This window comes from Lathyrus oleraceus, chromosome 6 (genome assembly GCF_024323335.1).
Source record: "Lathyrus oleraceus cultivar Zhongwan6 chromosome 6, CAAS_Psat_ZW6_1.0, whole genome shotgun sequence".
Taxonomy (NCBI): domain Eukaryota; kingdom Viridiplantae; phylum Streptophyta; class Magnoliopsida; order Fabales; family Fabaceae; genus Lathyrus; species Lathyrus oleraceus.
This window is the reverse complement of record NC_066584.1, coordinates 514,764,126-514,836,214: the sequence shown is the minus strand read 5'-3', so window position 1 is coordinate 514,836,214 and position 72,089 is coordinate 514,764,126. Positions and strand designations below refer to the sequence as shown.

At 35.2% G+C, this 72,089-nt stretch overlaps 4 protein-coding genes across 4 annotated transcripts; 1 reads left to right on the top strand and 3 right to left on the bottom strand.

The window, feature by feature from the left end:
* Nucleotides 1–5,951: 5,951 nt before the first annotated feature.
* LOC127091590 (leucine aminopeptidase) lies at nucleotides 5,952–9,855 on the top strand. Its single transcript, XM_051030279.1, has 4 exons — nucleotides 5,952–7,092; nucleotides 8,108–8,341; nucleotides 8,542–8,868; nucleotides 9,388–9,855. The coding sequence occupies exons 1-4, from the start codon at nucleotides 6,130–6,132 to the stop codon at nucleotides 9,682–9,684; spliced, it is 1,821 nt and encodes a 606-aa protein (XP_050886236.1). The 5' UTR covers nucleotides 5,952–6,129; the 3' UTR covers nucleotides 9,685–9,855.
* Nucleotides 9,856–32,760: 22,905 nt separating this feature from the next.
* Nucleotides 32,761–35,314, bottom strand: LOC127093500 (casein kinase 1-like protein HD16). Its single transcript, XM_051032443.1, has 7 exons — nucleotides 35,092–35,314; nucleotides 34,906–35,024; nucleotides 34,638–34,812; nucleotides 34,458–34,548; nucleotides 33,395–33,552; nucleotides 33,130–33,318; nucleotides 32,761–33,047 (listed from the first exon to the last, which is right to left on the bottom strand). Exons 1-7 carry the CDS (start codon nucleotides 35,206–35,208, stop codon nucleotides 32,961–32,963), a joined length of 936 nt encoding a protein of 311 aa, XP_050888400.1. The 5' UTR covers nucleotides 35,209–35,314; the 3' UTR covers nucleotides 32,761–32,960.
* Nucleotides 35,315–46,502: 11,188 nt separating this feature from the next.
* LOC127093501 (casein kinase 1-like protein HD16) lies at nucleotides 46,503–48,328 on the bottom strand. The gene is made up of 7 exons (XM_051032444.1): nucleotides 48,126–48,328; nucleotides 47,940–48,058; nucleotides 47,674–47,848; nucleotides 47,504–47,594; nucleotides 47,257–47,414; nucleotides 46,986–47,180; nucleotides 46,503–46,902 (listed from the first exon to the last, which is right to left on the bottom strand). The coding sequence occupies exons 1-7, from the start codon at nucleotides 48,240–48,242 to the stop codon at nucleotides 46,843–46,845; spliced, it is 915 nt and encodes a 304-aa protein (XP_050888401.1). The 5' UTR covers nucleotides 48,243–48,328; the 3' UTR covers nucleotides 46,503–46,842.
* An 8,687-nt stretch (nucleotides 48,329–57,015) lies between these two features.
* Nucleotides 57,016–62,199, bottom strand: LOC127098509 (casein kinase 1-like protein HD16). Its single transcript, XM_051037117.1, has 16 exons — nucleotides 61,644–62,199; nucleotides 61,360–61,473; nucleotides 61,196–61,269; nucleotides 60,805–60,874; nucleotides 60,671–60,726; nucleotides 59,997–60,068; nucleotides 59,743–59,837; nucleotides 59,585–59,651; nucleotides 59,347–59,476; nucleotides 59,037–59,255; nucleotides 58,795–58,922; nucleotides 58,492–58,666; nucleotides 58,316–58,406; nucleotides 57,633–57,790; nucleotides 57,370–57,558; nucleotides 57,016–57,291 (listed from the first exon to the last, which is right to left on the bottom strand). Exons 1-16 carry the CDS (start codon nucleotides 61,932–61,934, stop codon nucleotides 57,232–57,234), a joined length of 1,989 nt encoding a protein of 662 aa, XP_050893074.1. The 5' UTR covers nucleotides 61,935–62,199; the 3' UTR covers nucleotides 57,016–57,231.
* Nucleotides 62,200–72,089: the final 9,890 nt, after the last annotated feature.

Below are 72,089 nucleotides of genomic sequence, written 5' to 3'. Positions count from 1 at the left end.
TCATAAATTGGTATGTTACCGAAAATTTTGAATGAACTATCGAAAATTTATTTTTCACTTTTGACTCAAATTTGTCCATAGACAGTTTGAGAATTAATAAAATATATGGGGTATCAATTTTAATTTTGGGGGTAACAACTTAAATTCTCTATATAATGTTGTATGACATAAGCAATAAGTCAACGTAAGACGACTTAAAATCCACGGTGCGCTACGCCTCTGTGTGACAAAAGCCATGACGCCACTGCATGAAGATTTGGAGAATTTAACTTGCCACCCCCAAAATTAAACCTGAGACTCGCACATATTTTGATAATTCCCAAACTGCCCATGAATAAATTTGAGTCAAAAGTACAAACGATATTTTTGGTAAATCATTCAAAATTTCCGATAATATACCAAATTTTTTATAATTTATTTTTAAATTGTCGGTATTAACTTATACCTGTTTTTTATAATATCTGACATCTTTAAACTAATACATGCATTGTCAAAAGTGTCCATATTATACCATAAATTTCAAGAAAATTGAAACTTCCGGTAGTTTAAATTTTCAACAGAGAGAGAGTTATTGCACTACCGGAAATTTCCCAATTGCATGAACTATTATACCTGGTCATGGACTAATAGCGCAACAACTTAGGAGAGATGGCTATTAAACTATCGGAAAATTTCATTCTTTCCATTGAAAATTAATACCGGCAATTTAAAAATTAACTACAAGAAATTTGGTTTGTTACCGAAAATTTTAAATAAACTATCGAAAATTTCATTCGTACTTTTGACTTAAATTTGTTTATGGGCAGTTTGAGAATCATGAATATATATATGGGGGTGCCATGTTTTATTTTGGGGGTGACAAGTCAAATTCTCTATGATTCGGAAAACAGTTTCATTGTTTTGCATTTGAGCCTAATAATGAGTTTTTTTTTCATATGAATGGAGACTTATGGTATGTTTGCATTGATGGAATGGAATGAAATTGGGTGAAATAGAATGGTATAAATTTACGTTCCATTGTTTGAATTAATAAAATAAAGATTGAGTGAAGCAAAATTTATCTTTATGACATCTTTAAATAACGGGTACTCGAATAATGAAATGACATCTTTATTATATTATACTCTGCTTTATTGTTTTACAATATCCAAACATAGTCTTAATTGATTGTCATGCTTTATTATTTAAAGAAGGAAATCAGACGAAATCAATGTTGAAAAACCTGAAGCAGAAAAACAACATAAAGTACATATTTAAAGGCTTAATGAGGGAGAGATTTATCTCAAATTCCTCAATCTTTGATGTGTATCTTTTTTATCTCTATTGTAATTTAAATTTGTATTATGTCTAGCTAAGTCTCTTTGGACTCGATCATAGATTTGATTGAACTATGTGGTTTAGCTAAGTTTCAGATGTAGTGGAACATGTTTTCGATACGACGTTGCGAGGGTGGCCCTTCATGGTTGATACTCTAATGCCTAAGTCAATGAAAAAATGAAAAGTAGTTCAAGTGTGTGAATGAGATAATACATAAAACTAGTATGTGTCAAGCTTATATAGTTTGAGCAATTTAAAACTATTTCCTCATAATTCAACATTTTGTGGATCATCGTTTGATTATATCTAACAGTGAAAAGTAAGTCAGAGGTCAAAATCATGTGTTCCAAGTTTGAGTGAAGGGCTAATTGTTCCTTGGGTCTTTCGTGCGGTGCTTGTAATTGAGCCTTTAAATATGGGTCTGGATGTCAAACCAACTGATAGATCTACTTGGATCATGCCTAGGATATTACTGGTTTTTCCCTCATAGTTGGACAACACCATGTTATGGGGCCTGAGATCTTTGTTAGTCTTCCCCATCTTCTTAAAAATGGAATACGACATCAAGTTGATCGTCGCACCCCCATTGAAAAACACCTTGTTAACCGCCTTAGAGTCTACCTTTCCCCTAATGAATAGTGGCTTCAGGTGATACATCATGCTGGGATCAGGCATTTCAAAAACTGTATATTATTCTTCGACTACGCCATTATTCATGACATAGTAGCAAAGAGGCTTCTGGTTGGTAGTCTCGTCTTGAGTAAAATCTTCCTTGACCTCAAAAAATTCTGAGACCCGATCATATCTGGTCGACAACACCGACACTATTCCGCAATTAATCTGAAGGTCATCTTCAGATTCACCGTTGAAGTTATCCTCGACCATCTCGTCGTCTGACCCTTGGGTGTACTCTGGCTCTTTCTATCTAGGTTGGGGGAATAAAAAGGCACATAGGCATCCTCAAAATGAATCGAATACTCAGGATCAACATCTTTTGGTTGTGGAGTGTAATGAGGCTCCTCCCCTTCAAGCTGAGGGGTGTAATTTGCAACTTCATCCTCTGGTTGAGGGGAGTATTCAGGAGTTGCTTCTCTAACCCAAAGTCTTCCTTTTATTGAGGAAGGCTTCGAATTTTTTTCGGGACAGGCTGCGGTCGTTCTTCCTTGTTGAATCCCTTAGAGTAGGGTTTCCCATCAGGCTTCGACGTTGCCATAATGTGTTTCGCTGCTGGGGCCTCACGCTCATTTCTCGTAGATTTTCTTTTAGCCTTCCTCCTCCTCTGATGACGCCTCCATTGCGTACGCGTCATAAGGTTCTTGCCTTTATAGGTCGAAGGGACCTGAAACTTTCCATTCGTCTCTTTCAGGGCCTTGTCGTTGGGCATCCCTGCCTTGTGATTGACCTCCTTCCATTTCAAATGATTCACCCCCTTTTTGTCGAGGGGTTTCACCTACTTTTCTTTGGGTGCGTTGGCAGGTGGTCTGAGGGTTTTATGTCGAGGTTGTTAAAACTGTCTCCTATATTCCTCGTTCCTACGGAATCTGTCCCCATTGTTAGAACCAAACCTAGCTGTTCGACCTCATCCCCGTCCACGTCCGGGGTTAACCCTTCGAGAGCTTTCCAATTTCTTTTTCGCCTTTTTGTCGAACACGACACTGCAACATGGGCACAACATGGTTTTAAAGTATTGAGCTTGCAACGCTCATGGAAGTCAATTAATCCCTCTTCAGACTAGGGATAAACCTCTTGACAATCAGAATCAACAATGGCGGAGATCTGCTCTCCCTTGTCGACATCTATGTTAGAGCCATCAGCAACTTCCACCATCAGTATCTTTATAGGCTCAACATAGTGGGCCTCCTCCATCTCCATGGGATATGAGTCAACTTTCATCGACGAATTTGGTTTCTTGCCAAATTATAATCTTCCATCATTTAAAGCTTTATGGACCAAATCCCCGAAAAGCACACCTTGAGAAGTTTTATGACCCAGAAAGTTATGGTACTTAAAAATACCCATCTTCTTCCTTTGCTCCAGAGGAGGAATTTTTAAACTATAGGGTACTAAAATTTGACCATCTTTGACTAACAAATCAAAAATCTCATCATATTTTATAATGTCGAAAGTGTAAGTTCTAGCAGAGAACTTCTCATTTTTGTTAGTTTCGACATGATTTTTCCTGTTTGATGGTTTTATAATTTACACACATAAAGTTCGGGCTTCAATTGAGCCATATTTACCTTGCCTTCTTCAGAAAAATCATCACCTATGTCGGAGACATGCTCACCCGCCTCTATGTAAGCATTTTTTCTTTTTTTATGGAATTTACTCGTTCTGGCTTTCTCAACTTTTATGCGTTCAACCTGGCGAACCCTGTTTGCGAGTTAGGGCATGTCTCTCAGGCACTAAGTATCTAATTTTTTTAATTGAGTAGTCTGAACTGCCAGTGGCCATTTCGACCAACTCATGATCAGGCACCTAGGTGAAGCAGCTCGACTTCAAAAGTCTAAAACTATTCAAATAATCGTCTATCGACTCAGGGATTACGTCTAACACTTGCCAACTCTTTCAGACTAACTTTTAACTATCCCGTATAAAATTGTTCATGAAATAACCTCTATAATTGGCTCTATGATTTGACAGAATGGGGAGGGAGAGTAGTGAACTAAGTAAAGGAATTATTTGTTAGGGAATTTGGGAAGTATTTTAATTTTAAATTCTCATTGTTTGTTATGTCGCATGCCTCAGTTTGGTATCGTGCGACATGTTTGACTGACGACTCGTTAGTGTCTCCTACGAACTTGTGAACTTTAGTACTTTCCATCCCTTCGGTAACTCCGACTGTCAAATGTGTTCTGAAGTTTGGTCAGTGGAGTCTCATCTTAAGGCCATTTTGGGCCAAAATTTGTTTGACCATATTTGTTAGCTATCATGTTATGCAAAATTAGTTTGTTGGACACATCTAAGTACTTGGTCAACACTCTGATTCCCGTGAACCAACAACGACCTAAGGTTGTTTTGTTTGATTTGTTCTACCCTCCCTGTTCGGGGATGGTTGTGGCTGCAACCCTTGGTTTTGGCCTAACTTTACCTGCACCATGGCGTTCTCAGGAGATTCGACCACTCTAACATTCAATATTCGTGGAGACGGTCGAACTTGTATTGGGCGCGTGCCAAAGAAATCAGCGATACACCCTATCTGATTTGCTAACACTTTATAAGTTTGATTCGTATTTGCAACCAATTGGTTTAAAATAGTTCCTATTTGTTGGGTGAGGATATTCACTAACTCTAGATTACTCTAATCCATTTGTTGCCTCGTAGCCATCATAAAAGTTGTATTCAAAGATGGCGTATTCTGAGGGATATAGTTTATCCCTCATGGTCATACCATATTTTTAATGGTTGACACTAAGGCGTGGCAAGGGTTATGCAATGGTGTTGTGACCATCACATTGTCACTAAAGGTTGACATATTTGGTTGAAGGTTCGCCATCATGGATGTTGGCATACCATAAGGTAGTCTCTGCCAGGCGGTGGCATTGAGAACCCAAACAAAAGGTCTCACAATCACATGATTATTCAGAGAATTCCCCGACTGTGATGGGGATGTAGCCCCTTGTAATGGCATCGTTGCGAATGTCGCCGCTAATACCACACGAGTCGTCATTATAACCGTTGTTGAGAGAACTGGCTTCTCAACCGCCGATATTGCCGGCTGTTGCGTTACATTTTGCGAATTATTATGGGGGATTAACGTTATCTATGGGAGGACAAGACATTTTAGACAAAGTTTTACCACTCCTCAATTGCATGCAAAATACCTAAAAATGAATTTTTAAAGAATAAGGCGAAATATGACACTATTTAACAAAAGAAAACAACAAAAAACTGTAAGAATTAGGAAACTAGCACAAGTCCCACTAGGCGTGCCAAATTGTTTACGCTTAAAAATGGTAAACAACAGTTGATCTCCGACTACAGGTTACTTGTAGGATCAACTAGCGAATCCTAGGACATAATGTCAAATAATCGTTTAGTTTTTGTTTCTCTTGTTTTCACGTGATCGCTTTCGACTTAGTCGAAACAAGTTTTTAAACACTTGTAAGAAAAGAGGCTGAAATGTCGACTTCGACTAACAAGAATGCTTAAATGAATTGATAGAAAATTGGAAATGCTGAATAAAGTATTTTAAATGATACTGAAATGAAATGAAATGAAACAAGGATTGAGAAGGTAAAACTTAACAACTTTTAGTTGAAAGCAAAGAATGGTAATTCATTTGATCTTACATTATCTCAACAATTCCCTCTTTTCTCTAAGCACGGATACTTTGAGTTTTTCAGTAAGATTTTTGTAAAACAATGAACACACCGAATTCAACATAATAAACTCTTATATATTCAAATACAAAATAACTGCTCATAACATCTATATCTTCGTTCTATCACGTAAAATCCTGCAATGCAACACATTGCTGTGCTTTCTCCATGTGTCTCTTCCAACCGAGTGACTAAATGAAATTGTAGTGTAATAGTTAGAAAAGGAAAATTAGGACTACATTTTAGATGGAAAGGAAGCATCTTAATAGAATAGTTTAATTAATATTATTATCCAATAAAGTAGAATATAAACCGTCCTTTGTCCCTTTCTCTTCCATTAAGAAAAGAATCAAAGCATCGTTATCTTCAACTTAATCAAGTTTAACAATAAATAACACACAACCTAATCAAATTTAACAATAAATAACACACTTCACATCTTCATCTTCTTCTTCTTCCTCTTCTTCTTCCTCATTCAACAAACTCAACAATGGCTCCTATTGATCCTCACTCCTACACAGACTCAACTCACCCACCAACCACTCACATTTCCCTATCTCTCTACTTAGATTTCCCATCTTCAACCATTCACTCTTCAGCACTTTTCACTCTCCAAAACCCTCACTCCGGTCCTTTCTTCCTCGATACTCGTTCCCTTTCCATCAACTCCGTCACCGATTCTCAATCCAATCCAATCCCGTTTTCTCTCTCTCAAACCGTTGATCCAATCAAAGGCTCCAAACTCACCCTCACTCTTACTAACCACACCTCCTTTCTCATCAACTACACCACTTCACCTTCTTCCTCTGCTCTTCAATGGCTACTCCCACCTCAAACATTCAACAAGAAGCATCCTTTTGTATACACTCAGTGTCAAGCTATTCATGCTCGCTCAGTTTTCCCTTGCCAAGATACACCGGCGATTAGGGTTTGTTATTCGGCCAAGATGAATATTCCGGTCGAATTAACCGCCGTGATGGCTGCGAAACACGTGGCACGGCGGTCGTTGTTAGATAACGATGATTGTTTTGGGAATTCATCGAAAGGGAGAGTGATTGAAGAGTTTGAGATGGAGCTTCCGGTGCCACCTTACCTATTTGCATTTGCTGTTGGTGAGCTTGATAACAGGGAGGTAGGGCCTAGGACTAGGGTTTATGCTGAATCGGTTCCGGAATTGTTGGATTCAGCTGGTAGAGAGTTTGAGGGGACTGAGGATATGATTAGGGAAGGGGAGAGATTGTTTGGGGGTTATGAATGGGAGAGATTTGATTTGTTGGTTTTGCCGCCGAGTTTTCCTTATGGAGGTATGGAGAATCCAAGGATGGTGTTTTTGACTCCTACTGTTATTAAAGGAGATGCAACTGGTGCACAGGTTGTGGCTCATGAACTTGCTCATAGTTGGACTGGGAATTTGATCACTAACAAGACCAACGAACATTTCTGGCTCAATGAGGTATCACTAGAAAAGTATTATGCTTTTCATCATATGTTAGGATCTGTTTGGATTGATTCATTTTAGTTTGTCTATTATTGGAAAAGTTTATGGAAACATAATGACTTGCCCATTATTTCTATACTCATAGGTTATGTTTGGATATCGTAAAATGAACAAATTCCATTCCATTGTTTGGAAATTTTAGGATGGAACAAGACATGTTCTTCATTCCACCAAATCGGATAGGAAGAAGTATGGTGTTAAGTGATGGAATGGAATGGAATCTATACCAATTCATTCTGCTTTTATATTATCCAAACAATGGAATACCATTCCATCCCATACCACTCCGTTCTATCTGATTCCATCAATTCAAACAAGGCCTTGATCTAAGTTTATAGAAACCACTTATAGCATGTATGAAAACAGTTTGGCTTTATTTTATCTTTTGTTATCAAATTAGCTTATATATAAGCTCTTATATAATAATTAAGTTGTTTATTCAAACAAGTCCTTGATGTTTTATAAGCGCGTGTATAATAGTTAAGTTGTTTATCCAAACAAGTCCTTGATGTTTTGTGACTTGTGTGTCTCCATATGGGAAAAGTCTTTTCATATTATTTTTTGTATATGTCTTCAAGTTATAGCAGCTAATCTAAAAATTTACTTGAGGTGGTTTGTTGAGTCCATTCTTACTTAATGATAAAATCATTGCAGGAGCGGGACTGCCTTATTAATTATTATACATGTGATATTCCAGTTTTACATTTTGCATGTTTGTTGACATTGTTGCTTCATCATTTTTTAAAACATCATGCACTTATTAAGTATATTCTTTTTCATATGGAAAAATGTAATATTTGTTGGCTCTTGCATGATTCCTTTGATTGATTTTCTTCTGGCAATGCAAGAAACCTTTGATTGGCTGAACATTTGGTCAGATGTTTTGGCTTTGTTACCTGATTTTGACTGGTTTTTCCTACCAAAATACAAATTGTGACCATTAAGTCATTATTGGTGATTGTGGTTTTAGGGCTTCACTACGTATGCAGAGCGGAGGATTGTGGAGGCTGTTCAAGGAGAGAAAAGAGCCACATTGAATATTGGAATTGGTTGGAGAGGTTTAAATGAGGATGTAGAGAGGTTCAAGGACAACTTGGAGTTGACAAAGCTAAAAAATAATCAGGAAGGAATTGATCCTGATGATGCGTATTCTCAGGTTCCATACGAGAAAGGTTTCCAGTTCTTGTTGCGCATTGAACGCGAGGTATTTGAAGTTGTTTACTTGTTACTATGTGTATAAAGCTCACTTTATATCATATACCTGACTATTTTCTGTGTTTATATCTTGCCTACATGTTTTATTTGCTGTTCTTGTTTTGGGTTGAGGAACACATGTATATTTTGTCACTTTGGAGTTAAGCTTCAAATTTATTTATTAGTGGATTTTCTTGCGAAATTGTACAGGTTGGGAGACCTGCATTTGATGAGTTCCTGAAGAAATATATTGCCACTTTCAAGTTTAAATCGATTGATACTGAAACATTCCTTGACTTCCTTAAAGCAAACATCCCTGGCATAGAGAATCAGATTGACCTTGTACTGTGGACAGAAGGTACTGGCATCCCATCAGATGCTTATGAGCCTGACTCAAGTGTTTATAAAACAATTGTTGCTCTGGCAAATGAGTCGGTAAATGGGAGGATGCCGACAGAGGATGAAATAGCTGAGTGGCAAGGTCAGGAATGGGAGCTCTACTTGGATAACTTGCCGAAATCCATTGAAGTTTCTCAGGTATACTGCTATATACTATGCGCGCGCACACACACATTGAAGTGGTATATGACCAGGAAAAAATAGGAAGTTTTGTAGACAACCTTAGCCTTCAGTTCTATAAATCAGCTAGTGTTCACACACCTCTGTTGGATTTGATTGGGGTCGCTGACCTTTTCTCTAAACTCTTGCATATTATAATCCCAGTTATTGTTTTGATTCCCTTTGCACGGTTTTTCTAAGCTGTCATCAAAATTAACCTTTGATTATCACAGCTTTTGTTTTGGAGAGTTGTAACCACCTCTTGAAATATTAACTTTTGAAACAACAGCACCAAACATAATTCGTCAATCGAAGCCCTCTGCTCATTCTTATTCGAAGCTCTTAAATTTACTTTATTTTCTGGTGGGTGAACGACAGTCCATATGCCATTATTGGTTGGCATTATACATTATATTACTTGAATATCATGCAACTTATAAAGAAACTTAAGCTTTGCAGTTGTTGTATTTTAAGTTGTCTAATACATTTTTTGTGCAGATCCTAGCCTTGGATTCGCGCTACAAGCTATCTGAATCAAAAGATTATGAGGTAAAAGTGTCATTTCTCCAAAGGGCTATTTCATGTGGATGCAAAGCTTACTATAGTGAAGTGGAGAAAACGTTAAAAGAAGTTGGAAGGATGAAGTATCTTCGACCACTTTACACTGCACTTGTGAAAGACAGTGGCAATGAAGAAGACAAAGTGTTTGCCAAAAGACTGTTTTCGGAGGCTCGTGAGTGTTACCATCCTATTGCTCAAGGTGTTGTTGAGTCCATTTTTGCCAAGTACACGTAGAAGGAATGTTTCTCAGAATATTTATATATTTGAACACCTACAAGTGAATCTGTGTCTTGAGCTTTTTCAGTATGCTTTTTAACAAACAAAAACATGTGGTTTACCATTATTCTGACCATTAATACTTTGAATAGATCTTCAATAAGATATTGCTTACCTTTGTTTTGACCATTCATATTCATGAATAAATCATCAATTTAGTCTCTAAATTATATAAAAATGACAATTACTATTCAGTTATTAGGGATAAAACACAATTGAAGTAATGATTACAATTTCTTTAATACTAGTTGCTATTTTAAACAATATTTAAGCATTTAATTTGGTTAGAAGTAATTTACTTCATTGAATTCAATTAAATCTTCTATTATCATCTTTTTTTAGTTATCAAATCGTCCTCTAATGAAATAGTACTAGAAACAGTTACTACGCTTACACTTTTTGAATATATCAGCCATTACTTATGTTCATGTCCCGGGCCCTCCATTACTTAGGAAGAGAAATTTAAAGGAAAAAGGAAGAGAAATTTTTAATTTTTTTAAAATTAATTTATTAATAAAAATGTGATTTTTTTTAAAATAATCATGTTTTTTCAAATAAAATTCCTAAATAATCATTAAAAAAAAATTAAACTAATCATGTTTCAAACAAAAAAAAAGTTCTCCTTCAAGAGGATGTGCCATTCCCTGTTGTTGAAAATTCACCAAAGCATATGGAGAATTCTGCTGCAATCTTGATGAACAAGATTCAATCGTCCCAGTCGAATTTCCTTTTGTTCTTCACTCTTCACTCGAGTAAATCAACCATCTTTGATTGCAAGATTGCGCTACACAATTTTAATGGAAGAAGAAGAATTTTTATTCTTTGTAATTGTGAGTATTCAAAAGTATACAATAATAAGGGTTACTCCCTATTTATAGATTGAGTTTGCTTGCTCTCTAAGCCAAACCCAAATACCTAATTCTGCTAACACTACAAAATTAGACCGAAGTAAAATCGATAATTCGACAACTAGATGTTTCGATAACAACATGCTTCGACACCATGAATTACATTCTCAACACAACACCTAATTCATTATGTCTAAGCTATCTACACATGATAAATCTTAATTTCTTGAACATTTCGACCTACATTGATTTCGTCATGATATTTGCAATCTGATTCAGTTATGTAGTGTTTCAAGTTCAGCTTTCCACTAGCTACTTCCTCTCGAAGATAATGGAATTTCATTTCGATGTGCTTACTTCGCCCATGTGCTATCAGATTCTTTGCCAGATTGATAGCTGATAGCGGACATGCTGTTGATCTTCATGAAAATCACTCAGTGATTCTTCCCTGTAATCTCTTCAACCAAATTCACAATCCATGTTGTTTGACATGCACAGAAAGAAACAAGAAACAACTATGTATTCTGCTTCACACGACAATAGTGCTACCATTGGTTCCTTTCTTGAACTCCAAGCAACTAGTGCACCACCTAGCATAAACACATAGTCAGTTGTGAATTTTCTATCCTCAACATCACTACACCCCCTTGAGTCGGTGTATCTCGCTAACTCGCATTCTTTTCCTTCATCAGTTACATGAAACAAAATTCTATAGTCAAAAGTTATTTTTAGATGCCATATTATCCTCTTAGTCGCTGCTAGGTGTGATGTCTTTGCCTTCTGCATGGATTTACTCAACATACATACACTGTATGCTAGATCAGGCCTTGTGTGACAAATGTATTGAAGTGATCCACTGAGTCTTCTGTACTGCGTTGGATCGACACCCATCTTCATCTATGTCTTTTGACAATTGCAATCTGGACTAAGCTGGAGTCAAATTTGGGTTGTAACCTTGCATCTCAAATATCTTGAGTATTTCGCCTGCATAGCTTCTTTGGTGAATCATCAAACCTAACTACTACTCTTGTAGAATTCTATGCCAAGGAAATATGAGAGATTTCCCAAGTCTGACATTTCAAACTCATCACTTATGTCATGTTTGAAATCTTTGATCTCCTTCTTGCAACTTCCTGTTATCAACAAGTCATCGACATAGAGACATAATATAAGTTACTCACTATTGCTTCTTCTTACATATACTGCTCAGTTGTGTACTTCACAAATTCATTCTCCATTAGAAAACTGTCTATCTTCTTATTTCAAGCTCTTGGAGCTTGCTTAAGTCCATACAGGGCTTTATGTAACCTGTATACCTTGCATTCTTCACCATGTTTCACAAACTCAGTTGGTTGTGCAACATAAACTTCTTCATCTAAGAGACCATTTAGGAATCACTATTGCATAAAATACTTTTAACGTCAGACGCAAAATGCATTTACCTCGGTTGTAGTGCTGAGGTAACGAAGGACGTCATGAAAAGTAACGACTTATCGTCTCAGTTTTTTAAACACCGATGGGTACATTAATTTGTACATGGTTTCGAACCCTAACATCTGCATTTTTATTATTTACAAAACGAGCGCCTCATACATCTCGGTTTACAATAAAATCGATGGGTAAGATAGATTTTTTTTATTGAAATTCGTTAGATTGTTTACCCATAAAATAAAAATAAAAAATTTGTTTACAAACTATGAGTGCAATGTTTACCTAAAATATTATATTGTCACGCAAAATATTAAAATAAAAATTAATTTATCCCTGGAGATTATATGTTAGATCTCCGACTCCAGGATATTTGGGCAAGATCAAATGCTTCACCTTGCAGTTATTTATTTCTGATATAAAATAAAAAAAGGGTTAGAAAAAAGAGTTAAAAAAATAAATGATTTTCCGCTCATATGAGTATTTAAAAACATAAACCTTGAAGCCATATAATTTTTTGCACTTGCAATCCATCATATATACATCTTAATGGCAAAGGTTAAAGTGGATGTTGTAGATAATTTCAAGTCCTTCATGACGTTTCTTTATCAATTATAGATATCAGAAGACCTTTATAATTAAAGTTTTCTAGGTTTTACGCGAATAACTAATGGTAGTGTCTTGAGCGTTGGTAATCATGAAATAGACGATAAATATTTGTTTAAGGACGATGATCAATATATAAAATTATCACGCTAAGTTATCCCTCAGTTTTGTTAAAAATCGAGGGGATTTTTTTAAATTACATTGTTTACATAGAATATTGAAAAACAATAATACAACAAAATAAGAATTTTAGTGTAAGAAGTTATCTGTTTCAAATATTACATGCACCCAACTTCTAAAGGAATTATCTGTTCCAACATTGAAAAAATGTTTTTCTGCACTTGCAATCCAATATATAGAACTTTTTCAATCTTCTAAATACAACAACAACAACATTAACACCATTTTGTGAGACAGATCCTAAAGGAATGATGCGTTCGAGTTTGGAGCGACTACATATAAGTTAGGATTATGGTAAAATATGTTTAACGAGTGCTTTTATAATAAAATCTGATTATGTTATCCCTCGGTTATTAAGGAAACCAACGAGATATATCATTTAGTTTACAAAAAAAATCATAATAATAAAAAAAAGGTTTCCTAATTGTTTTTTCCCTCAAATTTTTTGAATAACCGAGATGATAAGTTGATTGTCCTCCCTGTTTGGTTAAGAACTGAGGTGATATGTGGCTTCTATTGAAAAATAAAAATAAATCATGGCGTGCATTAAAATCATATCACTAGAATAAAAATGCTCATCCATATTCAAAAACGTAACGTATCTTTTGGATTTTCAAGGAGGCGTTTGAGCTTCTCTGATTGTTTCACTTCCTATTCTCCACTTTATTTAAACACTATTCCTAGTTTCAACCTCTCATTTTCTACTCTTTGTGTCTTCAAACATAATCCCAAAGTCTTTTCTTTTCTTCAAAAATGTCTTCAACAACCTTAGATGAAAATCTTTTGTTCGTTATCAACGAAAAGTTTGTTGATTTCGATGCTTTGAAAGACAAATGTTTTGATCTAAGGAAAACTATTCACAAACAAAATTTGAATGATTATTTTGACATTCTTCATGGACCAATCTACATTAATCTCGTTAAAGAGTTATGGTTAAATGCCTCTGTTGGGCCATCTGATCATGATGTTGAGTCAATCCAGTCATATGTCAATGACTATCCTATCATAATTACTCAGTCACTTATTGCTATGACAATAAGCTGTAAAGAGAAAGATTGTTGTGTTGAACATTATATATAGGGGTGTTCAGATCCAATCCAATCCAAAAAAAAAACCAAAAACCGAACCGAAAAAACCGAAATCCAAAAAAACCGATTTTTTTTGGATGTATTTGGATCACCATGTTGCATAACCGATCGGTTCGGTTCGGTTTACGGTTGGCTTCATGAAAACCGAACCGGTCCAAACCGAACCGGTATTACTTCCATTTACTCATCCTATTAAATTAATTATAGACTCTGATTAGCTTTTGATATCTGAAAGAATTGGGTAGATTGTGAAGCTGGAGCAATTGCAGGATAATTATTGTGAAGCTGGAGCAATTTCAGGATAATTAGAAAATTTTAGATTTGTCTATCAATGTTGCAGGCTGTGATTTTGAAACTATCAATTATGCTGTCATTGATATTTTTCTTGAAGTTTTATTATTATATTCACTTTAATGCAGCTTTGGTATGTTACTGTCATATATATTTGTCATATATTTAATTTATATTACAAGTCTCCCTCCATATAAAATATTTATTACAGCAATGTCTATTTCGTTGGGATAGATATTGTCCATATATTATAATGAATCTTTGCAACAATGACATCAAATAGCCATATAATATGAAAATTAGATATTGTCTTAGTAGACGTTGGAGGCATAATTGTAACTGGTATTGAAATATATTCGTTTTAAATTTCACAGTGTTGATTTAAAAACCGAATAAAACCGATTCAACCGAACCGAAGTAAACCGTATAAATTGGATTGGATTGGATTGGATTTTTCTTGTTGTCATCCAAAAACTGAACCAAACCGTATGCTTTATATATTTTGGATCGGATGATATTTTGTCTCAAAACCGATCCAAACCGGACCGTGAACACCCCTAATTATATATTCAACAATGTCTACTCAGATCACCTTCGCCTAATTTATGCCAACTACGATACTCTCAGCAGTCCTGCTACTCTACTACCAATTGGAAAAGTTTTATATCAACTTCTAGTGTCAAATCTCCGTCCAAGAGAGAAACAACTAGAAACACTTACTTGGGATGACATACATCTTTTGTTATTCCTTACCAAGAACATCAAAGTTAATCTTTCTCTTACCATTTTTAACTTCTTAAACAAAATGATAATCATCTATAGGAAGGAAATGACTTTCCTCATACCATATGGAAGAGTTCTTTCTGAATTTTTCTCTCAGTTAGAGATAGTTAATAGTGATACTATTGAAGCTGAGTGAAATCAGAATTTTGAATAGGTGGAATAATTATTTGTTGTCCTGTTTTTAATTAATGAAATATTTTATTTCATATTATTGCATACTCGTTTCTATTGATAACAATTTTTTTGAGAATTACTAATTAAAAAAAAAAAAATAAAGAAAAAAAATTAACTAAGAAAAAAAAGGAATATTGGAAGGCACCAAGTGAGAAATTATTAAAAAAAAATCTAAAATGCAGTTATGAGGATTCGAAGCGTGTTCCCTTATAGCTATATTCCATCGTTTTTCAAAAACACCGATGTAATAAGTTCATTATTTTTTTATGAAAAAAATCTGGCGCTCACTTATAACTATATTACCTCGATTTTTTATAAAACCGAGGGAAAATATTAATTTTTTAATAAAAAAAAATCAAACATGTCGCTCCCCAGATCTATTCGCTCAGTTTTTGGCATGTTCGAGATGAAAATTTTGTCATAAAAAATATTATTTTTTGTAGTGAATGAACATTTCAAATCCATCTGACATATTGTTACCTTGGATTTTTAGACATGATTATAAATGGCAAGTAAAAATAAGTGTGCCATGATGAAAACTATTGAACATGTCAAAATGATGCGTGTGACAAGTGTGGTCGAAGCAGCTGAAGGTCAAGGATTGTTGGTAGCATCTGTGGACTTATTGAAAATTTCAAATGCTCTAAGTTGGTTATTTGGTTTGATTGAAAGACCGAGAATTTGATTAGAACAAGTGGTTACTCAAAAACACGTGGAGGCTCGTCGAAGATAACGACTGCATGAAAATAAAACATGTCATGATTTGTTTAGTCGACCGTTTGTTGGTGGTTATTTTATATTAGTATATAAGGGGACACCTGTTTATATTATAGGGTTCCACATTTCTACATACTCAAAGTATCTGCGAAATTAAAAAACGAATGAAGAAACTGTACGTATACGTTTAATATTTATAAATTCAAAGCACTTTTACATTCAAGTTTTTTTCTGCATTCATTTACATTTCCATCATTTATCATTTTATCTTCATTTTTACATTTCAATTTCAGTTATCTTTGTCTTCAAAATCTTTTAATTCCTAGTCTTGTTAAAATTTCACATTATTATCTTCACATTGTATTTTCGATTTCAAGCATAACATGATGTTCAAAAGTTTAAATTCATATAAATATGTTTCAGGAGATTTTCGAGTTTGCTCTCTCAAATATTAATAGAAATTTGTTTTGTTTACCAAATTTATCGGGAAACAAATTAACACTTTAAGTGGGACCCTTTTTGTGTGAATTGTTGAATTTATTTTGAAAAAATCAACCATTCTATTAATTGAAAAGTGTTCAAATATGGTATAATTAATGGAAAGGTGCTGAAATGGATCCAAGTAAGAGAGTAGTTAATACGTAAATGAGTCAAGAGAGAGAATTTAACAACCAAATGACTAGGATTTGTAGTACACTAAAATTATTTTGTTGTTGACTAGGACAAAATTTTGTTATATAAGGTTGTGTTTAGAAAATGTTTTAAGATTCTTAAAAACCATTGAAGGAACCATCAAAGTTATTATCGTATTGATAAAGGGTGTTCCTAAACATTTATGATGCTACCATACATTGTCAAATCAGTTAAGGCACTTAGTCAATCAATTAGAGCAATACATAAAGCTTTATAATCGATTAAGAACACTCTTAATCGATTAGGACACTGGCCGTTATAGGATTTCCTTTTTAGGAATTAGGGTTACCATTTTTATGAAGTACATAACCGATTATAAGCATAAAAAATCCCATTAACATTTTTCCTTTTTGATCTAGATTTCTCTCTTATTAAAAGAAGACTCTTCACACTTTCAAACCACACTAGAAAACATACTTATAATACAACCTTTTGTTTTCTTCCAAAGTAAGCACCCCCATTATCTGAGAGATCCCAACTTGGAAAAATCATGGTTCATACCTCCTTTCTCTATGAACATAGAAGTCACATCCATCATCTCTTGGTCCACCCACGACACCAGATTTTCATCCCGTTCATTCCGAGCAACTCGACGAGTGTTTTATACATTTCAGTCTTACTGCTAACACATAAAAAGGAACAACTGTAAGTATAAGCATGGGATTAAGATTCCAACCACCATATTACTTCCTTGTCTTTAGAGTTGTGAGCAAAAGCGCGGCAATGTGTCCTAATATACGTTTGAGCCTTTCGTTATTGCCTGAAGTCGTTTATGACAATTAGATTCGTCAAGGGAAAAGTTGAGAAAGAAAAATCCATGGAAATTTCCATATAATCGAGGACACTATTCTTATGTATGCCTTTAGTAGTAACACCTCCTTTTGATTCTTTCGTAACTATCCTCACAAGAACCCTGGAAAATGATAAACAAATACAAGTGATAAAGGGATATTAATCGCTACCTTTAGAAAATGTTTATTCTCGATACACATATATAGAATAAGCCACCGGAGCCCTCGAAGGATGTTAGGAAAATAACTGATAAAAATTATATCGGAGAATAGGATTAAAGGTAAAGAAGGCAACAGGATAATGTATGTAATTTCATAAGAAACGAAAAGAAGAAGAATGGAAAAGTTAAGTATTTAACATCTATTTATTACATGTTCAATTGTCGTACAATCACCATAGAGAAACATGGAGAAGCGCGTTTACATTATCAACAATCATGATTGAGCCTTGAGTCACTCAAGTACTTGAGTACTCTAAAAGGGTCTCTTCTACCATCAGAGATAGGGCCACATGTCGAAGTTTTCCCTACAAAACATTATGGTTACAAAATAGACATTTAATGTACACGTTCTAAAGACCAAATGTTGTCATTGAAAAGACTTATCCCCTCCCTTTAACTAAGGGCGAGCCTAGAAGGAGCACGATGGCGGTAAAACACAAACCGACGATAACAATCTTCGACTCAACTAATATTAACAAGGACTTGGGGCACCTATAAAGAGATAGCCAGAGCCCCAAAAATGATTTCTCAATTGTAAGGCCCAATATATAATATCCACATAGCGACCTAAGGAACAAGTAGAGCCTCTCCCAAAGTCGAACATCTGATTCCAATTGCTAGCGCGTCTTTTGGCGTCAAATCCAATTGTATGGCTCTCTGCATCTCACGTCGGGTTAAACTGAAGCGGTTTTAGTCGTATACTATATATAAGTCCAACTATGCGGAATTTCAGGTGTGTGTGTGTATATATATAAACATACACACATGCGGAAAACTTAAGGTACACATGTTTTTGATACTCTACTCCACTCATTTGTGGACTCAATTATTAACTTGGGCGTTGGAGTACTAACCTTGCAGGTTTATCCATGTGTTTAACCACTCTGGAGACTTGCACAATGCATAAGGACTCCACCATCTCAATTTACACATAATTATGGTTCCAATCAAGAACAATTGTGCCTTCTGTGATAATCGACTTTTGATTCCTATGAAATTCTACGATTAGATCCCATTTTATCCAAATCCAAATCGCCAAAGTAGCATTCTGCAAGGGAAAATATAACTCTCAATTTCGACCTTGAGAATTTATTCGAACAACCTAAGCTAGCACCATCACTCATTTTTGTAGTCTATGAGATTAGAGAAGCATTACCGGAACATGGTGATCATCTCTTGTTGGACTTTTCTCAATGCATAACACAAATCGGGGATTGAGGAGATGATGCGTCAATGTTTGGCTTTCATGACCATGAGAAAGTAGATGGAATCCTGAATGTTATGTTATCGTTGGTCATGACCACCACCATAACAAATCAAGTTGTATCATGCCTCCTAATTCCATAAAAAAGTGAATTTAACTTGATGTACTTTGATATATTCATGAAATTAGTTCTACAGACCAAGATTTGAAGCCATGCGAAGATAGGAATGCTATGGTGTTCAACAATAACTCCACTCATCCATGCAGAGGCATAAATTTGGGGGTTTTGCTCAAGGAAGTATAAGACAAGAGGAGTACAAGTGTATACTTTTTTGGTTGTTCCTAATGAAGGCGTTTTCAATGAAATCCTCAAGAGGCCTTTCATAGCAGTATTGGACATAGTAGCCTTCATGATTCACCTCAAGATGAAATATCACGATAATGTCGATAAACTAGTCATTTGTTGAATTACAATTCCTTGTGTCGAAGCAGGTTGCTCGACAGAGCAAGGAAGTGTCAAACCACCTAGAGTGTTAAGTTGTGTTAGTGTTTCGAAGTGTCGAAGCATGTTGTTTCACACAAGATTTCGACTTATGCCTATTTTAGTAGTGTTAACTATTTTGGGCTTTTATAGTTTTGGGCTTTGGCTTGAGGTCCAAGTTAACCTAAATCTATAAATAGAGGGAGTAACCCTTATTTTTTAAAAGAGGTGAATAGAGTATTCATAACATTGTATTCACAGTATTTTGCAGTTGCAAAGTGAATAGAAGTTTTCCACAGTTTGTGGGTAAAGAGAAACTCTGCAGAATTTTAATTATTCTTCTCCTTCATCGTTTTTTACTTTCTTTCTTTCTCCATTGTTCTTATCTTTTCACTGCTATTGTATGGGTAATAACAATATTGTTCATCAAGATTGATTGAAATTCTCCATAGGTTTTGGGGGATTTCCAACAACTGGTATCAAGAGCCTCAGTTAATCGATTCGTAGGAAGAAAATCACCATGGCAACGAATCATCCAAACGGGCATTTTCCAGCAAATCTTCCGATTCTCAAGAACAACAATTATGAGAATTGGTACAAGTAGATAAATGTTGTGTTCTGTTATCAAGATCTTTGGGATCTTGTGAAGGAAGGCGTAACAATGCTTGTTAGAAGCCGCGACGGATCAAGAAAAGGCTGCACATAAAGAATTGAAGAAGAAATATTATAAAGCTCTCTTTATAATCCATCAATGTGCTAATATAGATAACTTTGAAAAGGTTAATGATGCAGAGTCAGCGAAAGAAGCATGAGAAATTTTGGAGAAATCGTTTGGAGGCGCAGAGAAGGTGAAAGAGGTGAGGTTACAAACTCACAAAAGGACGTATGAATTGCTTCAGATGGAAGACAATGAAAGCATAATCGATTTCTTCACCAAGGTTACGAAACTGGTGAATCAAATCAAGGTATATGGGGAAGTGTTGACATCAAGATCTATTATTGGAAAGATCTTGAGGTTGTTGGCTCCAAGGTTCGACCACGTGGTAGTAGCCATAGAAGAGTCGAAAGATTTGTCAAAATTGACAAAGGAAGAGCTTCAAGGGACGCTTGAATCTCATGAACAAAGAATGGTTGAAAGAGCTGTAGGAAAGTCGAAAAGTGATATGGCTTTGCAGGCTCAATCAACAAAAGAAAGAAAAAGGCAAAGGAATCTGGAATGGCAACAAGGGCAGAGGAGGCTACAACAATTCGACTGGTCAAAATCAGCAAGAAGGAAACTGGTTGAATCAGAGAAAACCCTGGAACCAAGGAAACCAAAGAGGTGGTGTTGCAGGTAGAGGAAGAGGTGGTGGTCAAAAGCCAGACAAGAGTCACATTCAGTGTTAAAATTAACAAAGGTATGGTCACTATTCTAGTGATTGTCCAGAAAAGCAAAAGAATCAAGAAACTTATGCAAAGCTGGCGAAACATGAAGAAGAAGAGACGTTGTTGATGGTTATAATAAGAGAAGAAGAGAGATTCAAGGATCAATGATACTTTGACTCAGGATGCTCATCACACATGTCTGGAAGGAAAGATTGGTTTGTCAACCTAAAGCCCTCAATGAAGAACATGGTGAAATTTGCAAATGACAACACTCTAGCAGCTGAAGATGTTAGTGATGTTCTGATTATGAGGAAAGATGGCAAGAGGTCAATAATTTCAAATGTGTTGTTCATACCAGGCATGAAGAGTAATTTGCTCAGCATAGGGCAGTTAGTCGAAAAGAACTATAAGGTGTCGATCAAAGACAAGATGATGAGAGTTCTCGGCTCAAATGGAAGGTTGATCTTGAAGGCTCCAATGTCTCAGAATAGAACCTTCAAGATTGAACTAAATGTGATGAAGCATAAGGGCCTTGCAACAACATCTAGTAGAGATGAATGAATATGGCATTACAGACTTGGCCATCTCAATTTCAAAGACATCAGATATTTGAAGAGAAGAAATATGGTTTCAGGATTACCAGAAATCGACATTCCAAATGAAGTGTGTGAAGAATGTGTGCAGGCGAAGCAACATAAGAACAACTTTAGTAAGGATGCAGGAAGCAGGAAGCAGGTCGAAGGCAATTCTTGAAGTCATATACTCTGATGTATGTGGTCCTCTCCAGGTGGATTCGATTGGAGGTAACAAATACTTTATTACATTCATAGATGATTTCAGTCAAAAATTATGGTCTTACCTGATCAAGAAGAAAAGTGAAGTGATCGAGTTATTTTCCAAGTTTAAATCTATGATCGAAATACATAGCGGTCAAAAGATCAAGATTTTGAGAACTGATGGTGGTGGAGAATATGTGTCGAAAGACTTTGATGCATTATGTATGAAAGAAGGGATTGTGCATGAGGTTGTGCCACCCTACACTCCACAGCAGAACAAAGTCGCAGAAAGGAAGAATAGAACCATCATGAATATGGTTAGAAGTATGTTGAAAGGCAAGAATCTACCCAAATATTTATGGGGAGAAGTTGTGTCGACTACGACATATATCCTGAACAGATGTCCGACGAAGAAGCTAGAAGGAATCATGCCAGAAGAATTTTGGTCTGGTTTTAAGCCTAGCTTGAGTCATCTGAAGGTGTTTGGATCTACAGCACATAGACATGTGCTTGATCAGTTGAGAAGAAAACTTGATGACAAGTCGAGTCGGATGATCCTGATAGGATATTATTTGACTGGAGGATACAAGTTGTTCGACCCAGTGAATAAGCAAGTAGTGATCTACAGGGATGTGATCATAAATAAGCTTAAGGAGTGGGATTGGACTGAGAATGTCAAGAAAGATTAAGTGAGAATCTTTTGTGATGAACCAGCTAGTGAAGTCGAAAGAGAAGTTCGACATGAAGAAGTCAGAGGTGAAGCAGGCCCAAGCAGACCTCAAAGAACAAGACACATGCCTGCAAGGTTGCAAGATTGTGTGATTACATCAGATGATGTGGTTAATGAAGAAGGTGAGCTAGTACGTTATGCTTTCTACGTAGATGTCGAACCTGTCAATGCAGTTGAGGCATTGAAAGATTCGAAGTGGATGAAAGCAATGGACGAAGAACTGAAGTCAATCGAAGTCAACAACACTTGGTCACTTGTCGAATTGCCTCAAGACAAGAAGGCAATCGATGTGAAGTGGGTATACAAGGTGAAGTTGAATCCCAAAGGAGAAGTGACTCGACACAAGGTAAGACTTATGGCGAAAGGATTTCTTCAGAAAGAAGGAATCGACTTCGATGAAGTTTTTGTACCTGTTGCTAGGATCGAAACAATCAGGTTGGTTGTTGGTCTAGCAATCATGAACAATTGGCAGATGTGTCAGATGGATGTGAAATGTGCATTCCTTAATGGCCCTTTAGAAGAAGAAATATATGTTGCACAACCAGCTGGGTTTGTGAAACATGGCGAAGAAAGAAAGGTGTACATGCTGCATAAAGCCCTGTATGAACTTAAGCAAGCTCCAAGAGCTTGGAACAAGAAGATAGATGGCTTTCTAAGGGAGAAGGAATTTGTAAAGTGCAAATTTGAACATGGAGTGTATCTAAGAAGAAGCAAGAGTGAATTGCTTATACTATGCCTTTATGTCGATGACCTGTTGATAACAGGTGACTGCAAGAAGGAGATCGAAGACTTCAAAGGTGGTCTCAACAAGGAATTTGATATTTCAGATCTGGGTGACATTTTATATTTCCTTGGCATCGAATTCTACAAGAGTGGTAGGGGTTTGATGATGAATCAAAGAAGGTATGCAAGCGAAATTCTCAAGAGATTTGAGATGCACGATTGCAACCCAACTTCGACTCCAACTGAGCCCAGATTACAATTGTCAAAAGATTCAGATGAAGATAATGTCGACCCAACCCAATACAGAAGACTTATTGGGTCACTTCGATACCTTTGTCATACAAGGCCTGACTTAGCATACAATGTAGGTATGGTGAGTAGGTTCATGCATAAGCCAAAGGTATCACATCTAGCAGCAGAAAAGAGGATACTAAGGTATCTGAAAGGAACTCTTGACTATGACATTTTATTTCCTGCAGCTGATGAAGGAAAAGAATGAAAATTAGTGGGATACACCGACTCAAGTTGGTGTAGTGATGCTGAGGATCGAAAATCTACAACTGGTTATGTGTTTATGCTAGATGGTGCACCAGTTGGTTGGAGTTCGAGAAAAGAGCCAGTAGTGGCATTATCGTCATGCGAAGCAGAATATATAGCTGCTTCTCTTTATGCATGTCAAGCAACGCGGATGGTGAATATGGTCGAAGAGATAACATCGAAGAGTCATGGAGCAATTACCATGATGATTGACAACATGTCAGCTATCAATCTGGCAAAGAATTCGATAGCACATGATCGAAGCAAGCACATCAAAATGAGGTTCCCTTATCTTCGAGAGCAGGTAGTAGATGGGAAGATGAATGTGGAACACTGCAGAACTGAGAATCAGATTGCAGACATCATGACGAAGGGAGTGCAGGTCGAAGTGTTTAGAAGTCTAAGAGCTATGATGAATGTAGATAGCTTAGACACAATGAATTAGGTGGTGTGTTGAATTGTAATACCTTGTGTCGAAGCAGGTTGCTCGACAGAGCAAGGAAGTTTCGAACCACCTAGAGTGTTAAGTTGTGTTAGTGTGTCGAAGCATGTTATTTCACACAGGATTTCGACATTTTAGTAGTGTTAGCTATTTTGGGCTTTTATAGTTTTGGGCTTTGGCTTGAGGTCCAAGTTAACCTAAATCTATAAATAGAGGGAGTAACCCTTATTTTTGGAAAAAGGTGAATATAGTATTCATAACATTGTATGCACAGTATTTTGCAGTTGCAAAGTGAATAGAAGTTTTCCACAGTTTGTGGGCAGAGAGAAACTCTGCAGAATTTTAATTCTTCTTCTCCTTCATCATTTTTTACTTTCTTTCTTTCTCCATTGTTCTTCTCTTTTCATTGCTATTGTGTGGGTAATAACAATCTTGTTCATCAAGATTAATTGAGATTCTCCATAGGTTTTGAGGGATTTCCAGCATCATTATTTATGCCGACGTGTGTGGAACACATCATATCCATTAATCGATACTCAAAAGACATAACACTACTTTAGAAATAACAGGAAAGACCCTAGGGGAAGTTAACGTGGACGACCTCGACGTCCAAGAATATGAGGTTAGTCAGGAAGATGAATCCAATTCACTAGTCGGGGATAAGTCAAACGTTTTAAGGCCAATTCCAGGCAGAGAATTTGAAGTTATCAAGCTAGATGAAAATCCTTCCCAACCAGTGAAGATAGATGCTAGTCTCGCAGCCCAAGTGAGGGAATGACTTATCAAATTTCTAAAGGCCAACATTGTTCTTTGTGCCCTTTCATTAGAAGAGATGCACAAATTTGATCCAAGTGGAGTTTGCCACAAGTTGAATGTCAATCCTGAGGCCCAATATGTATCCCAACGAAGGAGACATCAATCTCTTAAGAAAGCTAAAGCAACTACTAAAGTTGTATATGTTGGACGCCAACTTCATCTTGGAGGTAAGATACACTAAGTGGTTTTCTAATGTCATGCTGTTTAAAAACGATTTAGGGAAGTAGAGGATATGCATTGACTACACATACCTCAATCAGGAATGCCCTAAAGATTCCTACCCTGTCGAACATAGAAAATCTGGTGGACACTTTGTCCAGATATAAACTTTTGTGTTCGTGGTTGCATATTTTGGCTACAACCAAATACCTATGTATGAGCTAGACAAAGGGAATATGTCCTTCTTGAACGAACGAGCTCATTATCAATATACTGTGATGCCTTTTAGACTGAAGAATGAAAGAGTCATGTACTAGAGGATGATCAATAAGATCTTCCAAAAATAGATATGGGGACTCAAGAATTCTACATGATTGATATGGCTGTGAAGTCTAGTGACAAAGATCTGCATGACCAATATTTTAAGTAAGTTTTATGAAGAGTTTAACAATACAACATGAGCCTAAACTCAAAAAAGTGAATCTTCGAAGTTAGTGTCGACAACTTTCTAGGATTTTATCTTACAGGAAGAGAAGTAGAGGCAAACCCCAATAAATGTGAGGTAATAATCAAGGAGAACACGCCATCTACTAAGAAGGAAGTGATGAAGCTCAACGAGATGCTAATAGGCCTGGACAGGTTCATCTCAAAGTCAGCCAACATGTTTATCATTTTATAAGTTATTAATGAAGGAGGCACAATTCAAGTGAACCTCATAATGCAAACAGGGTTTCTCGTTCTTAAATATTATTTTGTCGACCTCATCAGTCCTTTACACGATTGACCTTCAGAGAAGTTCTATACATTTTCCTTGCAATATCCACCAGAGAACTATATTCTCACCAGAGTCAGGTGTACTTCATTTCCAAAGCTTTGGCTGGACTAAAAAACACTACCAGAAGATTGAGAAGGTGGCCCTAGCACTGGTGCATCATCAAGAAAGTTGTGAAGGTATTTCTTAGCACGTTATATAGTTGTTCGGACTGACTTACCTCTGAAACAGGTACTCCACCACCCATAACTTGTCGTATGATTGACTAAATGGCCATTGAAATGTCTGAGTTGGTTGTCTCCTTCAAGTCCAAGAAAGCCTTGAAAGCACGACTATTTGCATATTTCATGGATGAAATGACTCCTAATTCACCATAGTCAGCCCACACGTGGACTATGTTTACAGACATATTGTCTAATAGTCGGGGAAGTGAGGTCAGTCTAATTCTGAAAAAATGAAGCCAACTTGATGGTTGAAGTCTCTCTACGCTTTGATTTTTATACCACTAATAATCATCCCGAGTATGAAGCAGTTATCACAGGGCCCACCCTAGAGACCAAGATGGGACAAACAATGTTAAATTGAGATTAAATTTCCAACTTGTACTCTCCCAGGTAAAAGAGGAAGCTCAAACTAGAGAACAGTTGTTGTAGTGATATTTGATATTGGTCAGGAAAAAGTTGATGGCATTCAAGGCGTATGAGGTCGCAAATATCCTAGGAGAGTAGAACACTTTGTTGAGTGTCTTCTCGAAGATCACAAGTATAAAAGGGTGAGGGATTAATCACAACTTCATCTAAGAGACTATGAAAAACCGAAGTATTTAATCCCCTAAAGTTACAATAATGGCGATAGATGATGATGCTCAGACCTTGTGGATATGACATATCAAGGCACATTTAAAGCATGTCATTTTCCTCTTAATTCGACTGATGCCACCCTTGTAAAAAGAAGATTAAGTTTGTACTTTATGATCGAAGGAACCTTATAAGAAAAGGTTTATCGATCCCTGTGTTAAAAAGCCTGATGGGAGAAGAAACCTCTTTTGTTCTACTCGAAGTGCATGAAGGGATAACCAATCAACATCTAGGCACCCGAGCGCTAGCTAAGAAAGTCCTCATAGCTTAGTACTACTGGCCATCCATGGATCGAGACACCAAATAATATGTGAAAAGGTGCAATTAATGTCAACGACATGGAGATGTCCATAACGCCCCCATGTCGGAATTACATATATTAACTTCAACATGGCCATTCTCTTTGTGGGTTATGGATATCCTTGATCCCTTTCCTCTATCAAAGGGTTAGCTTAAATATTAGGATATGGTGGTCGATTACTTTACTAAGTGGGGGGAAGCAGAAACTCTGGCCCAGACCACGAACCCCGATGTCTTGAAGTTATATAGCAGGGATATCCTGGCTAGATTCGGAATCCCTCGAACCATCTTGGTGGATAACGGGACCTAATTCATTGATAGGAACTTGAAGAACATGTTAGAAGAATTGAAGATAAAGCAAGGTGGAGCACCCTTAAACGAATGGGAAGGCTGGAGCATCGAATCAGATGCCATTGAGATGGTTGAAGAGAAGACTATAGACCACTGAGGAGAATTGGGAGAATGAAATACCACATGTCCTTTAGGCATATAAAACAACTCCTCCTTCAAAAACGAACGAGACCCATTTCTGCTTGACCTACGGAACCAAAGTTCCATTCTAGTGGAAGTTGTGAAGAAGATATGTGCATCCTTTTTAATTTGGTTTTAATGAAGACAAAAGTCTATCATAGAAGAAAGATGAAAGAAGAAAAATATTGAATCAAGTATCAAGTTTGAGTAAATCGATTTATGATTTTAATGGAATTGGATCATAGACCAAGATACAATGTGGAATTTAGTTGTTATAAGGTTTATGTGCTCAAGAGTTAATCATAAACTTTTAAACATGCATACATTTCAAATTTGTATTTTTAACTTAGAAATTTTTCTAAGTATAATTCAGATTAATCAATTAACCTATATGTGTTAATCAATTAACCATGTCTTTGTACGGGCAAACATTTGTTTTTCAAATAAGGTCAACCAATTAATACAACATGTTAATTAACTAACCATTCCATTTTTGAACTATGTCAATTGATTAACCATTCTAGGTAAATCGATTAACCCTTTGTTTTTTCACATAATTTTTTAACGTTGGGGTAAGGTAAATCAATTAACACCATCATGTAAATCAATTTACTTATGTAGCTTTTGCAAAAATATAAATCCACATGATACTTTTTCATTGCACTCTTTCATGAATCATTTTCTTAAAGCATTGTAAATTATATTAGATTATTTTCAAGCATTTCAAGCCTTTCTTAAATGGTGTCTTGTCATGCATAAATAGTAGAATAATCTGACAGTAAAAATTACCTTTTTCATGAACAATTTTCATATGTTTCAAGTGCCAGTAAAATATTAATAGAGAAAATTTTTACTGCATAATTTTTATTCATATGTGAAAAAGTTTAACGAGAACACTTAAGCACTTAAATATTTATATAATCTTGATTTGTTCATTAAAGGAGAAAATTGAATTGTCAATATATTAGAAAAAGCAACAAAGGTCTCATTTTTATCAAGTTTGCTAAAAAGTATGTGTGTACTAAATTTTATCAGTTGCTGTAATTTATTCAATAACGTGTGGTAATTTTTGTCTGTAAGAAAGTTGTTGTTCTTTCTATAAGTGTTTTCAAATAGGAAGGATTGTCTTTCCATTTGTTGGAGAAAGTCCTTCGAATCGGGGTGATTCAAAATCCACCATAGTTGTTGGTGTTGTTGGAAATTAAGGATTTGGTTTGTTTCTTTGTTATTGTTAGAAGATTGTAAGCGAAGTGTTAGTGGTAGGCTTGTACAAAGATCTAACAATAGTGAAAAACTCTCATGGAGTGTGAGAGGACTGAAGTACTCTTGTTTGAAAAAAGAAACAAGGATATACCTTTGTATTATTTACTTTTTCGCGCTTTATTTGTATGCATTTCTTCCATTGTTAAACCATAAAAATAAAAGAAATATTCATCTAAAAAAGTAACTGGATAATTTCATTAAACATAATTCATCCTCATCTTTGGTCGCACTCTCATACTTACAATTGGTATAAGAGCAGGTTAAGGTAACTTGTTTCTAGATTCGAGTAGAAATGTCTTCCGCAAATCTGTTTTTTAGAGATGGTGGAAGTAACAACGAACCTTCATACTTTGTTGGTGAATATTATGATATTTTGAAAATTCGCACGCAAACATATCTTGAGTCACAAGGAGATGATATTTGAAATGCTGTTGAAGATGGTCATTTCATTCCCATAAGTGTTGTTAATTGTATTGGTACATCCAAGATCAAAAGTTCTTGGAATGATGATAATAACAAGAAAGTGCTATTTGACAAGAAGGCTAAGAACATGTTTCACTCAACCCTAGGTATGGATGAATTATTTCGTATAGATCATTGTAAAATAGAAAAAGAGATTTGGGATACTCCAGAAGTAACACATGAAGGCACCGTAGAGGTAAAAAGATCTAAACTAAACACTTTGTCACAAGAATATGAAATTTTTAGAATGCATCCTCGTGAATCAATTATTGATTTACAAAAGAGATTCGTCCACTTAACAAATCATTTGATGGCTCTTGGAAATCTTTTAAAAATGATGAATTGAATCACAAGGTCCTTAGATCTTTAACAAAGGCATGGCAACCAAAGATGACGACAATATCAGAAAAGAAGAGTCTTTCTAAATTGTCTTCTGTAATATTGTTCGGTAAATTACAAAAACATGAGATAGAACTTGAAACATTAGAGAAGCATGAAGAAAATGAAAATAACTCCAAAAATATTGTCCTAAAGACTAAATTCAAATGTATGATAATAATCAAGAGGATGAATCTCAACCCACTAGTGATGAAGATGATGCTCTAATCAAGAAATTAGAAAAATTCTTGAGAAAGGAAAGAACAAATGAAATTAGTCAAACAGAAGCACCGAGAAGGAAGATTACTTTCTTTGAGCGTGAAAAAAACGGACATGTCAAGAGCGAATGCTCTACACTTGAAAAGAAGAATAAATTCAAAAGAAAAAGGACAAAAGACCAAAGAAATCATATGTAGTATGGGATGACATGGAATAAGTTCATCTTGATGAGGATCATGCAAACAAGGTATTGATGACATCACATCATTCAAGTGATGAGGAACACGAGGCTAGTGATTATGAAATTAATGATAGTCTTTCATATGATGAATTGCAAAATATTTTTCATGAATTACGTGAAGAAATTTTTAAACTTTCTAGACAATGTTCAAATCAAAAGAAAACTATTTTAAAACTAGAAAGTATGGCTAATGACACAAAAGTGGAACTAGAAGAAGTCAAAAATTCTACATGCAATAAATGTCAAGTTTATGAATATAAAATTGTTTAATTAAACCAAGTGATCAAGAAATATGAAAAGGTCAAACTAGTTTAGAAAATGTGTTAAGTAGTCAAAGATATTCAAGTAATAAATGTGGACTTGTCTTTTCTACTTTTGATAAACCTAGTACAAGTCAAATTATCTTTGTAAATGCTACTAGCAAATTCAACAATAAGGAATCAAATGAAGTACATGTTGAAAATTATCATAAAAAACCTTATGATCAAAATAACTTTTATGCCAATAAAAGGAATCACATTTTTAGACCCACTTGTTTTTATCGTAATGTAAAATACCATACTTCTAATACTTTATACATGAAATTTTTTGATATTCCTTATGGTGAGTATGTATGGGTGAGGAAGGGATCTAACCCAAGAGGATCGAAAGAATATTGGGTACCGAAGCACTATTAATAATTGTGTAGGTACTTGAAGATCATATGATAGTATTATCAAATCAAGATTGATCTTTCAAGATACAAGACCATTTTATATGGTAGTTCTAAAAGTCTCATTGAATAAAAGATGTTTTAAAAAAACATCAACAATGATATCAACTTTGACTTCATACGCTAGTATTGTGAAGAAGATGAGTATCTTTATATCTAATGTCAAAAATGGGAAGAAGAGATATGAGTTGTTTTGTTTTTCAGGACATCAAAGACATCATAGAATAAAATTGCAAAAGAAAGAGGGAGATATGCAAGATAATGAGAAATATACAAGATAAATGGGGAAATAAAATGTTAGGCAAAAACTCTAAATCTAAATATTTTGTCATCATCAAAAAAGGAGAGATTGTGAAGAAGATGTATACATCCCTCTTAACTTGGTTTTGATGAAGATAAAAACCTATCATAGAAGAAAGATCAAAGAAAAAAAAGATTGAACCAAGTATCAAATTTGAGCAAGTCTTTTTTGAATTTCAATGGAATTGGACATATACCAATGTACAATGTGCAATTTAGTCGTTATAAGATTTATGTGCTCAAGAATTAATCATAAACTTTTAAACATGCATAAATTTTAAATTTGCATTTTTAACTTATAAATTTTTCTAAGTTTAAGTCAGCTTAATTAATTAACCTATACATGTTAATCAATTAACTATGTCTTTGTACAAAGATTTTTTTTCAAATAAGGTTAATCGATTAACACATCATGTGAATCAATTAACCATTCCAGTTTTGAACTATGTCAATTGATTAACCATTTCAGATAAATCAATTAACCCTTTCTTTTTTCACATACTTTTTGAACGTTGGGATAAGGTAAATCGATTAATACCATCAGATAAATTGATTTACCTTTGTAGCTTTTGGAAAGAAAAAAAAACGAATCAACATGATCCATTTTCATTGCATTCTTTCATTAATCATTTTCTTAAAGCATTGCAACTTATTTCTAATTATTTTGAAACATTGCAAGGCTTTTCTAAATGGTGTCTTGTGATGTATAAATAGTAGAATAATTTGACATTAAGAATTATCTTTTTCATGAATAATTTTCATTTGTTTCAAGTGTCACTAGAATATTAACTGAGAAATTTTTTCCAACATAATTTTCATTCGTATGTGAAAAAATAGTTGTTCTGTTGCAAAGGTCTCAATTTTATCAAGTCTGCCGCAAAGTTTATCTATACTAAATTTTATTAGTAATTTACTCACAAAATGTGTGGTGATTTTTATCGGTAAGAAAGTAGTTATTCTTTCTACAGGTGTTTGCAAATAAGAAATGTTGTCTTTCTATTTGTTGGAAAAAGTCATTTGACTCAGGTTGATTCAAAGTCCACCATAATTGTTGGTGTTGTTGGAAATCAAGGAATTGGTTCGCTTCTTTGTTATTGTTAGAAGATGGTAAGAGAAGTCTTAGTCGTAGGCTTGTACAAAAATCTAACAATAGTGAAAATCCCTTGCATGGTGAGAGAGGACTGAAGTACTTTTGTTTAGAAAGAGGAACCATGATATATCTCGGTGTTATTTACTTTTCTGCACTTTATTTTTCTATAATTCTTCCATTGTTAAACCAGAAAAACAAAAGAACCAGAAAAACAAAAGAAATACTGATCTGCAAAAATAACCAGATAATTTCATAAAAGTTAATTCATCCCACCTCTTAGGTTGCACTCTCATATTTATAGAAGTAGAAGAATTGAGTTGGAGAACGTCACACCTCTTATTCGAGGAAGACATTTCTAGAAGTAGAAGAATTGAGTTGGAGAACGTCACACCTCTTATTCGAGGAAGACATTTCTAGAGCAATTAGAGAAGAAATCGACTTCCTTAAAAAGATAAGGGAACCTACCACCCTCACGAGCTTCGTCATCAAGCAAAATACCACTCCACAATTCAACAAGCATGTCCGACTTAAAAGAGTTTCAAGTCCTCTTGTGCTGAGACGGTCCGACATAGGAGGAAAGAATGTCAGAGAAGAAAAGCTAGGAGCTAATTGGAAAGGATCATACATGATCCAGGCTAATACATGGAAATGATCATACATCTTAGAGACTCGGGGAAAGGATCACACATCTTAGAGACTCTGATGTGAGAGACATTACCAAAAACCCGGAACGCCCTTAGCTCAAGCAATACTTTAGTTGATATATATACGCCACTCCTAAGATAGGAATCCGCCTCACTTGACTTGGTCACAAATTTCTGGATTTTGTTGATGGGAAGGAGGTAACAGAAATCAACCTCACTTTATTCTTATCAGGTATACTAATATTACCATGCACTAATTTTCGAGAACAGTATTCTACAAGGAGAATGATTTTTTATTTAGTATTAAGCATTCACAGCCGAAAAAAATATGGAAATCTTGTAATGATAACTGATTTATAACACTACTAGCATAGTTGCTTTATGCACATAAACTATACAGCAGTCTGCTGGCACAATTAGTCTCTAAAATGATGTTATATGATAGGGCAGCAGACAACCCATAATTCTTTTGTCAACTAAATTCTGATGGTAAAGGAGATCGGGATAGTATGCGCCCATAGCACAATTGAGCAAGATAAAGGTTTTTTGACCATTTTTCCTGTACACAAGAAGAACCTAGAATGAGAGGACCAGTCTTGATATTAAATTTAAAAAATTAACTGTCATTCAACTTCCCCTACCCTGACATTAGCACTGGGAAATTTAAGTGTATGCAGAGTTTCCTGAGTTTCATCACCGGGCTTGTTGCTCGGGATACTTAATATGAGTGCAGATTGATTCAATGTAGCTGCAGTTGCTGTAATCCTACAACCATTATCCAAACGTTTTTGGATTCCTTCACTCGGATAGAGGAAATCAAGTTCCACCAACTATATTCAAAAGGTTAGTGATGACAGAAAGCGAAGTTTCAGTAGCAGAAAATAGAATACAAATAAACAGCAAAACCTGATCACTGAATCCAGCATTGCAAGACATAACTATACACCAACGGATTCCAGCAGTACCCATTGATGTGACGTGAAAACCTTGTTCCCGCTTCTTGTTTATCCATTCCTTGGGGAAAGATCTACTTACTTTGTATCTTTGTGTAGTATACGGCGTACCTGCAGAAATTAAAACAAGCCAAAATCAAAGGAAACAACTCTGAATAATTACACATAGAAAAGGCTTTCACAAATTCAGATCTTTTCTAACAAGAGTAAATAGAAACTCAGATTAAAAATAAATAAAAAATGCCAAGGACAGTGGACACAATAATAGAAAGGAAGCTGCACGCAAGAGGCAGGAAAAAAACAAGAATTTTTTTATGAGGAACTATCAGAGAAGACTTAGAGGCCAATGGTTTGGCTTCAGATATGATTTAATAAAGAGCATTATCGCCTCCTCTGATCTATTTAGCCAACCCCAGCTAGTGGGATAAGGCTTATCCCATGGTTTTAAATTGTAATCCACAACCGCATCGTATCGCAATTGTGGTGTGATTTGAACTAATGCAACCTTCCACATTAGAAACTGCATCAGACAACTTCACCAATATTTCTTATTTTCGTCAAAACTCAAATTTTAGAACACAAAACTCCATTTACTTCTGAATAGTCTTAAAATTAAGTGTTTTCCAACGGTGTATTTCAAACTCTTCCCGATCAAAATTCACGCTGCAAAGGCCGCAATGTGCATCGCAGAAATGCAGTAACCGTAATGACCGCAATCGCAACACCCACAACCGCTACCGCATCCGCAATTTAAAACCATAACTCATGCAGGAACACACAGAAACCCAATATGACTGGATAACTATGTCTTATCACAAACTAATGCAGGGTCTCTAAATCAAAAGGGAAGTAAACAAAAAAAACTATTCATCCCTAAAAGCAATAATGACTATGGGAAAAGGATATCAAATCCTGAAGAACTTCTCCAAAGTGTTACCTAATTTCATATATATAAACCAGCAAAAGTAACAAAGCCAATTCACCATTGCAAAAACTAGCATGGTTAGAAATCAAACCTTTTGACATAACCACAATAGAGCTGCCCTTCTTGGACCCTGCCAAAGAAGTAATGTAGAACTTCTTAGCCCATTGTTCATAGATCCATTTCTGCAAAGAAACAAACTCAAATAATAAGATTAATCACATTAAATTATACTTATAAAAAGAGCAAGGCATATATACACATAAAACCCCACCTTAGGTAAAAACGATGGTGATAAGTTGTAAACTTGATCAGTATAATCAGTTCCAGCATCCATGATAAGTACCCATAGATTAGAACAACATGATACACAACTAATACGAAGTTTATCTGAAAACCCTTTCTCAATATGGTGTGATAACCTTCCATCACTCACATTGCTATGAAACCTACAACACAAAACCAATTCAAAAATCACAACTACTAAATCAGAAAGATAAAACCCTACTCATCATCATGTTCATGATTGAAGTTTTTTTTACCTTTGTTTCATCGGTTTTCTTGCATTGAAAACTGAAAACCATTGAGAAGGAGGACGAATCTCTTTTGGCAGCTTATCAACATTTGCATCAGCTTTAACTCTACCGCGCTTTTCCCCAACCTATCAATCAAATTTAGCTTTCAAATTATGATGAATCCATTGTGAAACTAGAAAATCGAGTGAGTACCTTTTTAGAGTCATCGATGAAGAAATCATCAAACAGTGATATTAGGTTGGAACAGGAAGGATCTTGATCGACAACAGTCTTTTCACGTTTTCTTGATGACTCTTTCGATTCCGCCATTGAAGCGAGGTTGCAGAATTAGAAAACGTACCAAAATCACTTGTGAGTGTTATTTATATGAATAGGAATATAAATCGTTACGGTTTGAACAAGTGTTATTACTTGATTATTATATTTATGATAGATAATAATAGTATAAATAAACATATTTTGTTTACATTTATGTTTCATAAATATGCAATATTTTATGGATCAAATATGTGTATTCATAGCAAAAAAAACTTTTTTCATTAATAATTATAAATGAATATATTTGATATTTTATTTTTACTTTGATAAAAATAGTACATGGGAGGAAGGCTTATGGAAGTCATCAATGATTCTATATCCTCTTTGAAACATAAGGGACCAATGACAATCTTTAAACAATGCACCTGAATTCAATTTCAATTGGAGACCACATCACCAAACATCGAGCTTTAAACTTATCACCCCACACTTATATTTGATAGCGGATACTCTCCATAATTTCATAATTCTTTAAACATTTATTTTCGGTGAAGAAATACTGAAATTTTTTAAAATTCTGATATTTTCTTGAAAAGTCTACACATAACGGAAATTATTGAAATTTTCGAAAAACTAAAAAAAAATTTTGAAAATTTAAAATTTTTCTGAAATTTAAAAATTCTCAAAATACTTGAAATTTCAAAGTTTCCGGTATACCGGGAATTTTGCACATACTCCAAATTTTCGGTAGCAGTGCAGAAAGTATAAAATTTTTATACTTGTGTGGTTTCCTGCCTCTATATGATATTGATAGTATACTTTTTATATGATGTAAATTATAGATATTCGAGTCTTGGTCTGAAATATTAGCATGGACACAGATTATTGGTAAACATCATGATATTATTATTATGACTGGTCGTTCTAATACTGCAAATGGGAAGCGAGGTACGAAAGATAAATTGATTATGGGTTATGAGAGAGGAGGAAACTATAAAAGGAAAAATATATCTCAAAGCAATAAATCCTCAAAGGATATTTATAATATGAAAGTGAAATGATATTTTAGGTTGAGATCTGTGTTAGGTAGTAGCGGTTGCAAGATGATAATTAAGTGTGGGTTGCACAATCGTAAACTATATAAGGATTTAGAAGGCCATGACATATTGGGTCGTCTAAAAGTTCATGAAAGATAGTTTGTGAATGACATGATGAAGTACAACATGGCTCCACGGTACATGGTTGTTGCTTTAAAAGACAAAGATCCAGAAAATCTCACAAGTGTTACCTAGGTATATAAAGTTAGAGCTACATATAATGCGAGTAAGACAAGTCCATTGATGGAAATGCAAATGTTGTTGAGTTTTATTCATAGAGGAAAATACATGTGCTGGACTAAAAATAGGGAAAGCTCAAATGTTATTGTTGATATCTTTTGGACACTTGATTTTTGATATCTTTTCGACATACTTTGATTTATCAGATTTTTTATTATGTGCATCGTGATCATACAGGTATCGACTACCATTGCTTTAGATTGTTGGCGTTATTTCAACAAAGTTGACATTTTCGGTAGGCTTTTCCTATTTGGAACATGAAAGAGAGAATAACTTCAAATGGGCACTAGAAAAGCTCAAAGAGTTGTTCTCTTCTGAAAATTTGCTACCGAAGGTTGTGGTGACAGACAAGAAATTTGCATTGATGAATGTCATGGAAGTTGTGTTTCCAAATTCAACTAATATGTTGTGTTTGTTCCATATTTCAAAAAAAGTTAGTATGAAATATAAATAGTATCTTAAATCAGTAAGACATGAACATGTCATGGATCTTTGGAACAACATCATGTATTCTAATAGAGAAATTGGGTTTGTTGAACACTTGAAGCTCTTTGAGACTGTTTGTGTTGATATTCCTTTATTTGTTAAGTATGTGAAATAAACATGGTTGACACCTTATAAAAAAATGTTTGTTGCTGCTTGGACTAACAAAGTCACTCATTTAGGAAACACAACAACAAATAGATGCATTGACATCATTTTAATGTTATTACATTACTAAATATGATTTAACATATATTTCTAATTATGGTTTTAGGGTGGAGTCTGCTCATTGGAGACAAAAAAACATGTTGACTACAAGCCAGGGAGATTTATGCCGAAGTTGGGATGCTGTGAATACCATGTTAAACTTGCAGCTAGGTTCAATCAGGGTCTCGTTTCATAAAAGTATTGTCAACATTGATCATCGGCATAACACTTCATTCTATACCAAATTGCACGGTTTTATTTTAAGACAGTGTATACAACACATTGGAAAGGAACTAGAAAGGGTAAAAAAATTGTGCAAGATAAGATGCTTATGGTTGTTTCATTAGAACAACACATGAGTTATCTTATGCATGTCAACTTGCCAGTTTCCAAATACAATGCAATGATGTTCCATTAGAACTAATTCATGTTTTTTTTAAGAAATTACACATTGAAAAGCATGATGTCATACATGAAGAAAATGATATACAGTTGGATTTAGAAACAGAGTTTGAAGAGTTGAAGATATATTTCAGTACTATGGATATTGTAGGCCAGAGGGTGTTGAAAAAAAGGTTCATGAACTAACACATCCATCCACAACTTCTATGTGTCCACCATCGGTGAAGTACAAGCCAAAGAGGGGAAATATAAAGAGTAAAACAGGTGAAGAGAGTGATATGCATCGCGATCCTTCATAGTGGGAGCATGGTGAGGGCTCGCATGGGAGTCAGACTACAAAGAGATCATGCGTGAAACCATCTAGAAGACAACTGTCAAGTATGTCGGATAGAAGTCAATCGTCCACTGCATCTTCGAGACATCTTTACTTGACTCAGTTTCCTGATTTGTTACATCCATACATTGATGACATTGTTGATGTGGATGAAGATGAAAATTATGGTTTTAGAGCTATTGCAACTTTACTTGGATGAGGTGAAAACTCATGGCCTTTGATTCATACGCAGTTGAGTACTCAAGTTCATCAACATCCTCAATTGTTTTCCAATTTATTCTATGATACGGTCTTTGAAGTTAGTAATGCATTACGAGTAGAACACTTGGGTGTTCAAGGTATTGATAAATGGACGATAATTCCTGATATAGGTTACCTTATTACTTGTAGATACCGTTCTGTATTTGTCTCCCTGTCAAAGAGACTTAACATTACATTTTTCCCTCTTACCTTAACTCCACCTATGTATACAAGCAGACATAAAGTTATTGTTGTTGGTTTTGTCACCAATAATCAGTGGGTTCATGTAAAGGTGAAACCCGATTGCCCATTGTCTCTCGTCACTAACCGTTGGAGACAAAATTGTACTGAAGATGTAAAATCATGGGAATCAGCATATGTAAGACGCATTAGGCACTGGGAAGATGAAGTTAAGAAGTCATCCTGATTTATTTTATAATCTTGTATGTAGCAGAATTTTTATTATATGTATATATTTTATCGGGTAGTTTTTTTATCGAATCAATTATGCATAAAAAAATTGAACAAGTTTCACTCACTAAATATCGAAATTTTCTCAATTTCTAGATTTCTGTAAAAAATACCGAAAATTTAAAATTTTCGAAATTCTATGGCACATACCGGAAATTCAAAATTTTCTTGAATTTTGTGGTAATTCACAGAAATTTCATAATTTTCGGTAAAACACTCTAGGTCGCTACCGGAAATTTTCCAATTTCCAGTATGTTTATACCGAAATTCTAAATTCATGTTACATGTGTCTTTGTTGCGGTAAAAAAAATAGAAATTTCAAAAATTTCCGATACATACTCCAAATTTTCGGTAAAAACGGGTATATTTCAAAAAATTCTAGTATTTATAAAAGAACATAACAGTAAAAGTGCTCTAAATATGGAGGTGCCAGATACAATTGTGGGGGTTGCAAGGTAAATCCTCTCAAACATCACATCGGCCATGGTCACAAAACTCTAAAAAAAAATGGATTGTGGCCTAGCCAACATGCAATGAAACATTCCTTTCCAAGGTCATAATAATTACATGAGGATTTTTTAATACACCATTTATGTTTCTTACCCTAGCCCATAGTTTTAGGAGATGCATCTCCGGACGCACCAAATTCTGAATGAACTTTGAAATATTTTGGAGATGCATTTCCATAACAATTTAAAATATACTATACATCACACTCAGAAGCTATTATACAAATGAATTGGACCAGAGATACATCTTCGTGCATATTCCGGAGATACACTTATGTAACGTCTCAGAACTTAGTCTTTCATGTTATATTTTGTTTATTTGTATTCAAATGAATATTTAAACCATACGATCGAAAATCAAAAATCTACTTACATGATTCTAGTTGGTCCAAAAATGCCATGCATAAATAAAATGCCAATAAATGTTAAAATACCATACAATAGAGACCAATAAAGTAGCAAGACCGTCAAAATAAAATACAGACTTTGGTATTACTATTATATACTAAGACACTATTGTGTATGTCTGACTACCTCTCATCTACCTCATCTGCCTTTTTTATTAGCTCTGCCTCCTCGACCATCAATCTCACTCGTCCCCCGATGTTGTCTCCGGTACATCAATGCCCTGTGTGTCTCCGTCATGATGGCATCTAGGACTTGTCTCACATCATACCCATCAGGGAAAAATACCTTTGTCAATGTCTGCATATGCAATCTCTACTATGTAACGACACCTATGTAAGACATCCTCAGTATGATCTAACTATGTCTACTCCTCCTATAGTATCTCTTGATGAGCTAGTCTCGGCGGGTGTCCTGGAGCTGCCTGCACCATGTACGGATGTGACACCCTGAAGAACCATCTGGTATACCTTTTGACATACCTCCAGTCGCTCTCATCTATGGTAGCTCGTGCCTCCTCCAATACCACATGACTCTCATAATTATCAAACATGTCATTTATTTGTATACACATCAAGGCAGGAGGAGCAGAGACAACAAGGTATCTCGGAATGGTCTGAGTGTAGCCGAACTATCGCATGACGCGCTTGGGTATATGAGGAGAAATGAAACACGATTCGCATGTCATTCATCCAATTTATAGCACTATCTCTTCAAATGGTCGTGTCTCAGATGATCAACATGGTTGTTAAAGTGCATGTCCTCAGCAACAAAACGATCAAGATAGACTATGTAAGGCTCGGTTTCCTGGTTCACTCTGAGCAAGATAAAAGAAGTATCACGCAAGATATCCTTAGTGTAATCAGATACACTCGCCCAACCAGAGATGCGCGGGAAGTGCTGGAGGATCCAACCTTGAAATGAAAAGTTTGGAACACACGATGAAATGAAAATGACAAAGAAACATACAAAGATCAATAATTATTACCGTCAGAAGTGTGACGCTTCCTGTGACCTATTTTGTATTCCACATACAACCCTCTTTCAACTTTGAATACAGGTAGACCAACTAAGCCTCCCCTAGTTGTACTCATGGATCCTCTCGAAATCCACGAAGTAACGTAAATAGACGATGTATGTATAGGTGACACTCTTGTCCATAAAAATCGCAGTGCCAACCAAATAAAGCATGTATGCTCTCAATGCATGTGATCTGTGGAACGTCACCTGCTCATCAGCCTATTGTGCACTCACTAGCGTATCCTCATATACCTTATTCAGGTATAAAAATCTAGCATGAGCAACCCTAGTCTTATCCAACTCATTCATCGCCTTCCCTAGACCAGCTCCCAGATACTTTACCATCATCTTGAGTACCTTGTCTTTGGTCATCCTCTCATGATCTAGGAATATCCCACTGATCGGAAGATGTATCAAACACGAGACATTGTCAAGTGTGATAGACATCTCACCATGCAGGAGATAAAATGACGAGGTATCTGAGTTTCATCTCTCCACGAATGCATTCAGTATCTCGTGGTTGACCGTAGTATAACCGGTCATGCACAAGTCCTTCAGGCTAGATAAGGACAAAACTGACTGAAACCATTCATCATTCGACTGAGACAATGCAATAATCTTCTCTCGTGGTTAAGAAACTTATACGGATCATGCTCTTGAAATTGGTCAGAAATAATCAATGTCAGAAATTTGTCAATTAAATTTAACGTAAAAAAATAATGAATCCAACTAATGATACCTCTCCGTCCGAGATATGTCTGCCAGTATGGTCTGGATACAAAAGCAGTAATGAAAAATCAATTGGGCCTCCTCCAAATGCCTATGGCTCCGCATGGGCAGCAACCTCATCCTCCAGAGGTGGCACTGGATCAACATGTGTAGTAGGAGGAGGTGGGAGTAGATTAGTAGCATCAGCAGTAGAAGGTGGGAGTGGATCAACAACATCTATAGTATGAGGTGACACTAGTGAAACTTGACGCATGTAGGAGGATGGAGGGAGTGATGCATCAGATGGTGAATCTCGTCTCCTACGAGAAGAAGAAGATGAAATGGAATGAGGAGAAGCATGATCCCTAGAAGTAGATAGCTTTACCTGACCAGAGGGACCAGGAGCCTTCAAGACCTGCTGACTTTTCTCCTGCAACACAGATGTGTGCTGAATAACCCTCATGTGCCTCAATTTATTCTGTCTATCAGCCATTATGCATGTAAGCTAAAGTAAGGCAGACCATCAGTGCAGACAAACAACACGAGTAAGAAAATCAAAAACTAAAAAGATTGAGAAAATTACGGAGATGCATCTCCGGTTACTGGGAAATTAAATCACTGGAAAATTTCGGAGATGCATCTCTAGAATTTCCTACTCCTCAGAAGTTACGTCAATGGAGGCAATGTACCCCATGCAATGTCAAAAAAAACTTGTTTTGATCGTTATTTTCAGTCAATAAATATCTAATATAATATGTCTAAACTATCTTAAATGATGCTTCTACTCATTTCTAACTCCAATCATTTATTTTTACTCATTTACACTAAAACTCAAAATTTTATCAAAAACTTACAAGAAATTGATGTTTTAGGTGTTGTTTCCAATGTTATAAATGATTATTGAAGTTCCTTTAACCCTTAATGATTGAGTTTTGAGTTGGTGCAGAGAAAAATTTGAGAGAGTTTAAAGAATGGTTTTGAGGAAAACGAGAAATGAGGAAGGAGAAGGGTCTGCCGCAATTTAATCTCCAAGATGTTATAGAGATGCATCTTTGGAATTTTTTAACATTAACTGACCTTTGGGTGCGTTCGGAGATGTATCTCAAGAATCCGGGGACATTTATATAGTTTTGCGTGGTGCATAAGAAGTATATAGGGTGTATTAAGAAATCTTCTAATTACATAAGCTTGTTCTTCTTCCAACAACAACAGCAACCTTGTGTTTGCATTAAAATAAGTGTATGAAGACAAGTCGTAAAACATAAATTATGGTTTAAATAGTAAAAAAATGTAACATAAAATACAACATTTCAAGATAAACTTAACTTAAATATGAATGGTAGGAACTATAACCCAAAAGACCAACACATTACAAAATTAATTTAAAATACCAATTTAAAATATATGTTTAACTTAAATTGATTTTTTCATCTTTTTAAGATTCAAAACAACTTCAATTATACAAACGGTTCTGATCTTCTCTCCTTAAGGTAGCATATCTAGTACTTTGAAACTTATTCTGAAAACATGAAGAATTTTGACGACCGCTTCTATCTGGTTACTTCTCTGATCGAGGAGGCGCATGCGAAGATCTGCCACTTAGAACTAGGTCTTTCATCTACTAGGACAATGTGGATATTACACAAACCTTGAGTGGGGTGTACACTCACTTTCCTCTATGAACCTCCTAGAATCCTTATCTAGTGCTTGGCTAGATCCAACATTCCCCTATACCCAGCTACCTCTGTTGGTCATTAACTTTTCTTCATAGTTGATGTAGGGTCACACCTTACTCAACATATCCTTTAGATTATGGGCTTCCTCACGCCCTAACTTTTCCTAAAACGCGCAATCTAGTCTAAAGTATTTCTCAAAGATCCAACATTTTAGACTCTCATCTGAGCCTCAAATAACTACATCCACCACGGTGAAGCGGTCGATATACATGTGCAAGGTCTTTTTCTTACCATGCGTGACTCCACTAAGAACGACCATGGTGGTTAGTTGGTTGTATTTTCTTGGGTGGTTACATCCTTGCATAGGTCGGACCATGAATCTATGCTTCCATCCGAAAAGGACTTGTACCATGTTAGGGCTGACTCAGTTAGGGTTAATTCAAGGAACTTGCACTTCACATCTCCATCGGCACGATAGTAGTCTAGTAAGCCATTTACATGATTTAGGTTCTCATTCGGGTCCTCAATCCAGTCATAACCCTAGAGCTTATGAGGCTTTTCCAGTGACCTTGAGATTTTGCTATCTAAGACGTGAGCGAATAAAGAGTTTTGCTTTCACACCTGGACCAGAGCATTTCCTTCATGCATTTCAATCCTCTTAGGAAGGTGAACCTGAAGGGAGTACAGATACATTTCCATCCTTCAGGAGCGGGGGAAGAAGTATGGTGTCTGTTTCGAAGGCTTTGGGGTTTTAATATCCCTCATTGATTCTAGAATAAGGGATTTGTACATGGCCACCTCATGCACGGTGTTGTTTCTTAGATTGGTGTTGTGCAAGCTTTCCTTAACCCGAGTCAATCTTTTCGCCAAAGCATGGGAGTTCTTTTACTGAAACATTCGGTAGACATTGTCAATAGTTCATTGGCTCGCTACAAGCCAAGATTAGCCTGTAAGAGTTGAAAGTTGGGGAGTGTCTCTCATATGTATATTGTAGGTGATGACAGAGGTCTGAACAAAGGTTTAACTAGATGAAACTACAATGTATATCCGAGGAATAAAGGAGGTGAAAATACTTCATGATCTGCCCTAGGTTGGTCAAAACTCTGCGGTGAGGGAACAAATGGAACATTTGTTATTACTTGATCTTATATCCCTATAGGAGGAGGCGGAAGATTCATGTCAGCTTCAGTGGTTGCAGTGGCTTATCATTGGATGATGGAGAGAGTAACTTTGGAGGTCGCCATTGTTGATGGATCTGCAGGAGGAAAGCTTGAATCTGAGTATGATGGAATTGATCAAGAAATGGAGATTTGTGCTTTAATAGAAAGAGATATAGATTTCTATTGGAAAATATTCAGTTGAATCGAGAAAAGTTTGGTCGTGAAAAATCGTAAGAATTAGAAGGCGCCAATGTTATACTTTTGAACTATATGATGATCAGAAAGAGTGGGTCATTTGTCTGTTACGGTGGTTTGTTGTTTCCAATGTGGCAGAGAAGGGGATGACCTACAAGATTAACACTTCAACACTTAAGTCAGTAAGAGAGTGAAAAGTGAAATTTTAATGGAAATGATTTAAATACCTGGAGAGTGGTGTGTTCTCCTCTTTAAATAGAATAGGTGATTTTTAACTGCATGCATGTGAAACAATGTGGGACGCAGTTAGTTGTTGGATTGACTTGGGAAATTAGCATGGTATCCTCGTGATGGATACTTTGCAACGCAGGGGAAAAGAGCCTACATATCCTTCATGTGGTAACTTCTTATTTTTCAATCGGGCTTCCGCTTTCTAGGCTTTACGACCATCCTCTTTACTTTGCATGAAGAATGATTCTTATAAAAACGGTGGTGGAATACATTCCTATGTACACTATGAGTTACTTTCTCTTCACTAATAATACATTTTCTAAGAAAAAGATTCATTGGCTTAAAAAGAATCATTTGTGTATCCCTTTGTCTGAGGGACATGGGATTCAAAAGTTTAAATACTTTTGACAAAATCTTATTTGCTAAACAAGTCTGGAGACTTTTTTTTAACAATCACACTTCTTTAGTTGGTCGTTGTCTCAAATCAAGATATTACCCTACTAGAGATATTAGGTTGAGTTATACTTGAAAAATCATTCAAAAAGTGATATGGATATTTGGTTAGGGCTCTTGTTGGAAGGTGAGGGAGGTAACATCGTCAATATTTTCTTTCATAACTAGTTGCCTTTTTAAAATGGTTTTAAGATTCAAACATAAGACATTATGGATCCCAACCTGTCTGGCATTAGGACATACTTTATAAGGAAACTAAAAGTTGGAACAACACCTTTACTTTATAGCAATGCATATCGAGGAACGGAGGAGCTGGAAACACTCCTTAATCTGTCCTAGGTTAGACAAACTTCGTGATGGGGGCGAATGGAATAGTTGCTACGACTTGATATTTTGTCCCTTGAGGAGGAGACAGAAGATTCTTGGAAGCTTCAACAGATGCATCGGTTTGTCATTGAATGGCGGAGCGAGTAGCTTTGGAGTCCGTCATTGTTGATGTATCTGAAGAAGGACAGCTTGAATATGAATATGACGGGGTTGATCAAGAAATAGAGATTTGCGTGTTGATCGAAAGAGATTTGAATTTCTATCAAAAGAAATTCAGCTGAATTGAGAGACGTTAGGTTGTGGAAAATCGCAAGAATCATAGGGCGCCAATGTTTTGTTCTAGAACTAGATGATGATCGGAAATAGTGGATCCACAATCTCTTGCGGTGGTTTGCTATTTTCGACGTGGTGGATAAGGGGATAAACTACAAGATTACCACTTCAAAGCTCAAGTCATTGAGAGTGAAAAGTGAAATTTTAATTAAAAAAATTTGAATAATTGAAGAGTGACATGTTTTTCTCTTTAAATATGAGAGATGGTTTGTAACTGCATGAGCGTAGAACGGTGTGAGACACAACCAGATATTAGATTGATTTGAGTGATTAACATGGTATCCTCGTGATGAATACTCTGCGACGCAGAAAAAGAGTCTACTTATCCTTGTGTAGAAGCTTCTTACTAAAAAGAGCCTACTTATCCTTGTGTAAAAGCTTCTTACTTTTCAATTGAGCCTCTGCATTTTTTGGTGGCCCTCCTTTTTTCTTTGCAGGAAGAAGGATTCTTATACAAGACCACATTCCTAATTACACTATAAACTGCTATATCTTCACTAATAATACATGTTCTAAGAAGATTTATTGGCTTAAGAATCATTTGTGGAGCCTTATGTTTGAGGGGGCATATGGGATTCAGAGTGAGGGGGCATGTGATTCAGAAGTTTAAATAATACTTTTGTCAAAACCTTGCTTGCTAAACAAGTCTGGAGACTATTTTTATCAATCATAATTCTTTGGTTGGTTATTTAGGTCGAGTTATACTTTAAAAAAATCATTCAAAAAGCGATATGCATCATTCGTAAGGGCTCTTGTTGGAAGGTGTAAGGAGGTAACACCAGCAATATTTATAGCTTTTGAAGCAGACCAAGTCAAACAAATTATGCTTATAGATGGTGATAGTAAGGATCAACTTATGTGAATGAGTAATAGCCATTTGTTATAGTGTTAGATCAGAATACTATAGTATTAGAAATTGGACCTTTTAGCAAATCCTAATACTTCCAATCAACAAGAGAAAAATCTATGGAAATTAAATTCTCCTCCTAGTCATAAGAGTCCTTAAAAAAAATTGATTCCTGTGAGACAAGAACTCATCAAGCATTGTATTAATTGTCCAATGTATTGCGCATTCACAACCGATATAATTCTGGAAATCCATAATGATACTGATTGATAGTACTGCTGGCGTAGTTTTCTTTAAGCACGCAAACAAAAGGATAAAAGCGGAAGCACAATGGTGATGAAGGGAGATCAGCATACTGTAGGCCCATTGCACAAATGGGAAAGATAAAGGTTTTTTGGCCATTTTTCCTGAAAACAAGAACAACATAGAATGAGAGGACCAGTCTTGATATTTACTATAAGAAATTAAAGAGTCATTCAACTTGCCCTACCTTAACATGAGCACTGGGAAACTTAGGTGTAACTAGAGTTTCCTGAGTTTCATTTTCATCACCGGGCTTGTTGCTCGGGATACTTAATATAACTGCAGATTGAGCCAATGAAGCTGCCGTTGCTGTAATCATATAACCCTCATCCAGACGTCTTTGGATTACTTCACTCGGATACAGGAAATCAAGTTCCACCACCTGTATAAAAAAAGGTTAGTAATGACAGAAATAGAACTTACAGCAGCAGAGAATAGAATACAAATGAACACAAAACCTGATCACTGAATCCAGCATTGCGAGACATAACAATACACCAGCGGTTTCCAGCGGTACCCATCGAGGTGACGTGAAAATCTTCTTTCCACTTCTTGTTTATCCATATGTAGGGGAAAGATCTGCTTACTTTGTAAGATTGTTGAGTATACATCACACCTGCAGAAATTAGATCAAAATCATAACAAGTAACTTTGAATCATTACACATAAAAAGGCCAAGGCCAAGGATAGTAAGAAACAATTCACCTTTTGACATCACCAGAAGAGAGTTTCTAGTCTCGGAGCCTGCAAAAGAAGTAATAAAGAAGTTCTTATTCCATTGCTCCAGGATCCATTTCTGTATACAAACACAAGTCAAATACATAAGAATAAGATTAATCACATTAAGTTATTATGCTTATAACATCAAATTGCACCTTGGGTAAAAACAGTGGTGATAACTTGCAAATTTGATCAGTATAATCAGTTTCAGCATCCATGATAATTGCCCATAGATTAGAACAACATGATACACAACTGATACGAAGCTTATCTGAAATCCCTTTCTCAAAATGTTGCAATAATATTTCATCATTCAGATTGTAATGATATCTACAACACAAAACCAATTCAAAAATCACAACTACTAAATCAGAAAGATAAAACCCCACTCATCATCATGTTCATGATTGAAGTTTTTTACCTTTGTTTCATAGGTTTCCTTGCATTGTAAACCGAAAACCATTGAGAAGGAGGACGAATCTCTTTTGGCAGCTTATCGACATTTGCATCAGCTTTAACTCTACCGCGCTTTTCCCCAACCTATGAATCAAATTTAGGTTTCCAATTATGATGAATCCATTATGAAACTAGAAAATTGAGTGAGTACCTTTTTAGAATCATCAATGAAGAAATCATCAAACTGTGATATTAGGTTGGAACAGGAAGGTTCTTGATCGAGCATAGTCTTTTCACGTTTTCTTGATGACTCTTTCGATTCCGCCATTGGAACTGAGAGTTGCAAAATCACAAAACCTGTCGAAAATCACATGTGTGTTTTATTTATATGAAACCAAATCGTTACGGTTTGAACATGTTTTATTACTTAATACATATATAAATACAGTTATTCTAATAAATTAATAAATAAATATAATTTATTTACATTTATGTTTCATAAATATACATAATGTTTTTATGGATCAAATATATATATATATTGATACAAAAAATATACGCTTTAATTGAAAATATTTGAGTGAGTATATTTTTTTATTTTTTTATAAAACGTAGATAAAGATGTTTACTAATCAAATTGATAAATTATTATTAACGTTTTTTATTAATATATTTCTGTTTTTATATTTAAACATTTAATATTATAGTTTATAATTAAACTTGTTCTTAAAATTTAAAGGCTTTATAATTATTTGGAATTTTCTCAATAAAAAAACTTATAAAAAATTATAATTGTTCTCCTTCTTTTAAAGATATATACTTTTTTGGTCTTTTATTAAATTCAATCATTAAAGTAATTGAACAATTGAGGTAATGTTGACATTTAGCTTATTTAAGAGAATTTAACCGGTTAATCTCAAAATCAAATAAAATTTTTTAACAAACTGATATTCAAATAAAATAGAGTTTTTAATTACTAAGCTTAAGAATCCAATAGAGATTTTAACTGATTACTCTCAAAAATCAAACAATAAGTTATATTAAAGATATTATACAAGACAACACCCTCTTATGTAAATTACAATAATAGTACAATACCATAACAATAATATCTAATAAATATTTTTCTTTCAAAATATTAAAGCAATTTCAGCCAGGAATAGAAAAAGATGAAATTGAACATAGTAGAAAGTGAGAAAGAATAGCTATAAATTCAATTTCAAGTTTAAAATGGAATGAGGAGAGCAAAGTAGTTATGCCTCCTATGGTTTTGACCTTGATTATGTTTTGTTCCTTGATAATTTAGCTTTTGTTATCGGATTGTCGTTATTTAGTCTCGTCGCATAGTTGTATATTTTAAGGTTGAATATCATATCATTTTTAGGTATGCATAAATTGAATTATTTGATTAAATTCAATGCAATATATTTTTAGTAAATTAGTCAGAGTTTTGTTTGAAAAAAAAAACATAAACGAATGATTCAAATCGTACCAAGTCTCGATTTGAATAAACATTTCACTTTTGTAAAAATTTGAATCAAACGAATTTACACCCTATTTGATAAAAATCGGGTGTGAAATGTATAATGCTTACTATGAATTTCAAAAAAATTGCACCCTATTTTCTTCAAATATGGTGTAAAAATATAGTATATCACATCATATTTTAGTTATCACGAGTGTAAAATATTTGATAATTATATTATATTTAATTTAATTTACACCTTATTTCATTCAATCAAATATTTTTGTATACGGTTGGACATTAGTAAACAAAAATATTGTCATGCAAAGCACATCTTAAATTGCTAATGAAATTAGTCAAATAAGTAATTGTTTATAACTTATCATAACCCTTATAAATACTCTCATATTCACACTTATGTCGTTACATATAGAAGTTATAGATCAACCACTAAAATGAAACCCAGGATCCTCAAATATTGATAATTAAAAATATAATCACTTCAAAGAGGCATCACCCATATATTGTACTCTTTCTAATTCCTCGAGAGCAATCTAAAACAAATATGGTGAATGATTCAAAAAAAGTAGTTTATTCAATATAAACTTACAAAAAAAAATGAGATCTTTGATCCACTATAGATTATCATCAACATCCTTTCAAAGCAACCTTGAGTTCAACACAAACCCAGACCATTCAAGTTTTCTCAGGAAAACAGGCATTCGGTCATCAATGTAAATCGTACTCTTCCATATATATCTTAACAAAATAAAGGTGTGCACCCAACTAACTCATCAAACAACTTCATATTATGCATATTACTATCATATGCAAACATCCAAATTCCATTCAGCTTCTCTTTTCTCACAATTCAGTTAACTTTGTGCAAAAATTATTGAAATCTTTAGATGGCCCATCACCGTTGAGGAATACATGGAGTACCTTTTCGGCATATTGATGAGTCTCTCTAAACCTAAGGATTAAAAAACATAATTGTATGACCACACAAATAAGGTTGCTAGTAGTCGCCAGCAATATCTTAAGTGTGCATTTTTATTTATTACATTGTAGTAGCATAAATATTATATGTTTTTGGTATAAGCACATGAAACCATCTGAATATTTTTTCAAGACATTAAATTTGTATCGGGGTTTTCGAATGTGCATTTTTTGACATAAAATGGACAAATAAAAAATCATAGATAAACCAATATAATATCCATTTAAAAAGGTTACCCTTCTACGAGTACTCATGCATTATTTTTTCTATGCAGGCTCACTCAATTTTACTTTACATGATCAGAGTTTCATATGTTTCAAGGTGTCATAGGTAACATTCTGAACTTGTAGTCATGATACTTTGATATGAAAAACTAGTTTCATTTTCTTTTCAACAACATGGACATATTTCATTGTTCCATATCTCATGAACTTATATGTTGTCGGCCGTATTCAACTCGCATTTCTATACAAGATCGCAACATGTACCTTCTTAAATATATGCAAACCAAGTAAGTTTTTTTATCTCATCACTAAATAACATGCTATAAAATCCATTTGGAGTATATCAGAATATATATATATACAAACATATGCAATGAGGATGAAAGTAAAATTTGTTTAATATGCATGTTACATTCAAGACATGAAATTACCTCTGTCACTCTCTCTCTCATATATGATTAGATTTTTAGGTTTTACCGCATGAATAGTGATTTTGTGTATAAAAATTAGGTATTTGTTAAATTAAGATTCTAAACATTCTTACATTTATTAAATCTGAAACTAGTAATAATAGATTTCTTATTCAATTGAATATTTTCAATTTACACATCTCGTGTAAACCGAATTTAGGTCGAATGAAGCTTTTATTGACTTAGTATCTCCATCTTTCGTTCATTTTGTTTATGTTTTAAGAGTATACTACAACAATTCCAATAAAATATATTTACAAAAAAAATCGACGCCAAGTGATTTTATTAAACCCTACTTTTGATCAACATCAACATCTTGAAGAACTACTGGAATTGCTCCGACAGGTAAGTTCATTCTCATTTCTTCTTCCATACGTGTTAAAACAGCCACCACAATATAGATTAGAGAGACGAGAATCGAAGCCCTCTGATTGCTGGCTCGGATTCCCCTCCGACGGCGTTTAGTTTCATATTATACACCCTAGGGTTCTTCGACTGTTAGCTCGATTTTGAGAGTTTTATGAGGCGTTGGACAAATTGAGGATAGATTGGAAGAAAGGACGATGGGAGGTTCAATTTGGTGGTGACGGTGTGTGATATGGCCCCCTCTATCGCCTCCGGCGCGGCGGAGTCTGACATCGGCGAGAAAATCTCAAAGAGAATGTGAGAGCGTGATATTAAGATAAAAAAAATGGAATGAACTTCATCTGACGTCTCCTAACTCTCTTGGCCTTCACGTTTTAGGTCCAAGGTCACTTGGTCCATTAATTTTGCAGATTGAACCCCTATGTAGCTTCACACACACACACTGAAGCAAAAATAAGGCACCGTGGCCTTTCTGATTCAAGCTCATACACTTATGCTTCCATACACCCTGCAGGCCCATGCACCCCTCTATTTTGTTTTACTTTTTTACTTTTTCTCTAAAAAAAAGTAATTCTTTTATTACATTAGTTTTCTCATTTTAATCAACATTCCATTTTAAATATTTTTGAACACATTTCAATTTTGCTAATAAAGGGAAAATACTTTGAAAATAAATAAAAATAATACATTTAGATTCATATTAGAAATTAAATATATTAGTTTTAGAATTTATTTTTAGGATTTTACAAATTAATATACATGTTCACTTAGACTTTTGATTAGCATTTTATTGGATAGTTCAAATTTTAGAAATTAATAGATGTTTATCTCTGATTGATTGATCAAAGTCATCTTTGATCAATTAATCACTTGACATTTCAAATCATGCATCCAATCTCTAAACATGAGTGGCCTCATTTATTCTTTTCCATTTCATTTCATTACATGATGCACACCTTCATGTTTTTCACATTGATTCCATGTAGGGTTTTAGTTTGAAATCATGAACTTGGTTTCCATACTTGAGTATCACTCATCCATAATTCATAGATACATACATACATAAGTCATTGTTTGAATTTTCTTCATTTTAGGCATAACTCCATTCCCTTGGCTTTAATGATTTAATATGTCATTTTTCATCCACCAAACTTATTTTACAACAAGCAATGCATACATTCATTTCATTTTAGGTTTTATTATCAATGTCTTTCACTCATCCAAGGCATCGTGTTAAGATTTAAAAGTTTAAAGATTGAATGGTGAAGCATTGCATTTCATTTCAAATATTTTCAAGTTTTTACAAATAACCGCATTTTTCGCATCACAATAAAATGTACAAATTACAGTGATTGCATTCCAAGTTACATGATATTTTGGTACATTTGAAGTTTTGCTATGTTTTTGCTACATTGAAAATAAACCAAGCCTACACAACTAAGACCTAATGCTAATACATTTTCAAGCCTTCACTTGGTTATAGTTACTTCATGGACTCATCATCAAGCCATGTCTCCCATCTACAAGAACTTATTAAACCAAAAGGAAATTTAATCTAAACAATAGCCAATATCATCCCACAAATATGAACAAACCATGTCATATACACACACTACACAAGATGTTGAAACCACAACCAAGGCCATGTCAAAATAAATGTATGCAACCCAAAACAAGACAATACAAAAATTTGCAGTACAAGCAAGGACAAAAACAATTCAAATGTTCACCAATGCACCTAAACATTTCCTATGATTTTCTTCTTGGTTTATGCTTGAATTTGTGGATCGTGAAAATTAGGGTTTTATTTCTGCAAGTTCGATCTGCATGTTTTGGTTGTTTTTAGGTTCAGAAGCATGAATTAGGGTGGGTTAGTGTTCGGAAATTTTTGGTTTGATTTATTTTTCTGGGATCTGGAAATTCGTTGAAGAACATTTAATGTGTTCTTCAGCGCCGTCGTGCATGTTCATCATCACCGCTGGGTTTAATCCTTTTCCGGTGGAATGGTTTGGGTTTGTTGGTGTTAATGAGGCGGGGAGATAGAAGAGTGAGGAGAAAGAAAGAAAACAAGAAAATGAATCCATACCTCTCAGCCACGTGTTTTAAGTGGTCTCATCCACCTTTCCATTTGTTTGCCACGTGGCTGAGTCCTGGTCATCTGATCAGTTGACTCAGTCAGTCAACTTATTGATCATGTGTGGCTCTTCCAGCGTATGCCTCAATCATGACCTTTGGATCATCTGTTGACTCTATCAGTATGCGCATCCAACGACTCTGATTGAACCATTTGATCAGATGGTCATTGTTTGAGTCAAGACTTTGACTCTGATCAGGCTCATCTCCTTAGGGCTTTTGGATCATCTGGACCCTTGCATCCATGTATTTGCCTTTCAAACCCCCCTTTATTTAGCTCGTGTTTTTGTTATTTTTATTTGTTTTACTTTGTTTCAAGTATTATTTGTAAAATAATATTGAACCTTTTTTATATTGTATTTTATTTAGTTTTGTATTTTGTACATGTGTAACTATTTGTGTGTTTAAATATTAAATGTAATTATTTATTTATCAGTCTAAACTATGATATATATATATATATATATATATATATATATATATATATATATATATATATATATATATATATATATATATATATCTTCATTCCGTTTCGTAACGCAAATTGAGATGCTTGATTCAACATCTAGCTATTTTCTCAAATAAAAATTCAAAAAGAGTCACTCAAATATTTTGACCATTTTCAAAGATAAGGGATTAAAAAAGGTTACTTGGGTGTATGTTCAATCCTAGTTCTGAGTATTAGACCCAAGTCGTAATAGCTTGCAAGTTCAAATATTTATCTTCCTCCAAAATTTATTGAACGCGTCTTTTTATTTCATAATAAATTGAATTCAAAATGACTAGTTAGGTACTTGGGTGTAATGTCTAATCATAGTCTCGAATACTTAACCTCAAGTCGTAATAGGTTGCAAGTCTGAGTATTTGTCTTCCGTTTAAAACATTTGTAAATATTTCAAAAAAATTCACAACAAAATGGATTAAAAAGACTAATTAGACGTAATATTCAATCCTAGTCCCGAGTATTAGAGCCAAGTCGTAGCTTGTAAGTCCAAATACTCGTCTTTCAACCCTAAAAACAATCAAACACATCCAAACCCTTTTGACTTTTGGCATAAACTTCAAACTCCTTTTCTTAAAAACAAATGCTATTTTGTCTCGAGACAATACAAAACAATGTTTTGTCCACTTATATGTGTGAGTGAGTTAAGCGACGTTTTTCCGCGAATGTTGATTTGTAAATCCATTATGTTGTGATGCAAACATCCCCTCATTCACTGTTTTGAGTAAGCAATATTTTCTGTTCGATTGAGACAAGATAGCTTTGGCTAAAATCGATCCACAAACAAATATTTTTATCCAGAACTACATAGCCTTGAGTTCTTCATCGCACCTAAAGATACGTAGGAGTGAGATTCAACGCCTCGCCAGACACCCTAATAAAAATCTTTTTTAGGCTTTCTCTCAAATTTTTAATAATCGAGAAATGCAAACATTTTTAAACTAACACTTATCACAAGTTAACTAAATGGTTCTCGTTGAGTACAACGAATGTGAGGGGTGCTAATATATTCCCCATACATAATCGACTCCCGAACTCAATTTGGTTGTGGTGACCATATCTTTGTCATCTTTTATAGGTTTTATCGATATTTTTTCCTTTTTTCTGGAATAAGTAAAGTTCGTTAGCGACTCTATTTATCACCCTGAGCATGCAAGTGCTCTTAAGGTCGTATTTTTTCGCGTCGCGACAAGGCGAACCCAGATAAATGTCAAGTCATAATAGACAGAGAATCCCCTCCAATGTCAAGGAAGTTCAATAACTAATTAAGCGATTAGTCGCCCTCTTTCGTTCTCTTTTTTGTGCACATGACAAAGCTTTCCACTTCGCTGAAGAAAAAGGAAAGGTTTCAACGGACAGACAAATGTGAGCAGACATTCTCGAAGTTGAAGGCATTCTTAGCATCAATGCCCATTTTGACAGGCCTAATAGCAGGTTCACCGTTATATTTCTACTTGTCTATTACCAACCAGACGTTAAGCTCAGTACTTGTTCAAGAAATGGGCAAGGTAAAGAGACATGTTTATTTCGTGGGCAAACTATTTGGGGTGCTAAGGCTCGCTTCTAAACGATAGAAAAGCTTACGTTGGGGGTATCAACAATACCACAGACTAGTAAAAACATATTATCACGTTTGCCATGTCCTTAAGAAGCCAGATCCGGCCATAAGTCGTATCTTAGACGATAGAGCTATCTAAGTACGATATCTAGTACATTCTCATATGCGACATCAAGTCACAGGTCCTAACGAATTTTTGGCGGTGTTTAGTATGGTCGTAGGCGAGGAGGCCTCCCCAACTTGAATCACTTTTGTAGAGGGAGACTTCAACGTCAAAGGAGAGATGCATGATAGTACTAGAAGGACAAGATTACTTACTAATCAAGAGTGTGCCAACTAGACGCCCTTATCGTTGGCATGACCGTCTCCTTAGAAATGAGTGTGTCAACTCTACGAATCAAGATTGTAGAGGGAGACTCCAACGTCAAAGGAGAGATGCATAATAGTACTAGAAGGACAAGATTACTTACTAATCAAGAGTGTGCCAACTAGACGCCCTTATCGTTAGCATGACTGTCACCTTAGAAATGAGTGTGTCAACTCTACAAATCAAGAGTGACTCAATTGTATGGGGCGTATAACGGATCAATAGCCGCACGTAAAAAGTCGTGGCACTTAACTACACCTCTTAAACTTTAAAAAATCAATCACTCACTCTAATAGAGGTTACTACTATATTCTAAGAAGACTCTCCTTTGGTTAAGATCCTTGAGACCTGTAAATACATCAATGACATAACACCAATGACATAACACCAAGAGGAAACAAATAACACCAAAAAAATTCACTTATACACTAGATTCTCACCTCATGTGAGTAAGCTCTCAATAACCTAACAATATTGTCTTAACCTTAAAGCCTCAGACAACCCTTATCCACTAAAAACTGTCAAACAGCTTATGTAAGCATTGAATTATTAAGGAGCAAATCAATCAAACTGACTCAATCTCTACTTAACCTTGAATGTGATAGTTCCTTGCCCACTGAATTCTTGAGTAGCTAATCAATCAAACTGACACAATCTCTTCAAAACTCATCTCAATAATATGCTTGTGCATGGTATCCCAAATCATCATCTAGAGAAAATCTTACCACAACGACCCACAGAAAGAAGTTCTTCCCACTCTATCTCATCATCTAGATAAGGAGGTAGCAGGAATCTAGGTCACTTGATTTATAGACTTCAGTCTTAAAAGGTAAGCTAATATTACCAAACAATGATTTGTACACTTCGAATCTGTGATTAGTAACTTATTAAAACTAGACAATTTTCGAGAACCAATTTTTAGAGAACAGTTTTCTTTATGAAATGCGGACAATGCTGTCTTGTATACACAGAAAATAACAGAAATAAAAATCAGTATACACAAGATCAATTGATGAACACATAAAAGCTAAAATAACATACATTAACCCTGCCAAATTCCACAGCCAAAGTAGGTATTACATTAAAAGGGTAGAGAACAGTGTAAAAATAAACTATACAACAGAGAACAAATATGGTTCTCTGCTGGCACAAATAGTCTCTTCAAAAAGATGGGCAGCAGACAATCCATAATTCTTTGTCAATTAAATTCTGGTGGTAATGGAGATCAATCAGCATACTGTGCGCCCATAGCACAAATGGGCAAGATAAAGGTTTTTTGACCATTTTTCCTGAATACAAGAACTTATAATGAGGACCAGATTTGATATTAACTATAAGAAATTTAAGAGTCGTTCAACTTGCCCTACCTTTACATGAGCACTGGGAAATTGAGATGTACGCAGAGTTTCCTGAGTTTCATCACCGGGCCTGTTCCTCGGGATACTTAATATAAGGGCAGATTGATCCAATGTAGCTGCAGTAGCTGTAATCCTATAACCATTATCCCAGCGTTTATGGATTCCTTCACTCGGATAGAGGAAATCCAGTTCCACCACCTACATTAAAAAGGTTAGTAATGACAAAAAGGACAGTTACAGTGGCAGAAAATAGAATAAAATCAACAGCAAACCTGATCACTGAATCCAGCATTGCGAGACATAACAATACCCCAGCGGTTTCCAGCAGTACCCATTGAGGTGACGTGAAAACCTTCTTTCCACTTCTTGTTTATCCATTTGTAGGGGAAAGATTCGCTTACTTTGTACGATTGTTGAGTATACCTCGTACCTGCAGAAATTTATCAAAACCATAAAAAAATCAGAGAAAACAACTTCAAATCATTACACAGAAATGCATTCAGAAATTCAGATATTTATTTTAAAACAGTAATAGAAACTTAGATTAAAAATCAAAGAGAGCCAAGTACAGTGGATGCCATGAATAGAAAGGAAGCTGTGCACACCAGGGGCAGAAAAAAACCAAGAAAATTTTTGAGAAACTATGAGAGAAGACTTAGAGACCAATGGTTTGGCTAGAGATATGATTTATGATAGAGCATTATGGCATCCTTGGATCTATGTAGCCAACCCCACCTAGTGGGAGGAGAAGGCTTAGTTGTTGGTGATGTTGAAGTGGCACTCATTCAAGTACATACTGAAACAATTCATCCCCAAAAGCAAGAATAGTTCTATGAGAAAAGGATAACAAATCCTGAAGAACTTCTCTAAAATGTTGAATAACAACATACATTAACCAGGAAAAGTAACAAAGCAAAATCACAGTTGCAAAAAGTAATATCGTTAGTAATCAAACCTTTAGACATCACGACAACAGAGCTGCCATTATTGGCCCCTGCAATAGAAGTAATGTAGAAGTTTTTATCCCATTGTTCTAAGATCCATTCCTGCAAAGAAACAATGTCATATAGATAAGATTAATCACATCAAATTATACTTATAAGAGCAAGGCATACACAGCACACATTCCACCTTGTGTAAAAACAATGGTGATAACTTGTAAACTTGAGCGGTATAATTAGTTCCGGCATCCATGATAAGTGCCCATAGATTGGAACAACATGATACACAACTGATAAGAAGGTCATCTGCAATCCCTCTCTCAATATGCTGTGCTAATCTTCCATCAGCCACATTGTAATGATACCTACACCAAAGCAAAACGATTCAAAAGTCACAAGTAACTCAGAAAGATAATACCATACTTGTGTTCAATCATTCCTTACATATTTGATTACTGGATTGAAGCTAGAAAGAATGAGTGCAGTGGTTTACCTTTGTTTCATTGGTTGTCTAGCATTGTAAACTGAAATCCATTGGGAAGCAGGAATCCCTGACCGAACCTTTTTTTTGGGCTGTTCATCATCTGCATCAGCATTTAATCTACCCCGCTTTTGCCCAACCTATCAAATTAGGTTTCAAGTAGACATACACACTTGTGATGAATACAACGGAAAACCAGAAAAGGGAAAGAAAAATAAGCCAGAAACCTGAGTTCACATGCACTTGGTAACTACCTTTATAGCGCCTTCAGTATTAATTGGTCGCAATGCAGGATTAGGTCCGAGCATACCATCAAACAAGGTTATTAGCTTGGAATAGTTGGGTTCTTCATCAAACTTCATGTTCACCACAGTCTCGAGAAATTGTTTAAAAGGAGCAGGGCAGAAGCAGCACAGCATCTCGGCAGATGTTCCCATTTTCTTTTTGCAAACGAGGAAGGATTTACCATCACCCTAATCAACAAAGTAACAATTGAAACATAATGGGTAAAAGAATACAACTCGCACGGGATAGTACTAGGTAAGCATATACAAGTGTATGTACCTGGAAACCTTGCCATGGCAATCGGCCCCTATGAAGGAAGATTAGTGTGTATGCAAGTGATTCAAGATCATCCCTTCTACTGGCAGTTCTTCCCAAATGAGCATGAACACTTGCGTATCGAACAGTCCCTCTACACAAAAATACAAGGGTTAAGAACATATAGATAACCATATAAAGGAGTAAAAAGCATTAACTACAAAAGTAATACGGAAGAAAGAAAAAGTGAAATAAAGAAAACCTAAACATGTCGGGGCGTTGATCATATTCAGTATGCTTTCCACTCGACGAGTCTTTCCACTTTGTTGCTGTGATTATTTGAATATGAATAAAATTTACATAGGTATTATAAGATTGATAACTAAAATACACATATATTATTGAATTGCATCCACTAACCTAAACCAAGATCAACAAGAAACAATTTCTTCTCCTGTGCTGTGTTGGGCTGACCTAGTAAAAAGTTCTCTGGTTTTACATCTCCGTGTACATAACTATAAAGAACAAAAGGAACAAAAAAAGGCATGTTTATAGTTTAGAATCAAGATAAGTAAAAAGTAAATCAACTGTAAAACATTCTAAAATTTGCTAAGTAGGAAGAATGTATCAGGAAAAAGATGTATTTCAACAAAAATGGTCGACCAGTAACTTACCCTTTTGCATGCAACTTCTCAAGTATTGATAATGACTCAACAGCTATACATGAAACCATTTCAGGAGACATCCTAAATATTAATTGATAAAAAAGCAAAAACAATAATAAGTCAAAGAACAAACAAGAAAATTAGTCACGGAAGCGATTCAAATATATTCACAACTCATGGATTCAGAGTATCTACGAGGGGGTAGAAAGGAATGAGAAAACGATTATAAAAGCAAAAAAAAAACACAATTAACAGGAATAAAGAGAGAAGTTGAAGCTGACTGCAGAAATACTTCATCAAGAGCAAAAAAGAATATACATTCAAAGCCAATTAGAGCATACAGTGAGCCAAACTACAACAGATCTTCACAGAAGTAGTTCTTTATATTAAAAATGGAAATTAGGATGTTTAGAAACTAAAGAACTGTGCTAAAAAGTATATAATAAAACCATTTGTCTCGTACGTGTTGCTTTTAATTTCTTTATATATTCACTTAACCATGTCCTTAAAAGAAACCAATGTTAAAAACAGTCAACTTGCTTCAATGTGAAACTTAAAAATAGAAAGACTAAAAGCAAATAAAATCAATATTCTAATATCCTTGATTTAATACACATAGCAACCCTATAAACAAATTAAGAGCTACAGTCAGGAAGCCAAGATACAGTTAAGCTTATACTCACGACTGGCCTGAGGTATTCCATACATCCCACAAACTTGGACCAAGAATGTCCATAACCTGCACATAGGAGAAATGGCTGAATTGTTAAGTATGCGATAAGATAGCACAGTGTTTGTTGTATGGATTAGATCATACCATCACATAATATTCTCCTTGTCTTCCTTTATAGTGTACTTTAGGTATTCCATGACTACCACCAAGGGTGCTTTTGAAAGAACATAAAAATCAAACTTCAACTATATTGACTTAATCACAAAATACGATTAAAAAAGAAAGACAACCCCGATGCTATAAAGCTTTCACCATGGCAGAGTCTATAGAAGGGTTGGACCCATTGTAGGTCTATTGTGTAGATGTATATGGTTATCTTGCATAAGCAGAAGACTGAATACATGAGTCCAAGGCACGCGCCTATGATCCCCTAGTCAGATGACAACAACTAGAATAGTTGTGGCAAGGCTCTCTTTCACAACACACAAGCTAAAACCAAATAAATTTACAAAATAATGTAAAAAGAGGTACCTACTTGTATACTTGCCACTCATAAGGAGGGCCATAGTTGCAACCTTTACTGTTTCTATGTTCAAATTTCAGAGCCACCTGGGAAATGACAAAATAGAAATCAAATCGAAAAGCCATATAAATCCCAAATCAGAAGGCAACAAACCATATGCAAAACCAGAAACTAACCTCCAAAGCTCCAGGAGCATTAGCACGCTCGCGGCGGCCAACAAATACCTGGCCAAATCCACCTTTACCAAGTTTCCTTTCTACCTTGTAGAGAGGCGATCCTCCTACTTGAACCTTAAATTGAAATTCAAAACTCATTAGGTTAAAAACTAACAAAGTGTCATAATCAAAGAAACACAAGCACCAACACAATAACATCTAGAAGAAAAAAAATAACATAATCAACTACCATCACATAAATAGATGTACCCAATACAAAAAATAGTATCGAAATCGGCACAAACCCTTTCTGGAAGAGGTGGAGAGTTGGCATCTTCTTCTGGAACAGCAGCAACACCCTTATCCTTATTAGCACTGACACCAACTCTTTCATCACCCATCACACCCACACCTTCTTCAACCACGTTCTTCAAAGTTTCAGGGATCAATAACTGTGTCAACGGCTCAGATTTCTTGGCGGCCAATCTAGTTCTGGGTCTACCTCTCCCCGGCTTGTTTTTCTTCGGTGGTTCCGATTCTTTGTTGGTTACCGGCGCTGCACGAGCACGTCGCACTCCACTACGAAGCTGAGGCATTCTGTAAACCCATGCAATCGATTTGTAGCGCAAGAGACCTCGATCACCATAAGCTTTAGGAAAACGGCAACAAGTAGCGAATCATGAGTCCGATTCAACGAGGTAGGAAGAGAGAAGTTGAATCGATGGATAGATAGGGTTAGGGTTTGATGGTTGGAAGAGACAACACAAACTGAATGGGAAGGTTGAAAGAGGGTGAAGAAATGAGGCAGGCAACAAGATCCCTTTGCTGATCAAATGACTCTAAATAACTTTCGACTTTCGAGATATTTTGTTTATATATATATATATATATATATATATATATATATATATATATATATATATATATATATATATATATATATATATTTCGTTAAAAATGGAGATGATAAAAGTGTATCTTAAAGTTTCTTTAGTTTCTTTGTGATTATTATATATATAAGGTAATCATAATTGGTCTTATGCATCAGGCTCTTATATTGGAATTTTGACTGACCTAGAACAATTGTCCCAAGACTTGATTGGCATATACTAGTCGAGAAGTCTTTTAAATTTGTGGTCTGACCTCCGACGGTTATGTATGGTCATGGCGAGAAGTAGGAAGGTCCTAGAACAATTACAAAGGTAATTGGGACCAAGCGCATTAAATGCTCTTTCATCATTGAAATGTTTCAATAGTTTTTTTGAACGTGTGGCTTTAAGTTTAAAGGTTCGGATATGGCACTTTCCTATACAACATTCGAGTGCACTTGAGTTCGTTTGCACTTCCTAGGTAAAATTTTATAGTTGATTTGTAACTTCCAGTTTCCCCTTTGTCATACCCCTCATTCAATAAATTAATACATTCATCATGACTTTAACCTCATTTGCATAGCATAACATGCATTTCATTACGCATAATGCTTAAAATGTCAACAAGAATAAACTTTCGAATATACAGACAGACCGGTTGAACCAATTCTCAAATATACGTAAAATAAGCTTGCGAAAATTTTCAAAATCGAACTTGCAGACATCAGTATTATTAATATATGGTTCGTGTGGTTTAACTTTGCGTGCTCGTTTTAACTTTTCAACTATTTTTTCGTCACATTTCAATCAGCTTGAATCTCTTCAATCGGGCATTTTTCACTTCAAAATTTGATCAAAACTTATATGTTTCCAAAAAAATATTTCGCACGGATCATTTTAGTGCATTCAGTTTAATTTTCCGAAGACTTTTGCACCTGATTTTTATTCATTTTGAGCTCTTTTATTTTTATTTCTTTACCAAAATGTTTGATTTAATTAAATAGAATTTTCTACTTTTTTTTGTTTCGATTTAATTGTGATTATTTCCAGGTGTTTATGCTTATTCAATTTTAATTGATTTTATTGACTTTAGTCTCTAAAATAAACACTAAGGACATTGTTGGCTATTAAGAAATTTCAAAAAAAAATCATTTCAATTTTGTTTAATTTTGATTTCATTAATTGATGAATAATTGGATAATGGAGTAATTTAGTCCTTTTATCACCAAGGATAAGTCTTAATTCTACATTGTATATGAATATGTTGAGAAGTAAGAGAAAAGGAATCAACAAACACTGAGCGACACATAACCAATCAGTGAATCACTCTCAAAATGGAAAAATTGAAAATAAAAGGTGGTGGGTCTGTTTCTGATTTTCATGAGCGACGTTGTCACCTTCATGTGTAGTAAACTAATATCACTCACATTATCACCTTTTCCCTCACCTTTATACATTGAAACTTGCAGAACTTATACATCAACCACCCTTTCCATACTTCTTCTTGCTTCTACACATCCATGTTCTTCCTTCATATTCATAAACTTCCTCTTCCAAACCTCCGAAAATCATCATGTAAACCACCTAAACTTCAACCACAACCGCATTGTTCACGCAGTGCATATATAAAGCTCTGTCATTTTCACAACAACACACTCAAAACAACTAACAACACAACATCATTTGCTCACCATCAAAAATTACCCTTTAAACCTTCATTACCTTTACACGTGAATCACAACTAAAACACATGCATTTCGAAATCGCTCGCATCACACACATCTGAATTATGTTACCTCTGACCATCTTGTGCTTCACATAGATAACAACAAGCAACCACAAAACCTCTGACCAACCTTTATTCAAACCACCAACACCATTCCGTCGGAAAACACCATGGATTAACCTTCAGCTCAAACCTCACTCAACCACCATATAAACCACAAAACCAAAACCATATCACCACTGTTCACGCATCTGCATATCACACTTACTTGTTTTTGAGATTGAGTGGTTGAGCTCTCTTCCCTATTTTTGTGTATTTTTTTTACTTATTTATTTTATTTATTTACTTTTTTAGGGATCAGAGTTTTGTTTATTAAGATGGGGCCTTGGACCATGTTCCTTTGTTTGCACCCCTGTCTAATTTTTTGCACCCTTATGTGTTTTCTTTATTTTATTATTATCTTTTTATTTGATTAATTTAAATTAGTAGTTAATTAGTTGTTTAGATGAATAGTTGATTATTGAATTAATTAATTATTTACTTTTTAATAATGAGATTTAACTGTTTAATCGATTTCATTTGCACTTAGTCGATCAATTAGGTAATTTCTCTATCTATGTCTATATTATCTCGCATGTAAATAATCATATTAAATTTCACAAACATTTCATTCATTTCAAAATCAATTCAATCCTTTTCACCTTCGATTCAAAAGCATTTCAAAATAATTTTAACTATTTCACAGGTAATTTTCCATTAGTACGAACCAAACCTCGACCAACATTAAGCGACTTTTCCTAAACCAAATGTAATATCAAATTCTTTTTCTTAATCAAATGTGAAAGAAAAGGACCATTGGAGTCTAGAATTTCGATTGAATCCTTAAATGATCGATCCTGAGGCACATATCTTAGGATAACCGCTTATTCTTTCTTTCGTTTCTAAAACACTTTGTAACTTGGACTAAAAAGGACCGTTAGAATCTAGAATTTCGATGGAACCCTTTAACAATTGATTCCAAAGCTTACATATTGTTCTTATTGAGCGTTCGTTGTCCATAAAACAAAATTCTTAAATACCTACAATGAAAAAAGGATTGTTGGAATCGAGGTACGACAAATTTCTTAAATACCTACGTCCAATTAGTCATTTTTCATTCATTTTATTTGAGAAAAAGATTTTCAACGCGCTTCTAGTAAGAAAAAAAAAAGAAATTTTATGTTGCTCAAGTATTTTATTCCCGTTAGTTTAAAAATGGTGTTAGTGAAATGTTTTTTATAATCGTTTGATGTTGACCAAGCATTTAATTTTTATTTGGGGAAATGTTAATTTTAATTATTTATTAAAAGACTTATTGATTATTCAAAATTATGGGCTTTTATTTTTAATTTTATTTTAAAAAATTAAATAACAAGAAAAATAATTTATTGTTTATGATTTATCAATTTATGAAATTAGCATAAATAAATAAAATCAAATAAAACACATAAATAAGTAAAAAGAAAAAACAAATCAAATGGCGGGCCAAAGGCCCAATTGGCCATACAATTGGGGGTGCAGAATAGCAAACCGGTGTGGTATCAAACAAAATAAACAAGGCTCACGAACTTGGGTTCTGAAATTTTGGTATCAGATATGAGATGTCGAAGGTAATGTCACGACACTAATATTTGAACAACAATTAAAATATAAACAGGATAAAAAACAAAGAAACAATTGAGCAAGCGACACAAGCAATTGTTAACCCAGTTCGGTGCAAACTCACCTACGTCTGGGGGCTACCAAGCCAGGAAGGAAATCCACTAAACAGAATTAGTTCAAAGACTCTCAGTAAACAACTTCAAGTTACAGTCTTTTCACCTAATCTCTACCCGTGTGACTTCTATCTAAGAACTTTTAGATATGAGACCCTACTCATTCCCCCTTAATCACAGCAGTGATATAATAACAAATACAAAAAGAAAGAAGATACTCTTCAAGGACACATACTTGATCTTGCTTAAAAGCTTCAACCAAGTAAACAAATACACTCGTACTTCAAAGCTTAAAGTGGACAAATTACAACACAAAAGCCAGTCCAATTCACACATCAATAAGATGAATGAATGGCTCACAATACACAAGTTTACACAAGACTAAAACCCTAACTCTCTCACTTTATCGTTCGTTTCTTGTGTGTGTAAACTAGGTTTTACATGGCCTTTAAATAGAAGCTTTTTGAATGGGCCTGGGCAGCATAAAACCCTAATTCTATTTTACTTGCGTATCTCCTAAGAAACAACGGCTAATCATCCCTTATTGGAAAATAGATCATCCTGGTTTTAAATCAAATTACTCCTTGAATAGCGCATTTAATCTCCACATAGGCACACACAGTTTTGCATGAAAAGCGCAATACCAAAATACATAACATTCAGATTGAATGTTCTGTATACACATGTCTTAACATCAGGTCTGACATCTTAGCCAAATCCTACACAACCATATTTAAATAACCTGCAGGAAGCTGATATCACATGTCAAGACAACACGCGTGACATCTTGTGATAACACTAAGTTTTACCAAAACTGATGCCAATACAAAGAACCAACAAACTCCCCCTTTGGCAAATTTTGGCTAAAACATACATTAGATCATACGTTCACAAGAAATCAATCAAAGTATCAGTTCAACACCAGAAGTAAACATACACACATTACTAGCAAAAATAGCAACTAGTAAACACACATACGTTTGTGCTCAGAACACACCACCTCCCCCTTCAGCTAGTCCACACCAAGCACCAATCTGCTTCACACAGACAGAACATTTCTCCCTCCCTCATAACATCAAACATCAGTTATAGTTATAGCTACTTCTCCCCCTTTTAGCCAAAAGAGACCAAAGAGACAAAATAAATGTTTATTCAGTCATAAACCAAAATGTCAAAAGTTAAGGGGTTACAAAACCAAGTACATAATCAGTTGTAAGCAAGTTGAGATACAAAACAACAAAATAGAATTGCCAACATCAAGAAAATCCATCACATCAATAAAACACCATCACATCACTAGGGACCAAAGTCAAAGGAGCTAATCAGAGGAGCTTGAGCTTGCAGCTTCATCAGCACTAGAAACAGAATTGCCACTTGTCTCATCATTAGTTGCAGACCTCTCACTAGAGGTGTGGGCTTCAGCTTCCTTAGCATGATCAATATTTTCCCCTTCAGCTTGCTCCAGGCTTGCAATCAATGCTTCCAACGATTGTTTCCTAGTTGTTGCTACCTTTATCCCTTCACCCGGCTATTTACAAGTCTTCTTCAGCTCAGCAATAGTTCCAACTTTTGAGGTTGACTTTTTTATGGCAGATGTCATGACAATGTCTTTGACATGACTGCCTTCAAACAATTTATAGTGCATAGACAGAGCAGGTTTTCCTTTACTAGGTAAGTCATTAGAACTCATAATACCAGGGTGTTGATTCAGGATAATCCCACAAATCATAAAGGGAAAGGCAATAGGCAGCTTAACTGCATTAGTAGATGTATGCTTGATGATTTGTTCAAACATAAATCTACCATAGTCAAAATTCAGTTTGGTTCCAACAACAAAAATAAACCTTCCAAGGGTATTAACTGTAGCGGTGTATTCGTCGCTATATGATCTATCGATTAAACCATAAGCTAAGAGATACATTGAAATTTCGAGTCGCCACCGCACTTTTATTTATCCAAAGGACTGGCTAAAAAGCGAACAAAAGCCTAAGAAGTTTTACACGTAGAAAACTAATAAAAGATCAGAGATTCCAGGTAAGGGGTAAGTTACGCAATGGGAAGGTGTTAGGCACCCACTACGTCCTAGGTACTCCTAGGGAGCCCTTTTCACACTTGTTGTAAAAGATTGTTATTTGTTAAGACATAAGCATTGTGCAAACAGGAGTGAGATGATGAGAAAAGAATGTACAAGTTTTATTGGGTTTGAGCGGATGAACCCGCTGCCTACGTACCTTCCATCAAAGGTAAGGATCAAAACGCCGTAGTTCGGCTAAAAGATTTCCAAAAGTGAGTTGGGTTCAATTTTAAACAAACAATGGACAAGGCCAAAACAAGTGAGTGAGTGAAGTTATTGATTATGATTATGAAAATGGAGTCAGAGTATGATTAGGATTGATTTAGAGAAGTATTATGAAATGAAGTTTGAAAAAAGTCAAGGACTTGAGTCCAGGTTTTTAGTTTGAAAACATGAAGAAGTTTGCACAATGTCTATGTCAAGTTTAAGATCAAAGTGTGAAAAGGTTCTAGGACACAATGAGGATGAATGAGTGAGGATGGGTTGTAAAACTTCTCAGGAGGTTCACTTCTTGAGATCATATAGAGGATGATTCAAGGGTGTCCTTTGGAATGGAAAGTAAGTAATGATGAAATAAACAAACAAATGATACCGGATGCCACTCAATGGTCTTACTCCAATCTCACAAACAAAAGCGGATATCGGATACCAATAGCTGGATTTACACCAATCTCCTAAAACAGACATGGATATCAGAGGCCACTCAATGGTCTTACACTAATCTCCCCAAAAGAAAAAGAAACAAGAATGGAATATGGAAATCAACTGCCAACTTGTGGGACTTAGGTTAACTCCCCACATGATCATAGGAAAGCAAATGCCAACTTGTGGGACTTACAATTGCATCCTCTCATAAACAAAGAAAGCAAAAACAGGGGGTGTCAGATGCCAACTTGTGGGACTTACTCTAACACACAGTATGATCCTAGGAAAACAACTGCCAACTTGTGGGACTTACACTTGTATCCTCACATACAAACAAACAAAACAACAAAGCAAAGATAAGATGAGTGGCCAATGTGATGGACTTATACTCACTTCCATATCACGGGAACAAATGCCAACTTGTGGGACTTACAATTGTCCTCAATGGGTAAACAGCAATGATGGTGCCACACAGACAAAGGAAATGATCATGCATTAATGACAATTGATGATGATAAATGCATAACATACAGGCAAGCAAGTGCATATGAAGCAATCAATCAATCAATGAGAATCAGTCAGCACACTCTATAGCCAAACAAGGGGGCTCACACAAGAGGGTTTGACTATGAAAGTCCACTGTAATGGGTGAAGGTCGCTCTTAACCTTGCCATTGAGAGGCTAAGGTGAAGCAGATGAATAGGAGATGAGGGGTGTGCCTCATTGCTTCTATCCCTAATCAGGGAGAGCATCAAATAATAGAAAGTGGGGGAGCTCAGAAAGATGGAACTCTTTCCCCATTATTGACTCGATTGATCTTGGGTTTTTATCTCAATGCTTCAACCATGTAATGGGAGCAAAGAGAGGACACACTGAATAGTGGGGGATAGGCTACTTATCCCTACCTTCCACCAATTGCCTTACTTGAAGGACTTTTCCTGCTTGGGACAATTTTAAACACACACAAGCATTGCCTCTTAAGGAGGACTTCAGACAGTTTGCCCGGTCAAATAACAGACCGGGTCTCCAGACTACATGAAGAAGAAGTAATTATACCTCAAAGCAAATGCTAAATAGCAAAGCAAGCAAGTTCAAAGAACTTAAGCAACTAAAGTACCTGAAAAAGTCAAACCAATTAGTAAACAGTTCAACAGTTAAGAGCAAGAGGAATAAGATTCACAGACAAAACAAATGATCAACTGTGCAAAGCAAGACTCAAACACATGAGTCAAACCATCTGCAAAACAAAAGTTAGTTCATATGTAAACAAACCCAATTACATTTGTATGATCTCAATGGCAATGGTGCTTAACCTGAAACAGGAACTCAATAGTAAGCACAGAAGACCACTAGGACTAGCCTAGGGTCAAAGATGAAAGAAAAAGTCAAGGCAGCAAAGAAAAGTCAACCAAAACCAAAGTCAAACATTTGAGAAGCTATCACAATTGGGCCCACAATCAAATCATGCATCATTGTCATTTCATATACAAAAGAAAGCAAAGCATGGCAAAGGAAGCATACAAAAGGTCAACAGTAAGACCTCATTCAAAAGTCAACTCAAACAATCTCAAAAATCATCAAATAAATCACACTCAATCCTAACATCTAACATGGTAGACATGTAAAATTTCATGGCATTTGGATGAGAGGAAGGCAGTCAATGAAAATCAAGAAGTCAAACCAAATTTAAACATGCACAATGAAGGTCAACAAACATGGGTCAACTTCAAAAAATCATATCAAATTGAAAACAGATGAGAAATGAATGAGATTAACACCAATGCAAAGCTTGAGATGTCTAGTTATCACATATGAAATTTCATGATCATACAATATGGTATGAGGATTTCCCAAATGATTTGGCAACATGTAGCACAAAAAGTCAACCATGGACTAGGCAGGGAAGAAAATTCAAAATCAAATGGAAAACAGCACAATCAATTCCAAGAAAATTCAAACATGAATTAGACATATGATAGATGATTCATGCAAAAAATGGGGTCAATTGGATGTAGGGAAGCATGTGAACAAAAATTGGGAAAATGCATGTTCATGTTGTGACACCAAATGTAACACATGACTTCAAAAATTCATATCCAGCAAACCACAAATGGGAAATCCACAAACTTTATACCAAAACAAAGGTAAATGAATCTAGATTCTCCACAAAAAATTTCAAGGTCAAAGGATGCAACATGAGTATTTCACAAAAGGAATGGCACAATGTATCAATTTGGCATACAAGTCAAGAAACCAATTATCAATTAAAATCCAGCCAGTAAAAAATTAATTAAAAATCAAAATCAAATATTAGACACTCTTGTGAACATGATGGAAAAAACTTCATAATTTTTGGACTTAAATTGAATGAATTGTGAATTGTGGAAGATGAGTGAATATTTGAGTCAAAACATGAACAAAAGCAAAGCATAAAGGTCAAACCATGGTCAACAGTGGCATAAATGTAATTCAGCGCCCTACTTAACTAAACTCTGCGTTTTATGGCCAGGCGATGAAATGTTTTGATTGGCTCTCAGCCAATAGAACAGTAATTATGCAGGAAATTCAAAAACAACCACCAATCAAGTTTCAATATTCTGGGCAATGGCTAGGGTTTATAACTCAACAGCATGCATTCAACATCATCAAACAATCATCATCAATCATCATTCGAACATCATGGCAAGTAGCATAGCAATGATACAGTATATTCATGCAACATTTAAACAACCTTAAACCAAACATATTCATGTGAATCTTCTGGGCTTTCCTAGGGTTTATGAACAGGGTGTTCATCATCATCATGTTTCATCATAAACAACATCAAGCAAATAACATGGTATTCATCATTCAATGTTCATCATCAAACCATAAACAATAACATCAACAAAAAAACGTGGCCATGAAACATCATCATTGAGCAACATCAGCCAACAGCCAAACAAACATCATCATGGGAAAATTCTGGAAATGCTGCTAGGGTTTAAGCTACAGGGTTCAGCAATAGCAGGGCATCATCATCATGCTTATCAACATCAAAACGAAAATCAAAATGGCATGGCAAGCAGTAGGGCACCAACATCTAACAACAATACACCAAAACATGTTCATGGAAAAATCTGGAAAACAAATGTAGAGTTCAAGAACAGCAGGGTATCTTCATCATTATGAACTCGAAAAATCCAAAATGCCCAGAATCAAAAAAAAGAGCATAGCAATAGCATCAGCACACATTAAGCATCACAAATATAGCATCCAATCTCACTAACTCATCCCAAGCTAACCAAATCGATGGAAAATATATTTGTACATGAAAATGAAAAATCCAATTTCTCACAGCATGGTTCACCAATTAATGTGATTCAAGTTGCACAATATTTATCAAGGTAGAAACTACACATGGCATGGCATAATTTGGAGAAAGAAGAGATTCGAATTTTTACTTGGTTTTGAAGAAATGTGAAATGCAGTGATGTTTTGATGGATTCAGCTTGAAACAGATGCAGAGAGTGCTTTAGAATGATGGATGATGAAACTTTTTTAGCTCAAGAATGCTTAACCATGTCCAACTCTTGATTTGCCATGGAAGTGGTCTTGAAGAAATAGAGCTCAAGCTGCAATACAGATGATAAATAGTGCTTGAAAAGGGTTCTAAATGATGGTTATATCATGATGGAAACAAG

What these genes read in the sequence shown, in the direction of transcription:
- LOC127098509 (XM_051037117.1), bottom strand. Translation starts at nt 61,934, where the DNA reads ATGCCTCAGCTTCGTAGTGGAGTGCGACGTGCTCGTGCAGCGCCGGTA. An exon ending in CACCATTGTTTTTACACAAG is followed by an intron (nt 58,407 to 58,491) that starts GTGGAATGTGTG and finishes GTTTCTTTGCAG; the next exon opens with GAATGGATCTTAGAACAATG. An exon ending in ATGCTGGATTCAGTGATCAG is followed by an intron (nt 57,559 to 57,632) that starts GTTTGCTGTTGA and finishes TTTTTAATGTAG; the next exon opens with GTGGTGGAACTGGATTTCCT.
- LOC127093500 (XM_051032443.1), bottom strand. Translation starts at nt 35,208, where the DNA reads ATGGCGGAATCGAAAGAGTCATCAAGAAAACGTGAAAAGACTGTTGTC. An exon ending in CACCATCGTTTTTACCTAAG is followed by an intron (nt 34,549 to 34,637) that starts GTGGGGTTTTAT and finishes GTTTCTTTGCAG; the next exon opens with AAATGGATCTATGAACAATG. An exon ending in TTCCCAGTGCTAATGTCAGG is followed by an intron (nt 33,048 to 33,129) that starts GTAGGGGAAGTT and finishes TCTTGTGTACAG; the next exon opens with GAAAAATGGTCAAAAAACCT.
- LOC127093501 (XM_051032444.1), bottom strand. Translation starts at nt 48,242, where the DNA reads ATGGCGGAATCGAAAGAGTCATCAAGAAAACGTGAAAAGACTATGCTC. An exon ending in AGGAAACCTATGAAACAAAG is followed by an intron (nt 47,849 to 47,939) that starts GTAAAAAACTTC and finishes TTTGTGTTGTAG; the next exon opens with ATATCATTACAATCTGAATG. An exon ending in TCTTCTGGTGATGTCAAAAG is followed by an intron (nt 47,415 to 47,503) that starts GTGAATTGTTTC and finishes TAATTTCTGCAG; the next exon opens with GTGTGATGTATACTCAACAA.
- LOC127091590 (XM_051030279.1), top strand. Translation starts at nt 6,130, where the DNA reads ATGGCTCCTATTGATCCTCACTCCTACACAGACTCAACTCACCCACCA. An exon ending in TGTTGCGCATTGAACGCGAG is followed by an intron (nt 8,342 to 8,541) that starts GTATTTGAAGTT and finishes GAAATTGTACAG; the next exon opens with GTTGGGAGACCTGCATTTGA. An exon ending in AATCCATTGAAGTTTCTCAG is followed by an intron (nt 8,869 to 9,387) that starts GTATACTGCTAT and finishes TTTTTTGTGCAG; the next exon opens with ATCCTAGCCTTGGATTCGCG.